This window comes from Vigna umbellata, chromosome 4 (assembly GCF_029865625.1).
Source record: "Vigna umbellata cultivar VRB3 chromosome 4, Vumbellata_1.0, whole genome shotgun sequence".
In the NCBI taxonomy this organism is placed as follows: Eukaryota; Viridiplantae; Streptophyta; class Magnoliopsida; order Fabales; family Fabaceae; genus Vigna; species Vigna umbellata.
Genome location: NC_142168.1, coordinates 17,368,803 through 17,440,891, shown reverse-complemented (window position 1 = coordinate 17,440,891; position 72,089 = coordinate 17,368,803). Strand labels below are relative to the sequence as shown.

The 72,089-nt window shown below is 34.8% G+C and overlaps 2 protein-coding genes across 2 annotated transcripts; one reads left to right on the top strand and one right to left on the bottom strand.

Annotated features, from left to right (window-relative positions):
* The first annotated feature begins 32,502 nt into the window (after nt 1–32,502).
* UMAMIT22 (nodulin MtN21 /EamA-like transporter family protein) lies at nt 32,503–37,112 on the top strand. The gene is made up of 7 exons (XM_047291007.2): nt 32,503–32,763; nt 32,855–32,917; nt 33,066–33,182; nt 33,292–33,535; nt 33,798–33,959; nt 36,151–36,302; nt 36,763–37,112. The coding sequence occupies exons 1-7, from the start codon at nt 32,561–32,563 to the stop codon at nt 36,899–36,901; spliced, it is 1,080 nt and encodes a 359-aa protein (XP_047146963.2). The 5' UTR covers nt 32,503–32,560; the 3' UTR covers nt 36,902–37,112.
* Nucleotides 37,113–58,041: 20,929 nt separating this feature from the next.
* On the bottom strand, nt 58,042–59,865 carry LOC148199376 (uncharacterized). Its single transcript, XM_088112643.1, has one exon. It carries the CDS (start codon nt 59,863–59,865, stop codon nt 58,042–58,044), a length of 1,824 nt encoding a protein of 607 aa, XP_087968769.1.
* Nucleotides 59,866–72,089: the final 12,224 nt, after the last annotated feature.

Genomic DNA, 72,089 nt, shown 5'->3' with positions numbered 1-72,089 from the left:
ATGAAACCTTAAAACTCTACTTATGAAAACAACATATGGTAGATAATATTAATTTTTCCTTGCTACCTTTACCATGTGATTACTAATTATAGAGGCCTAGGTTGTTTGAATTCGGGCTCTTATTGCATGGAGTAGGTATACATCCTCTGCAGTCAATATTTTCTGATCTTCACCCGTTGGAAGCAGAATCCAAGTGATTACATGAGCACACATCTTTTCCTCTTTGCTCAGATGATCAATGTTGAAGGAATCATAATTTCTTATCATGCAAGGATTCCTTAAGTAATTGTTGTAGATGTCAACCTTGCTAAGGCCTTGTATGGCATGATGTGATTTCACTTCTCCTGGTTGAAATCCGGCAATTATCCTCCATACATTCTCATCAATGCGAATAGTTACCCCCTTTACTCTGGACAGAAGACAACTTTTCCCACTTTTCAAGTTAGAATAGAACACTTTCAAGAGACTTGGGTAGTAGTCTCCTTCAAGTTCGACAAACTTTGTTAGACTAAAGTAGTGTAGCCATTCCTGAAGCATAAAACCTCCCGAAAGAAGAAGATGCTTAGGCATTTGTGCCTAATAACCTCCTTGAAGCCCCACTTACATATGAAGTCAGTCCTTTGATCATCATCACTAAGCCAACCAAATGGATTTACCTCTCTTACCAAAGGAGCAGGGCGTTTCTAGGTTGAGAACATGAAAAGGCCATAACAGATATTGAAGATCAATAGAGACTTCTTAACACAGACAAGGGTTTTGAGTCACATATTTTTGAGACGATCATGGTGCGCACAAGATTATCAAAACATATGTTTATAAGGGCGCGTAACAAAAAAACTTCATGAAAAACAGGCACATTCAAATTTTCAAAACATGAAAGCCCATTATAGGGAAATAATCGATTTTATTAAAATCATAGTCGACTTGTGTTTGATAGAGTATTAACAAGAAACAGAGAAACACATACACAAAACATAATCGACTCTATACATAACACAATCGATTAAACGTCGTGCAATCAGATTTTCATTCAAACAAATCAGTCACATAGACACTCATCAATTATGCACTTAACCTTCATTCATATCAACTCTTATGATGCATGATTGTATGAAAATAATTGCTACAGTTACCACATTTAGAAACTCAAGAACTTGTGATTTGTTCCATTTGTAGTTCATCCTTGAGCGTTGTTTCTACTTCAGCAACAACTTATTCACCTACAAAACAGTTGAATGGTTTTGTAGCAGGTACCCATACAAACTTGGGTCCTTTTTGGTTAGTTGTAAGGGGTTGTTCCTTAGGAATCCAGTTATAGTTTCCTTTAGGAACCTGAACCTTTCTTTAGTAGCAATTTCTGACATTTTGGCCAATAGTATTGTAGTAGAAACAAGCAGTTGTAACGGGTTTACTAAGATCAATAAACTTCTTAGAATTAATCCTATTACTCTTTGCTTTATAGACAATGCCTTGAGTAAATTTAGCTAGAGTTCTTGTTAAGTAATCTATCTTTTTTAAATGTGTTGGACAGTTATCATAATTCTTTTCCACAATCTGTATTTCAGTTTTAATAGTCTTTGTAGATTGTAAAGCATTTTCTAAATCCTTTTTCAACTTATCATTTTCCTCTACAAGATTATCAATTCGATATTCATAGTCTTTCCTTTCAGAAGATAATCGATTCACCTTGTATTGGAGTTGCATGGCCTCTGCATGTATATCTTGAAATGCGTCCAGTAGCAAGTTGTACTCGACTTCGATTAGTTTATTCTCGAAATCACTATCACTGTCATCATCAGAGTGTTCAAAGCCTACCATGAATCAGAGTGTTCAAAGCCTACCATGAAGCATAAGTTTGACTCCTTTTCAACACTGCAATCATCATCACTTGAAGAATCACCATCATTGTTTTGCCAAGCTATATATGTTTTTCTTTGCTTGCTTTTCTTATCCTGAGAGTACTTGGTGGTTGCATTCTGCTTATCCTCCAAGTTTGGAAAGTCAGCCTTTATCTGGCCATCCTTTTCGCATTCATAGCATTGCACAATGTTGTTTTAGGAGCTCTTTTTTCCTCCTCTTGAAAAACCTCCATTATCAGTTGTAGAATTTCTATTCTTCATGAATCTATTAAATTTTCTCACCATCATATTCAAGATTTCCTTTTCTGATACTTCTGCATCTGATTCAACTTCAGATTCAGCCTTCTTAAAGGATTTCTTGCTTGTGGCTTTTGTTAGGATAAAGCTAAAGAGCAGAAATTTTGATTATGTCTCAAAGTCAAGTCTCAAGTGCTCTTATTGCAAGAAGATCTTCATGAAGACTTGTTTTTATATTAAAGCTTTTATAATTTAGTAGATTTATGTATAGGATGTGGTTTATATTTGATTCTATGTATTGTTTGCCTTAGGTTGCACTAAAATTTATCTTGAATCAGAAAACCTCATTTTATACTCAAGATAATTGATTATAAATTTATAATAATTGATTATCAGTAATCAATTATGACGAGCAATTATGAGAATTTTTAAGCAAGTTTTTTTATCGTTGTGCATTCATTAAATGCATAATTAATTACCATAATTGGATAATTGATTATCACACTTTAATTAGTTGACAACGGATTTTTGGGGTATCCTTGAGTGAGATCTCTATAAATCAGATTGAGACTCTCATTCCAAAATACGAAATACAAAATACGAAATAAGTGTATTTTGAAAAATCTTATCTACACTGTGCTGTGATAAGTGATTTAGGGTTTACTAAACCCTTGTGCTCTGGCTTTGAGAACTTGGCGTGTTGGCATAGAACGAGAACTTTCACAGGGAGTGTGATTGAGTGTTGTTGTTGTTGCTGAGTTAAAAGTCTATCATCCTTAGTGAAGCATTCGGATGAGGTGTTCATCCTTTGTGAAGATTCAAATGAGGTGTTCATCCCTTATAGGTTACAGGGAAAGTGACTTTCATCTCTTGGGGTAACAAGAGAGGTCGTTTGTAAACTTTTACAAATTATTTCTTTGTTATTGTAATTTGTAATTATTTTGTGAGTAGTGAACTGTTTATCTTGATTTGAGATAAGCGAGGATGTAGGATTGGTAAGATCTGAACCCAGATAAAATCATGTGTGCAAATTTCTCTCAATCTTACTCTCTTTATTTGTTATTATTATTTGCTTGGCAAGTTTAATTAAGTAGAAATTAAAAGGCACACGTTCGTATTAAAAATCCTCTTGGTTTGTTATTCCACACTAACCATTCCGCTGCAGCCACTCTGACAATTGGCATTAGAGCTTGATTTGATAGTTATTCAAATGGCAGGATCATATCAAACTTTTGTAGAGGGTACTTCTATCAATAGACCACCTCTATTCACAGGTGAAAATTATGCATTCTGGAAGGTTAGAATGCAAATATTTATTGAGTCTATTGATTGTGATATTTGGGAAGTTATTGCATTTGGTCCTTCTATTCCTACTAATAATATGCAGGAACCAAATCCATGTGTTTAGTGGACTACTGAAGAAAAGAAAAGGTTTCAAAACGATGTAAAAGTTCGGAATATTATTTCATCTGCTTTAACTGTTGACGAGTTTTACAGGATCTCTGTTTATAAGACTACTCAAGAAATGTGGGAAGTGCTGAGAGTAACTCACGAAGGTACTAATGACGTAAAGAGAGGTAGAAAGAATACCCTGATCCAGGAATACAAAGTGTTCAGGATGAAGAAAGGAGAAACAATTTCAGACGTCCAAAAACGCTTCACCAACATTATTAACATTCTCATTGGACTAGGTAAGTCTTTCAAAAATGATGAGCTTAATATTAAAATTTTGAAATCTTTAGACAGGTCGTGGCAACCAAAAGCGAATGCAATTTCTGAGTGCCAAAATCTCAACACAATGACTATGGCGACATTGTTTGGGAAATTGAGAGAGCATGAACTTGAACTCGGAAGGCTAGATGAAGAAGAAGCAAAAGCTAAGAAGAAAAGGACTTTATCCTTAAAATATGAGGTAGAAAGGAGCAAAAGCAAACATGAAGATGAAGATTGAGATGAGGAAGAAAGTTTGAAACTTATGATAAAGAGGCTCAACAGGTTCATGAAATCAAAAGACAAAGGAAGATTCAAATACGAAAAGAGAGAAAACCAAGAATATTTCTCAAACTATAGATGCTATGGTTGCGGAGAAAGGAGGCACTTAAAAGCTGACTGCCCAAATCAAAAGAAGAGTGAAGAAATAAAAGAAAAGTTCTTGAAGAAAAAGAAAGCCTACATCGCATGAGACGATGACAACGAAACAATTTCTGGCTTGAGCGATTATGATGAAGAAGCAAACATCTGTTTAATGGCAGACAAGGACACTAGTAGAAGCCAAGTAAGTACATCTAGCGATTCTGATAATTATAGTCAATATAGTGAAGATGAATTGCATGAAACTTATGCTGCTTTAATAGTAGAATCTGAAAAATTAGATAAAGCACATAAGAAATTGAAAAAGGATTTCAAAGAATTAAAATGAAATTTTGAAAATATTTTTGAGAAAATAAAAATTTAAAATTAAATTTTAAAAATATTTTTGAAGAAAATAAAAATTAATATTAAATTTTCAAAATATTTTTGAAGAAAATAAAAATTTAAAATTAAATTTTGAAAATATTTTTAAAGAAAATAAAAATTTAAAATTAAATTTTGAAAATATTTTTGAAGAAAATAAAAATTTAAAATTAAATTTTGAAAGTATTTTTGAAGAAAATAAAAATTTAAAATTAAACTTTGAAAATATTTTTGAAGAAAATATAGATTTTAAAAATAAAATTTCCTATTTAGAAAAAGGAAAATTTGTTAGTCATGATGAATGTATATCTTGCATAAATATGAATAAATTATAAGAAACAACTCATGCTGAAAGTAGTAAAAATAATTCAAATATTAAAACGGTTGATAAAAATGTTCCTAAATATAATTATAATTACTACAATTATGATTATGGTAATAAAATTGAAAATGTTCCTAAATATAATTATAATGATTATAATTATAAAAATTATTATAGTTATAATTATAAAAATAGAAATTATAGGAACCCAAATGATGTTACTTGTTTTTATTGCATGAAAAATGGTCATACATCAAATAAATGTAGAATAAAACATTATGGTGTTCCAAATGAAATATATGCATGGATTCCAATTATAAAATAATTTGTCTCTAACTTTAAAGGACCCAAATAAGTATTTTTGGGTACCAAAATATTTTTTTGTTTCTATTTTGCAAGTTATTTCGGTAAAGTATGGTTTGTCAAATTAAGGAGGAGTTTTTAACTTGAAAAGAAAATTTTGATAATTTTTTTTAACTACTTCTCTTTCTTCCTTAAAGAATCAAATGCAATTTAATTTTGTTTAAGTTACTAAATAAAAAGGAGTATTTCTTTATCCTGCTTTTATTTATTTATTATGAATTCTAAATTTATTGTATTTTCTATGTTTTGAATTATGCCTCCTGTTTCCCTTTAATAAAAATTATGATTATTTTTATTTATTTGTTTATGACTTATATTCAAGGGGAGTTCTTATATTTAAGGGGAGAAATTTTTTTTTATATCATACATAGTCCCTTTTTAATAATGATAAAAAAGGGGGAGACATATGTTTAAAGGCTTAATTATATTTATCTTTTGTCTACTAATCCTTCTTCTTTAAGTTATGTATGAGTTACATATCAGTACAGGTTACAAAAAACTTTAAATTAAAATATTTTTTATCATAAAAAAGGGGAGATTGTTAGCATAAAGCTAAAGAGTAGAAATTTTGATGATGTCTCAAAGTCAAGTCTCAAGTGCTCTTATTGCAAGAAGGTCTTCATGAAGACTTGTTTTTATATTAAAGCTTTTATAATTTTAGTAGATTTATGTATAGGATGTGGTTTATATTTGATTCTATGTATTGTTTGCCTTAGGTTGTGTTAAAATTTATTTTGAATCAGAAAACCTCATTTTATACTCAAGATAATTGATTATCAATTTATAATAATCTGATTATCAGTAATCAATTATGACTTGCCATAATTGTTATAATGAGCAATTATGAGAATTTTTAAGCAAGTTTTTTTACCGTTGTGCATTAATTAAATGCATAATTAATTACCATAATTAGATAATTGATTATCACACGTTAATTAGTTGAGAACGGATTTTTGGGGTATCCTTGAGTGAGATCTCTATAAATCAGATTGAGACTCTCATTCCAAAATACGAAATAATTGTATTTTGAAAAATCTTATCTGTAGTGTGTGGTGATAAGGGTTCTAGGGTTTGCTGAACCCTTGTGTTGTGGCTTTGAGAACTTGGCGTGTTGGCATAGAGCAAGAACTTTCATAGGGAGTGTAATTGAGTGTTGTTGTTGTTGCTTAGTTAAAAGCCTATCATCCTTCGTGAAGCATTTGGAAGAGGTGTTCATCCTTTGTGAAGATTAAGAGGAGGTGTTCATCCTTTGTGGGTTACAAGGGAAGTGACTTTCATCTCTTGGGGTAACAAGAGAAGTGGTTTCTAAACTTTTACAAATTGTTTCTTTGTGATTGTAATTTGTAATTCTTTTGTGAGTAGTAAACTGTTTATCTTGATTTGAGATAAGCGACTCGATGTAGGATTGGTAAGATCCGAACCAGAATAAAATTATTTGTGTGAATTTCTCTCAACCTTACTCTCTTTATTTGTTATTATTATTTGCTTGGTAAGTTTAATTGAGTAGAAATTAAAAGGCACATGTTCATATTAAAAACCCTCTTGGTTTGTTATTCCACGCTAACCATTCCGTTATAGCCGTTCTGACAACTTTGAGGGCAATCGATTTCTTTTCCTCAATTTCTTCTTCCTCTCGCAGCCTTCTGAGTTCTAACTCATGCTCCCTAAGCTTGCCAAAAAGGGTTTCCATACTCATGTTAGTTAAATCTTTAGATTCTGAAATAGCAGTTACCTTTGGCTGCCAACTTCTGTTTAAACTCTTCAGGATTTTGATATTAATCTCTTCTTTCTCAAAAGACTTCTTGAGAGCCATTAGATGGTTGACAATGTGTGCAAACCTCTTATGCACATCATAGATGGTCTCCCCGGCCTTCATCCTGAACAACTCATATTCCCATATCAAGAAATTCTTTCTGTCACGCTTCACCTCGTCTGTTCCTTCATGTGTAACTTCAAGGACCTCCCACATTTCTTTTACTGTTTTGCATTGAGAGACCCTGAAAAATTCATCCATTTTTTAAGTTTTTGAATAGTGTTTAGGAAAACATATATAAAGGAAAGCAAACAAGACAAGTTTATTTTTACACTAGTTCATTTTAACTAAGCTACGTCTAGTTCTCCCTTAAATATTCTTAAGGGGTTTCACTAATCTTTCAAAGATTATAATGAGTTTTACAACTCATAATTTACAATTATCCAAACTAGATATATGAATTTACACTCCTAGTTCCACACTAGTCTTTTGACTAGACCATTTAGCTCAACTAAACTAAACAAACAAGTGTTTTGATTCTCTTCAGAATTTACAAACACAATAAATGTGTTTAGAAAAACAAATACAAATTGAAGCTTTCAAAAAAAAAGTTTGTTTTCAATACAATGAAATCTGAAAACTTGTAAAACTTTTCTTTTCAAAAAGGTGTTAGATGATGTACGCTTAAAGAAAGAGAATAACAACATGATGTTCAAAGATACTTCTTCGTTTCTTCTCTTTAGGACGTTCTCTTTATATAGTTATCTTCGAGAAAGATCAATTATTCAAAGAGTTTAGTCTGGTGAGAACAGGTAGCCATTGGTACGAAGTCAGGTGTTACCCAGCGTTAGAGCAATATTGCTTTTTGAAGAGGTAGTGTGTACGACTTCCTCATAACCTAAAAGTATTAAGGAAATATTCCAAAATTGTCTTTCTATGTCTAAACATATTTTCGATCTGGTACATAACCTCCGAAAAAAGCTTAGTATTGTCATGATATACACATATAAATAGAAACAAAGTACAACAGACAAAAAGTTACAAACCATAAACGTTATAGAGCGCTTCGACATGTTATGTGGAAAAAGTGTTTAGAGCACAAGTCTTTTTTATCGAATAATATCATTTATGTTGATAGGGGGAGTCATGTGAGTGTTGAACCCAAATCCTGTGTTTTTTCTTGATGATGAGAACACATTGACTGTAACAACATAGATGTTGTTATGACACAACATAAATGTGTTTTTTGTGTTTAATACATATATGGATATATAAATGTTTATTGTTGATTAATGCATATGTTGGACATACTGTTGTTTTTGCATACTACTATGATCATGATGTGATTATATCTTTGTATGCATATACTGTATGTTTTTGAGTGATGAAAACCACAAGCACAAAAGCTTAAGTTTAGAACTGTGGCAAAAAAGCAAGTTTGAATTGATTACATTAGTTGGTGAATTAATTAAAACTCGTGTCTTTGCATATATCATTTTCAAATGTGTTGTGATGAGTTTTTTAAGAGAAAAAGTTTTCAAAATCTGTTTAAGTGTCAAGTTTAATTGATTACACATTTTATGTAATCAATTAAGTTTGTTATGTTTTGAAAATTGTTTTCAGCTTAGTCAAAAATGCTTTAATGGTCATATTTTTAAATATGTTTGACTAGCATTAAATGAGAATCGAATACATTAATTGTGCATTCAATTAAGAGCTGAGTTAGTTGGAATTTTGTTACATCTAGTTATGTAACTGATTACATTACTAACATAATCGATTACTTTGCGTCTAATATTATAGAAACTATAAATTGATGCATTGCTTATATTTCTGTAACACTTGATCATTTGTACATTTTCATATCTGACAGTTTTGATCTAAGAAAGTTTTACAGATTACATTGACGCTCCAAGAATCAAGAAGCAAAGATCTTGAAGAAACTTGAAGGATTCTTGAGTGAAAATTTGAGAGCTTGACTAGTTAATCCTATCCGCACTAGTGAGGTGTATTTGTTGTGATCAGAAAAGGTTTCTGCACTTTTTGATTGTGATGTGTCCCTGTTCGTGTGCAACATGAAGAAGAGTGAGGAGCTCTTGGACTTATAGAGGGGATTCTCAAAGGGATTCTGCAGCAAGAACGTGTGGTTCTGTGTGTGCAGGTGTATTCATTTATATATTTGATCGTTTGAGTGGGAAAGGTGTTATTATTGCAAGAGTGTGTTCACTGTAAAACCTTTGGTGTAATTCTCTAATAATTATAGTCAAATATCCTTCAATCAAAGGTTGATGGGAAGGGTGACTTGATGTAGGCATTGAGGCCGAATCAGGATAAAAACTGTGTTTGATCTTCTTTCTCTTTCTCTTTACATTTCATTGTATACACACTTTACTTATAGCGCAGGAAAGTTTTAAAGGTCATTCTAATTCTGCAAAAAGATTTGAAAAAATGCTCATTTTATAAATCACCAATTCAGCCCCCTCTTGGTGTTAAGAACCAAGCTTCTTTATTTCTAACAATTGGCACCAAAGTTGGTTTTCAAAAGTTATTTGAAAAACAAATCAATTACCCTTTTTTGTGAAATCGATTATTTGATCCTATAATGCCTTTTGTTTCTCAAACCTTTAGTTAAGGTGCATCTACAAACAGACCACCTCTATTTGCTGGTGAAAACTACTCTTTCTGGAAAATTAGAATGAAATCTTTCTTTGGTCAGTAGAAAGAGGTGTATGGGATGTTGTTCTAAATGGTCCCTTTGAACCCACTAAACTAGTTGATGGAAGCCCAATTTCAAAAAAATTTCTGAGTGGAGTCAAGAGGAAAACATAAGAGCACAATATGATATTAAGGCTAGAAATGTTATATCTTCTACTCTTATTATTTATGAGTTTTTCAAGGTATCAACATGCAACAATGCTAAAGAAATGTTCGAGGTACTTGAAGTGACTCATGAAGGCACGAACGAAGTAAAGAGAGCCAGAAAGAACTCCTTGGTGCAAGAGTACGAGATGTTCAGAATGAAGATAACAGAGACCATCTACGATGTGCAGAAAAGATTTACACACATTGTCAATCATTTGATTCCTCTCGGCAAGGTCTTGGAAAAGGAGGAAATCAATATTAAGAAGATATTGAAAAGTATCAACAAGAGTTGGCACTCAAAGGTAACAGTCATACCTGAATCTAGAGATTTAACAACTATGAATATGGCTACACTATTTGGAAAGCTTAGGGAACATGAATTGGAGCTGGGAAAACTGAAGGAAGAAGAGGAGACTGAAGGAATAAAAAGAAAACTGAGCAGAAACAGTCAATTGCCCTCAAAGCTACCAACAAGAAAACCTCCAGAAGAATTAAATTAGATGCAGATTCTGATGCAAATATTTCAGAGAAGGAAATAATGAATATGATGGTAAAGAAATTTACTAAATTTATGAAAAATAGAAATGTTGTATCTAACTTTGCAGGAAACTCCAAAAGGAGGAAAAAGAAATGCAAAGACCACTTCTGTCACAGGCTACGAGTGTGGAAAGGAAGGACACATCAAGCTTGATTGTCCAGACTTGAAGATCAAGTAGAAGGATAATGTAAAGTACACTTAGGACAGGAGAAGGAACAAGCAGAGGAAAGCATACATTGTCTGGGAAAATAGTGATGAAGACTCATCCAGTGATGATGATCAAAGCATTGAAGAAGAGTCAAATTTATGCTTCATGGTTGGACCTGTATGCTCTGAACACAGTGACAACGACTTTGAGAATGAGCCAATTGAGGTCAGACATGATCAACTATTGGATGCTTTTCAGTAGTTGCATGCAGAGGCAATGAGACTACAGTACATGGTTAATCGATTAAACTTTGAGAGAAGAGACTTTGAGTATAGAATAAATAACCTTGTGGATGAAAATGAAAGGCTAAAGAATGAACTTGATCTTGCTTTACAATCTACTGCAAATGTTAAACTGAAATTAAGGTTGTAAGGATTGCCATGCTCATGCTGAGAAAATTGAATATCTAACTAGCACACTAGCTAAATTTACACTTGGAAGAGAAAATTTAGAAATTGTGTTGAGATCACAAGGCAGAGCAATAGATAGGCAGGGAATTGGTTATAAAGTTAAAAAATGAAAGAGTCAATTCTAAAAGATTCGTTGAATTGAGTAAACCTACATCCAATACTTGTTTCTATTGTAATACTATTAGGCATACTATAAGAAATTTTTCTTACATAAAGGTAGGTGTTCCAAAGGGAAAATACAAATGGATTCCCAAAGAGTAACCTCCTATAACTAACAAGAAAGGCCTCAAGTTCATCTGGGTACTTGCAACAAAACAATATGAAAGTTTTGCAGGGAAGTAAGTTGATCAAGCAGACAAAACTCAAGGATGAATTTCAAAGTAACATATCCAAATCTCTTGAGTAGTATTCTATGGTAACATCTACTATCAATTCATGTATCATTGTTTCTGTTTGTGAATGTGTATTGATGTGTATGAATGCTATCTGCTTGTCTGCTATGCAAAAATTGTTTGAAAAACAGTTTTTACAACTTTTAAGCGATTGTGTTAATGATGAAATTGATTAGATTATTTGTCTATGCATCTCTGTTGTGTGTAAAATTGTGTTAAACAGAAATCGGTTTCGAAGCTAATTAAATTGATTAGCATTCTGATTTCACTCCTGCTACTGTGAAGAAAATTAATTGAATATATGATGTGTGAAATGGATTGAATGTTTGTGTGCGAAAACTTAAATTTTGGGTTCCCTCCAAATTGTGGTTTAGACTTATAAGCCCTAAACTAAGCAATATGTCACTCACACTTTCTTTGCAAACTCTGAACTCTTACTCTCTTGAGTTGTTTGGCAAATCCTCTTCTGCATACATTAAATCATGGCGTCTTCTTCATCTCAAAGAAAGAGGGTCAAGACTATTGGAAGGAAGAATATGTATCGAGGACCTAATCTTGACTGATGGATAAGAGATGGTAGCGCTCAGACGAACTTCGTTGATAACTGGAGAATGAGGAAGATTATTCCTCACAAATATGTAAAATTAAGTTTCTTCAAAAGGGAAGGATTCAATTTTTCAGGCTAGCTTAGCAGGCAAGGATTGAAAAAGTTTGTAGAGATGGCTAACCCCTAGTACCCTGAATTAGTAAGGGTATTATACTCCAACCTAAAAATTAGTGATGGAACACTTTGTTCCAAAGTCAAGGGGGTAGATATAAATCTGATCGATGATGTTTGCATTGAGATTGTCAGTTTTCAACTAGGAGGAGAGCAATGTCATTTAGGTATGGAAGGACATTTTCTATGTATCAAGATTTCTAGAGGAATCAAAATGAAGTGAGGGATTATTCTAACTATAAGACTTGAGGAATGAAAAAGGATGACCATCATTTCTATGTGTGCCTTCATCATTTCTTGGATTCTGATGCCAAGAGGAAGCAATCATGCACAAGCAACTATTGAGGATTTGTGCCTTTTGTATGCTCTCAAAGTAAACATCCAAACTGATTAGGCTGCTGTAGGGTTTGAGAACATGCTCAAGGTCACAAGACTTGAGTCTGCTAGCTTACCATATTGTGTATTATTCATCTCCAAAGTGGTGATTCATTTTGCTGTAGAGTGTGTAAAGGAATCAAGCGAATCATATAGAAAGAGTAATATGATTGATAAATCTGCACTGCATCACATGGGACTTCAACATGGTCCAGATAAATGGCTATTGAAGGGTGAATATGTTGGTGAAGAGGAGGAAGCTGCAGGATTATCATCCACACCATACAGACCTTGCTCAGAATTTGAGAAGTATATGGTGAGACAGATGCACTCTCTGAATATTCTCTGCCAAAACATCAATCAGGACGTCACTACAATTAAAGAGAAATCGCAGATAAGTGAGTCTGATGATGAGCATGAAGAGTCTGAGGAAGAAGAAGAGAGTGATGAAGAGTAAAGTGTAGCAGATGAAAGTGATAGTGGCATGTTGCTAAGTTCAATGAGGAAAAATAAGCAAAAGAAAAGAATGTAAAATATATATATACATAAATTTGAATTAGAATTTGTATTTTTTTTCTTGTTTTATTTTGTGTTTTGTAATCAATGGCTACTAAGCCATCTTTTGGTTCTGATTGTACTCACCTTTTAATATAAATGAAATTATCTTTTGGTAAACAATATATGAACTATGAATGATTGATTGAATTGTTTGAATCGATTATATCTCTTGTATGAATGCAAATTGAAAAATTCACTTTTACATCATTACATTGCATATTCATACCTGATCTGTGAATTACATTGTTTCTGTTGAGTTTATGGTTGATAACACTAAGTTGTTTAGCTTCAAGCTATATATGAAATGTTATGATATTTGTCATATTTTTTTGATACATTGCTTGAAACTGTTTGAATGATACATGCTCTATTATATCTCTATCATGTTACTCTGATATTGGAATATGAAATAATGCATATTGATAGGGGGAGCTTAGTATTCTATTACATGTTTGTTCACATGTTAAAAGGGGAAGAAATTAAAATCATGTGAATTACATATTCCTGATAGAGGGAGCATCATTTTTTTTGTAAACATTTGTTGATGCATCTTCTGTGAGATTTGATATCTCTGTGTTTCAATTACATTATGCTATAAATCCTTTTTTCTAACGCCCAAAGAGGGATAAATAATTGAACATTGAATGAGATAGTTGAATGTATATGAAATATATTTATTTGTATGTCTCTGTTTAAATTGTGTGAAAAAATTTCTGATTGTGCATTGTACATGATGGTTGTTTTATTGATCATGGTTGTGCATCATCAAAAGAGGGGGAGATTGTTGATAGAGGGATCCATGTGAGTGTTCAACCAAAATCCTATATGTTTGTTTTTTATGATGACAACACATTGATTGTAACAACACAGATGTTGTCATGACACAACAGAAATGTGCTTTCTGTGTTTAATACATATGTGGATATATAAATGCTTATTGCCGATTAATGCATATGTTGGACATATTGTTGTTTCTGCATACTACTGTGATTATGATATGATTATATCTTTGTATGCATATAATTTTTGTGATTATGATATGATTATAAATGCTTATTGCCGATTAATGCATATGTTGGACATATTGTTGTTTCTGCATACTACTGTGATTATGATATGATTATATCTTTGTATGCATATAATTTTTGTTTCCGAGTCATGAAAACCATAAGCACAAAAGCTTAAGTTTTGAACTGTGGCAAAACAACAAGTTTGAATCAGTTACATTAGTTGGTGAATCGATTAAAACTCATTTCTTTGCATATATTATTTTCAATTGTGTTGTGATGAGTTTTTGAAGAGAAAAAATTTTCAAAATCTTTTTAAGTGTTAAGCTTAATCGATTACACATTTTATGGAATCAATAAAGTTTGTTATCTTTCGAAAATTGTTTTCAGCTTAGTCAAAAATGCTTTAACCGTCATATTTTTAAATATGTTTGACTAGCATTAAATGAGAATTGATTAAATTAATTGTGCATTCAATTAAGAGCTGAGTTAGTTGTAATTTTGTTACATCTGGTTTTTTATTATGTAACTGATTACATTACTAACGTAATCGATTACTTTGCATCTGTTATGACAGAAACTATAAATTGGCGCATTGCTTATATTTCTATAACACTTGATCATTTGTACATTTTCATATCTGACAGTTTTGATCTGAAAAAGTTTTACAGATTACATTGACACTCCAAGAATCAAGAAGCAAAGATCTTCAAGAAACTTAAAGGATTCCTTAGAGGAAATTTGAGAGCTTGACTGGTTGATCCTATCTGCACTGCTAAGGTTTATTTGCTGTGATCAGAAAAGGTTTATGCACTTGTTGATTGTGTTGTGTCCCTGTTCGTGAGCAACAAGAAGAAGAGTGAGGAGCTCTTGGACTTTGAGAGGGGATTCTCATAGGGATTCTACAGCAAGAACGTGTGGTTTTGTGTGTGTAGGTGCATTCGTTTCTATATTTGATTGTTTAAGTGGGAAAGGTGTTTACATTGTGAGAGTGAGTCTCTATAAAACCTTTGGTGTAACTCTCATCATTATAGTTAAATATCATTCAATCAAAGGTTGATTGGAAGGGTGACTAGATATAGGCATTGAGGCCGAACCAGGATAAAAACTGTATTTGATCTTCTTTCTATATCTCTTTACATTTCATTGCATATGCACTTTACTTATAGCGCAAGAAAGTTTTAAAAATCATTCCAATTCTGCAAAAAGATTTGAAAAGTGCACGTTTTTATAAATCACCAATTCACCCCATCTTGGTGGTGAGAAACAAGCTTCTTTATTTCTAAAAGTTTATAAGATATAACATTTAATAAAACTTTGTTTTAAACAGATTGATAAAAGTGCTTTCGTCAAACACTGTTTGTTAGTTGTATAATATTTTATATAGGCTTAGTATAGACAAATTGCTTTATGTCATTCAACACTATGTTTATTAAACAAATCCTCTAGACGTTTTAAGTTATAAACGTTGTTTGATTAAATATTTTTTTGTTACACATCAAAAAAAGAATTGCTAAACGATTTTGTCTCTCTAAACAATATTATCTTAATATATTATAATATACAACTTATAAAATAAAAAAGTAAAAATAAAATAATTTGTATAAATTTTGTTATAACATAAACATCACAAAACTCAAACAATTGTTTAAAAAAAACTAAAATGAAACAATAATCCATGTGTCCTATCATTTATAACTAGCACAACTTACATAATAAAGGTCTTGAAACTGTAAGTTTTACAATCCCATTTTTGTTCATGTTCACTTGTAAGATCGTTTAGTTTAAAGAAGAATAAGAAATATATCTCACATATAGGTAGAGTTGTTAATTTGATTTATGGTATATGAGTTAATCCTAGCTCACTATTGAATAAGTTCTTTTTAAGGGTCGTCTAATGAAAAGCCCAAAATAAATGTTTCAGTCTCTAAAGTATTCTTTTAAGGTGGATTCGGGTCAAGATGAAGGTAGGTTTAGCCTCACTAGAATACATTAAGTATATATTAAAAGCAATACATTCAACCTCAATCAAAGATAGAGCTGAACCTCGGTCAAAGATAGAGTCGATTTGTCTCGGGTCGAAGGCCTAGATTGCTCGTCTCAATCTAAAGGGATTGAAGGTGGAGATGGGTTGTCTTGGGTCAAAGGTAAATATGAGTCATCTTGATTTAAAGGTAAAGAAGGTTGGCCTGAGTGAGAGGTCGAGGCAGGCCAAGCCTAAGTGAGAGGTCGAGGTAGGCCAGGCCAAGCCAAAGGCTGAGCTACATCGGCCTCAATCAAAGACCGAGATGAGTTGTTTCAAACCTAAATTTGTGACGAGTTATCTCTAATAGAAGGTCAAGATAGGCAAACATAGAACGAAGGTTGAGATGGGCCAACTCGAGACGAGGTTCTAAATAGGTCATTAAAGGTCAATGGTCAAGACGAGTTATCTAGGGCCGAAATTCAAGATGGGTCCTCACGAGCATAAAGTCCAGATGTATGGACAAACCAAGCCAAAGGTTGAGGCAAGTCTTTTTTATCCGAAACTTAAGATCAGTTGTTTTGGGTCGAAGATCGAGACAAACCGTTCAAAAATGAAATTTGAGACGAGTTGTCTTTCGTAGAAGGTCAAAATAGGTTGACATCTATTGAAGGTCAAGATGAATAGTTCCAAACAAAAGGTCAAAATTTCAAGATGTGGCCCGAGATGAAGGTTAAGATGGACCAACCAAAGTCAAATTTCAAGATGGGCCTACACGAGCCGATGGTCGAGCTGAGCCATCTCAAACCAAAATTATAGATAAGTCATCTCTAGCTGAAAGTCGAGATGACTTATCTCGAGCCGAAAGTCGATATGAGTCATCTCAAACCAAAATTGGGGACAAGTTGTTTTGTATTGAAAGTTGCACTAGTACAAAAACAACGTATAATGTCACGCGTTCAACGTCCAATCACTCAATAGCCAAAATTAAAATTGATTAGTGGCATTTTTGTACAGAAATGCAATAACTAGACGTCATTTAGGACTTTAATTCGACGTCAATTTGTTATAAGACGTCTGATATTGAGAATTCTAACGCCCTATTGGGTAAATTTCGTGAAAATGCTTGGTGTGAAGGTGAAAATGTACTTACGTATAACGTTGAATGCCCTAAAATTAGACATCAAAAGGTTATAAAACGTTGAATGCCCTAGAGTTATACGTCAAAAGGTTAGTGAATTCAATAAAAAATTAGCAGGAGGTTGAAAATTCATTCACTATATCATAGCGAGACCGCTTTCTCCACTCAAACTTTTCTCAAACTAAGTTTGACGACCATCACATGTAATTTTTCTTTTATTTGATACAAATGCATGTTGATTAACTGCTTTAGGTATGATTTTTGTTTGTTTTGACCGATTGTTTTCATGTTTTTGTCCTTTATAGGCACATTATGCTTTCTCTCTTACTGGTGGCAATACTTTATTCTGACGAACCCACCTTTTGAAGGTTAGTTTTCATTTTCGTTTTGAAAAACTTGTTTGTTGAACTTGTTTGTTGTTGATGTTGTTGTTGTTGTTGACACTATGATATGCTGTAGTTGAAGCTATCAAATTAATACTACTTTTCAATACAACTTCAGTATTGGCAAGTCAATAGTCAAGAAAGTAGATAGCGTTAAAGTAACCATGAGTCGTCTCCCAATGAATACGGAATTGCTTTTCAATATTTGAATCTTATGAATGCAATGCAATGCTCAAGAATAAAAGTGAGAAACTATGCTAATATAATTAATGTTTGAAGAATGTTTGAAATAGGCTAATTCTAGTGCTTTTCCAAGATAGATTCATCATCGGTTATCCATATTCATTATTGTTTGGGTTTCAAATTAATTGAAGTACATTCTCAATTAATTTGAGGGCGATCTTACAATTAATCAAAGTAGATTGTTAATCAAATGCAAGACCTTTCTAGATTATTCACAATGACTTCAACCACAGTACATTCTCAATCAAATTCTATTGTGTTTAATCATGTCTATTCTTAAATCTCCTAACCGAATTAAAAGCTAATTAATCAAAGTAAATTCTCAATTAATTATAGTTGAATTTATTACCACCAATCAAAGTACATTCTCAATTGATAGCAAAAACCCGTTTAATCATATGAAAGTTCCTAAATTTAATCAAAGTAGATTCTCAACCAAACCTAGAAACCCTTGAACTCATATGATTAATATGCATGTAGATTCAAACACCTTATGATGCAAAAATCATTATTTTTAATATGATTAAGAGATGAAAGACATAGAAAGAGAGCAACTCAAATCAATAATCAAAAGAAACAATTGCATTAATTCAACTTAACCTCAAAATCCATAATGAAATTACAGTGGAATAGCCCTAGAAGCTTAGCCCTCCATGGATGGAGTATAATACATGGCAAAATAAAAGTGATAGGAGTGTTGGATGATGGCTAGGAGTCTGAGAATGAATGAGTTGTGTTTTCTGCCTCCGTTGGGTCTCTTTATATAGGCTTGATTAGGTTTTGACTCTGAATCTTCTGTTGATAAGATCTTTTATCCTATATCTAATATCTTCCAAATATTCAACAGATTTAATCGGTTTTTAAGAATATTTGATAATATATTTTCTAGATTAAAAAGATTTTGCAAATATTATCTTTTGATATTTATTGATATAGTTAAATAAGGTAATTATTTAACGATATCAAATAAAATATCTTAAGATGTATTTTCTCCAAATTATCTTTTAAAATATCTAACAAATTTGAACTTGCCCAAAATTACAATTCAACCCTTTTTATTTTATTAAAAATTGCACAGAAGTCCAAAAATTTTCTCTAATTGCACTTTAGCATTTTCTTTCTTTTCAAAATTGCAATTCAAACTTTAATTTCAGCTGCATCAACAAACATTAGACTCTCCAAAATAATTTATGCAGCTAAAATCACAACCCTCTTTAATTCCCAAACCCGATAAAGTCAATCATGCAAAATCTTATTCAAATCAATCATTTAAGCAGAATTATTCCACTAAAATTGTGAAATTAAATCTAAAATGTGGGCATAAATATGCACTCATCACACTACATTACACGTTATACATCTAAGGTTTAGGGTAGAACTGAGAGTATATTGAAAACAACTCCAAATGACCTGAAAATTTGTCATAGTTTTTATGCTTTTGCTTACAGTTCATAGTACATGTATAAAAAACCAAAAATTGGATTACATTCGTTATTTTTCTGCTTTTCAAGTCTCGTAAAGTTGTGAAAAAGATCACCATTAATAAAAAAAATAAAAAAGTTTATTAACGTCGGATATTGACAAAATTCGACGTTAATTGCTCTGCTGGGAACGTCAAATTGTTTTATATCTAACGCCAATTAACATAAACGTCAACTTAACTTCTCTCGATATGACATCGATCTCGAATTCGACGTGAACGGCTGAAAAATTTTGACGTTATATGATATTTTTGTACTAGTGTTGAGACAAGTCGTTCAAGGCTAAACTTTGAGATAAACTTTCTCAAGTTAAAGGTCAAGACAAACAAACTCAAACCAAAAGTTGAGACGGACCAAATTGAAACGAAGGTTGAGATAAAATGACTAGGAACAAAGCTTAAAACCAGTTTGAGTTATGTCAAAAGTCGAGACCGATCAGCCTGAACCGAAAGTCAAATAGATTTTCTCGAGTCAATAATGGAGATGGATCTTGAACTAAAAATCTAAACAATCAAAATTCAAAGACTTGTTGTCTCATACCACATACGGTAAACGACCGTCACGAGCTGAAAGTACTCAAAGGTTGATAAGGTATGATATGATGATAATACTTTGACAAATATATCAAACAATAAATGAAATAGAGTTTAAGTATCGAAACCAATTATACAATTATTTATAAAAAATAAATAAATAAATTATGATTTGAAATACTCTCAATGTTGTGTCAATGATCGTTGTTGTAAGATTGTTATTTGGTTTCACCTCTAAACCTCAAATTAACATTTAGTTTGAGTTTTCTTTCTCTTGTGACCCCATTAAATTCTTTCTTAAAGTTAATTCAATATACATATATATATATATACATATATATATATATATATATATATATATATATATATATATATATATATATATATATATATATATATATATATATATGATAACAAACAAAACTGCACCGACATTATCCATGAATATATGAGTGTATCCACTACCTAATGAAAACGAGTTTGGCAAAAATTTACTTCAAATACGAGAATGCGTATAGTTTAACTTGCATTGCCTGTGGTCCATTATCCAGCCATTATAGAATCCTTTTATTTGAAGGTGGGTTGATAATTTATAGCTTTATTATCTATTAACACATTTTAAAAACTTTTCTTGAAACAATTTATTTAGAAGATGACAATCTTAAAAATAATTAGTATAAAAAATAAATATAAAAGATAAGAGAAGAGGAAGATGCAGAATGATGGTTTTAAATTGATTTGAATAAAAAGAAATTGCATCTAGTAAATATCATCCAAGTGATGAAATATCATCCAATTTCACAGCACTTGCGTTTAATAGATGAGATTTAATAAAAAAAAATATAACATCTTAAAGTATTTTACTTCTTGAAACTATGAAATTAGAATTCTAAAAGATATTAAAGAGAACATAGAAAACTATTTATTGAAAACTGTCAAAATACTAATTTATTTTCTACAATTGTTTGATTTTGTTAATTTCGTTTTAATTTTTAATAAAATCTCCATTTCTATCCATTTTGTTCAATTTAATTATTTTTATTAAAGTCGTTTAAATAATTAATAAGTGGTGAATAGTATAGGTCACGTATAAGTTCATGTTTTTATTTTTATTTTTATATTCTTTTCATTTTTTTTTTAATTTAGAAAATATATTCACGTATTAAGTTAACCTCATATCATCACATATCAAGACCAACAACACGTCTCTAGTGTCTTACATTCAATTTTATTTTTATATTAATTATTTTTGTTCATTTTAGTCCTAAATTTTTTAAAAATATAATAATTTTATCTCTTTCTAAACCAAATTTAATTTTTATATAAATATTACTAATTTTTATGTTAAACTATTTAATTGTTTTTTAACCTAAAAATTGTATAAAGTATTAAATAGTTTAATTAGTTTTTAACCTAAAAATCACATAAATTATATTAAATAGTTTATGTGATTTTAATGTTTTAAAATTTTAAACACATAATGTTATTCTTCACTTCTAAAATTTTCATTCTAATGTTAAATCAACTCTAACACTATATTATAAATATTTAATAAAAATGTGAATAATTTTGATATAGTAATACTTTTTTGTAAGATTTATCGAGAAAAGACATAAAAGAAATTTAATGCTAATGAGACGTGAGAAATAAAAATATCACTTTAACTCAACTTTAATTTGGTCTCAATTTCGAAAGGAGAAAAATTTTCCATTTTTCAAAAGATTAACAGTGAAATGAACAAAAATAATGAATATAATGTCCAAACTAAATATAAGACACTAACATGTACCCTTGCAACTGTCATGTGACACGATATTAGTTTGACAAATGCACAATTGTTTTTAAATTAAGAAAAATTAAAAAAAAATAAAACATTAAAAAACAACGATTCAATATTGTATAAGCTATGTATGGATTAATCTATTTTGTGTTCAATATACACATAGGACACTCTATTTATAATAGAAAAAATATGGACTAACCCTAAAATACAAAGAAGGAATAATAATAAACTAATTAAGGATAAAAGATAAAGATAAGATATCTATATAAGATATCTAATAATCTAATATATCTAGCATTATCCCTGAAGTTGATGCAAACAAATCATATGTACCAAGTTTGTTATAAATATAATCAATTCCTAGCCCCGTAAAGACATAATGAAAATATTTATTAACTTATCACTTTAATTAACAAACTTAGTATTAATGTCTTAAAATACAATATTCTCTTGAATGAAATAACAATCAACCTCAATGTGTTTGGTTCTCTCATGAAACACAGAATTAGAACTAATATGAAGAGTAGTTTGATTGTCAAGTGACATTTCCAAATTATAATTTTCTAAGTAATTGCTTAAGTCAAACAAGCGCACAGGTAGTTGAGACCATATTTCATTTACCGACAGAATGTATATTTCATATACCGATGAAATGAAATATACATTACCGACGTGAAATATACATTACGATGAATTTTTTGCCAATAAAACGTGCGGGGATTTTCCTGCCCATTTTTCCTCAATGTCTGCGAGACAGACACTTATTTATTTTCTCTCTCGTAGGTCTTCATCATATTTGCACGACAACCTCCTTCTTCTCCTACTTCTATCTCACCACCGTAGCTATAAGCGAGGTCGCCTCCTTCTCCATTCATCTAGGTCGTTGTCTCCATCTCCACCAACGACATCGCATTTCAGGTCTTCCACTCCATCTTTTTCTTCCCTACGCAAGAAAGGGAAAGTGCCTTTATTCTTCCTATTTCACAGAACAATAAAACCAAACATTATCATTATCGCTCAACGTCGTTGTTGTGTGCTCTAAGTTTGGCCAGAGTCAACGTTTGTCACTTCTATTATGATCAAAGACACATCCTGCATTGTTTGGCATGAGCCATCATAATTTTTTTAATGTGTTCATTCTTCTGGATTACTAAAAATAAAAGAAAGAAGAAGAAGGAGAGTGGGAAAGAAGGTAAACCAGATCACGATATTTACTAATGGATTTTTCCATCGTAATTACTTACAAATTTTTTCATTGATAATTATCAACGGATTTTTCTGTCAATAATTACGGACATTTTACCTATGGATTTTTCATCCATAATTACCGAGAGAAAATTCTATTAGTAATTACAAATAAAATAAAAAATTTCATCGGTAAAATTTTTTCATCCATAATTACAACACTTTTATTGACAAATTTTTTAGCCGTCGATAAACCATAAGTTATTTTAACTTCCTAACAGATTTTATACATTACCGACAAATTTTGACCATCGGTAATATCAATTTTTCTTGTAGTGTCTCTATATTATGCTTCTACACTAGATCTTATCACAGTACTCTATTTCTTGCTCTTTCAAGATTTCAAGTTACCACCAACGGAGGCACAATATCTGGATGTAAACGTTTTAATTGAAGAAGATCCTGCATAATCAACAATTGAATAATAAACCACTATTGTATTGTTATTGGAACCATATAACAACTCTTTTCCAAGATATCCTTTAATGTATTTTAATATGTGGATAATCGCGTTCTAATGATATTCACACGAGAAATTAAGAAATTGGCTTACCACATTAATTGTAAAGAAAATGTCAGGATGAGTAATTGTAATTTAATTTTTCAAATAATCTTCTATATTTCTCGGGGTCTAACATAGGCTCCCCCTATTTTGGTAGAAGTTAGTATTAGGATCCATATGTATGTCAACCTAACTTCCTACAAAATATCCAATGCATACTTCCTTTGATATATAACAATACCATCATTGGATTGTGTTATCTCAATAGCCAAGAAATATCTAAGTTTGCCAAGATCTTTAGTTTGAAAAGGGTTTCAAAGATGTTGTTTCATTTGAGAGATGTCATGATTTTCAATATTTGTAAGAACAATGTCATCAACATATATTATCAAGTAGACACATCCAACACCCGAGTGATGATAAAAGACTAAATGATCTATCTCACATCGAGCCATACCAAATTGTTGAACTACATTACTAGATTTTCCAATCCTGACCCTAGGAGACTGTTTTAGTCCATATAAGGATTTACGAAGATGACATACCAACCCAGAAGACTCCCCTTGAACAAAAAATCTTGGAGGTTGCTCCATATAAATATCTATCTAAGATATACAATAATCTAACATTACCCCTTAAGTTAATGCATTCAAATTGTATATACCAAGTTTGTTACAAATATAATCATTTTTTGGTCCTTGTAAAGATTAGTGAAAATATATGCTTCTGCACTCAAGTGATACCATATTGTTAATGAATTTGAAAGGTTGCTCCATATAAATGTCTTCTTGAAAATCACCATTAAGACGCATTGTTGACATCCAGTTGATAAAAAGATAATTGATGAAGACTCATCATGGCTATAAATAAACTAACAAAAGTCCTCTATGCAACTGGAGAAAAAGTATATATGAATGGGTTAGAAGCATTGATGACAAAAGAGAGATCCAAAGAAATACCAGCAAAAGAAGTCATGGACGAACGAGAGAAAGTAAAACTCCTAAAAAAATTAAGATTCTTCAATCAAGGCACCAAACACAAATCTTGAAAGAGGAGAAAGAGACGACCTTAGTGTTCTAAGTTGTTGCTAGAGAGTAGATAGGACGTGACACCTCGCACGGATTAAAGGGAGCAGATCCACAATTTCAAAAGGCGTTGAAACCGTGTAGGAACTCCAATGAAACCTTGTTGACAGCATGGTGATTGCCTGGTCTAGACAATCAAAACCGTGTGGTTGCCGATTGACACGTGATCTACATGTTACCAATGAGGAGCATTGGTGTCTTGAAGATAATGATTTTGATGATGTTACAAAGTGAAGAATAAGAAGACTTCTGTTGTATGAGAGTTTAAAAGCCTTTCTGCATAAGAGAAGACATCAAGACCGAATGATAGACTTCATGACCGAGCGATAAAGTTATGACCAAGACCAAGCAGTGGAAGGCATGACCATGACCGAACGGTTGTATCAAATTAAGGCTGAACGGTCACTAAGCAGTTGAAGGCCGAACGACATATAATAGATAAAGGCCGAACACTATTCATGGCCGAATACAGCTAGAAGACCGAACGGTCGATAAAGACCGAACATTGTTCATGGCCGAAAATAGTTAGAAGATCGAATGGTACCTATATGTCAACAGTCGAAAGGTCACTATCAGTCAAAGACCGAACGGTATGTAGTAGTTGAAGGCTTGGCAGTGTATAGAAATTCAAGACCGAACACAGGGTGAACACTGGTCGAACACAAGTTGAAGACCGAACGACAGAAGGCAATCAGGGCTTAAACCGAACGGTAGAAGGAGGTGAAGAACTGGAACCAATCGGTTGAATAAAAAATATTCTAAATTATTCCAAGTCTTGCAGATAATCGATTATCACTTTTAATAATCGATTATCACTGGCAGTTGTAATGCATCTCTTCAGTTTCGGACCAGTAGGCTATATATACCTTTGTCAAACACTTCAGAAATCAACTTTTGCGAATTTTAGAATACAGTGAAATCTGAGGAAGTTCTCAAGTGCAAGTTCCTGCTCTTGTCAAGTCTTGTGAATAGGAGAAGCTCGCGCTTTGTGTGTCAAAGCTCGGAGCGGTTCTCTTCAAATTGGTAGAGTTATTGCTTTCGGTTCGTTTGTCTTAGGAAGCTTTTCTGGTTCTTTTGTCGAAGGAAGGTTTTTGTTGCACTCTTCCGGTTCGTTTGTCAAAGGAAGGTGTTTTTGTTACTGTTATTTTCTCTTCACTTTCATTGTAATCTATAAAACTGATTTAGTGAAAAAGTTAATCACTATTCATAGACTGGACGTAGAATCTTTTGATTCAAACCAGGATAAAAATCATTTGTGTGATTTTTTCTACTCCCTACACTCTTTATATTTTCTGCTTATCAACTATTTGATAAAACGTTTAAGAGAAAATTAAAGGAACCATTTTTTAAATTGACCGAACAAACTCTTCGCTTTTAAACAATTCGTATCGTACTCTGATTTGATATTTCTGCTGCGCAAAATCGGTACCGGTTGTTTCAACAATACATTGTTCACTATCTGTTAATTATTTAAACGATGTTAATAAAAATGACTAAATTAAAAAAATTAATGAAAATTGAAACCTTATTAAAAAAATATATTTACACTAAATTGAAAAAACATAAAAAAAATGGGATTAAATTAATATTTTAACCTATTGAAAACATTGAAGAGAAAACTTAATCAATTAATTGCACAACCTAAAATATGATAGTATTAATTTTATGTATTGCATAATTAATTATAATCATGAATTCTTTTTAAATTACTTTAAAATATTCAAGTATTAAAATAAGTACTTTTGTTAAGTAATAATCAATTAATATGTTCTTAACAATTTAAAAATATATTTTAATATATTTAAGTGGTAATCAAGATTAATGATGGTTATGTTTCTTAATCTAAATTAAGTTATTCTATATGTATGATTTACAAATATTAAAATGTAAAAGTTATTAAGCATTCTATTCATCATTATCAAAACACAATCTTAAGAGAGAAAAAAATCTTAATCAATTTGATCGACTAATATATATATATATATATATATATATATATATATATATATATGGGGTTTGCTAATTTGCGTACTTTTATTTTTCAGTTGGTACATTTTAGCAATGTGTACCAGGTTTTAATAGATAAAAATACCCTAATATATCATCATTCCAAGTTTTAAAGTTAAGGATATTTTAATAATGTTCATTCTCAAAACTTTAAGAAAAAAAAAAACCCCAAAACCCTTGTCACCTCCTTCATTCCTCTCAACGCTTTCTCTTTCATCTTTCTCACTCCAACATTTTCTCTATCATTCCTACGTTAGTTCCAACTGAAAAAGTCATAAACACTCGCCCAACCCTAATCTACCTCACTAGTACAGGAAGAGGATACGGCACCGGTTAATTTCACTCATAGGCATCGGTTTTTGAACCGAGGCATATTCAGGCGAGGCAAAAAGTGGTAGCCTTTTTGCCTCGGTTCCAAATCGAGTTATGTTGTCTGTCTCTACGGCCTCGGTTAGAACCTAAACCGAGGTAGTAGGATTTTTTTTTTCTGATTCTAATTTCAAACTCCAGAACCCGAAAAACGTTAAAAATGAAACAGAAAGCCAGAGATGAAAGCGAGAGATGAAACTCAGATATGAAACTCCGAGATGAATCAACAAATTACATATACTCAGAAGAAACAACAATATTACATTCTCAGATAAAACAACAATATTACATACTCAGATGAAACAACAATATTCCAAGACACAATACTACAACATCCAATGTCAAAATTCTCTCTACAGAAGCAGCAAAATTATATACTCAGAAGCAATATTACAACAACAGAAGAAACTCAGATGAAACAAAGAAACTCAGATGAAACAGAAAGCCAGAGAAGCCAAATTTATTCCACTGCCGCATGCCTCTGCAAACGCCTCGTCCTCCTCGACCCTAACAACAACAACAGCCTCGCCACTACTCGCAAACCTCCATCCACTGCCGCCGTCGCCGCCCTTAAAGCCCTCTTCCGCCCTAGAAACCCTAGAAGAAAAAGGAAACTTATTATGGACCGATTGATCGGTGTAAATCAAAGTTTAATCGGTGGAAAAAGTTTCTAACGGTGAAAACAAGCTTTTAATCGGTGGAATCGAAGGGAAATGGTGAAAAGGAAAAGAAACCCTAACGGAGATGATTTTGTGAGTGTAGAAGGCTTACCGTGACGATGAAAGGCTTGCGATGAGGAGATCCCTCTCTCGAGCACTGTGGAACGGTAGCGGCTTGCGGCGAGAGGTTGAACGGCGGCTTGCGGCAAGGGTTGAACGGCGGCTTGCGACGAGAGGGAAGAGGGCGAGATGGTAGACGGCGAGAGGGCAGAGGGCAGAGGGTAGAGGGCGAGAGGGCGAGAGGGCGAGAGGGCGACAGGGCAGAGGGCAGAGGGCAGAGGGCGAGAGGGCGAGAGGGCAGAGGGCGAGAGGGCGAAAAGGCGAGAGGGCGAGAGGGCAGAGGCAGAGGGCGAGAGGGCAGATGAGAGTGGGACGAGGGAACGAGAGGGGAGATGAGAGTGAGATGATGAGAGTGTCAGAGGAAGTGAAAAAGCGGGTTAGGTGAGTGATTTGACCGGGTAATAGGCCTCGGTTCTACCCTTAACCGAGTCAATAGAGTGACCAGCAGAGGTGTATAGGCTTCGGTCTCATTCCAAACGAAGCAATAGGAAGGGTTTAGGCACCGGTTTCGTAGCAAACTGAGGCAGTAATTACGTGTCAGATTTTTCAGCCTGTGCAGCAGAGGTGTATAGGCACCGGTTTTGTGTTAACCGAAGCAATATAGCTTTTAAACCTCGGGTTGAATGGGAACCGAGGCATATAACCTTGTACGCTTCGGTTTCTCAATAACCGAAGCGTATATGGGGCGACAAAATCCGCTTTTTTTACTAGTGCCTTCCTTACTTATCCAATTTGTTGTTCTCTCATCAACATACTCTCCCTTACCCACACACAATAACCCGCGACACCGCAATTTGTTGCTCATTTGTTTTTTACTTTAATAACAAAATAATTTGGTGATGTTGATTTTTTATTATAGAACTTTATTATATATTTTCCTTCTGATTATTATTAAATTTTGTTTTTAAATTTTAAAATTAATATTTATTTTCAGTAAGATTTGATATTTTGAGCATTAAGTTGTACGAAAATATTGCATATCGCATAAATAAAGAAACTACATATTTATTCATTTATTCGTTACTGCTAAACATACTGTTACTTTTTAAATTCATAACATTTTTTATTATAAACCCTAAATTTAATTGTACACACTCTTACTCTAGATATAAGAAAATAGAAAACCATGGTGTTTGTGTGAGACTTAGAAGAAGAGACGCGTTTTCTGATCAATCAAAGGAGGAGAGGCTGAGCTTCTGGAAGGTTCCCGGTGCGAAGCAGGTAGTGGAGCATGGGATTGTTAACCGCGTGGATGAAGTTGCAATGTGCCAATGGCATTAAACAACTCCCAACACAAGTTTGAGAAGCGCATCATTGATGCAAATGGTAACGTATTGTATTCAAGTTTTAAATTTTGATAAATTTGAAAAGTGTTTATTAAGTTTTCATGATTTACTAAGTCATTAAAAATTTTAAAAAAATTCACTTTACTTTAATTTTTGTCTTATCTAATTTTATAATTTTACAATTTCTTACAAAAAAAAATGATTTTATAGTGAGTTTTCATTTTATAATTTTTGTCTTATCTAATTTTATAATTTTTGTCTTATCTAATTTTACAATTTTACAATTTCTTATAGAAAAAAGATTTTATATGAGTTTTCATTTTATAATTTTTTTTCTTATCTAATTTTCACAATTTGAATTTCTGAGATATTATGTAGACATGTTATTCGAGTGTTGTTGAAGAATGACTATTTTATCATTCCAGAAGAATATCTTCCTTCTCGATGGAGAAGAGAAAGCTCATTGATCCCACAATCAAGACACATAATCAACTATAATGATAACTCCTCTGTTGAGTTTCGATCACTCATGAAATGTTTAGAGGTTGAATCTTTAAAGACCAAAGATCGAGTTGAAGTAGCTACTAAAGAGTTAAAGAAAGTCATTCACTATTTAAAAGGCATGCCTAAAGTTAAAGAAAATTCAATTGATCTAGAACATGGTGTTCTAAATGTTGATGAGTGTGATGTTGAAAATCCTATCACTTCTAAAACAAAAGGTCGACCAAGAGGATCAAGGACAAAAGGAGGAGTTGAAACTGCAAAGAAGTCTCATCATTGTCATTATCCTAATTGTGGTGAAATTGATCATGACTCACGAAATTGTCCAATGAAAAGGAAGAAAGACTCATCATTAACTTCTCAATCATCTCATAATAAGTAATGTATGATTTTGTTATATTCTAAAGTTTCATTAATTTATAATACGTATGTGATTCGTTGAAAGTCACATGTATTAGTTATATTTTCCTCTTAATTAAACGTGTGATACTGATATTAAACCTTCTATATATGTAGTTATGCCAAGGTAATATTTTTATGTCACTGTTGCACTGCTTTTTTAAGTAGTACTTTATTATACCAAAACGACATTCATTTTTCTCATTATTTACTAACAATAATTACTATACTTTTTTTTATACGTTATTACATAACACTTAATAATAATAACGATTTTTAACTTATTAGAAACTTATTTTCTTATTCTTATTTTCTTCTCCTAAAAGAAAGTGTTTACAAGTTCATGTAAACAAGTCTAATTTTCAAAAAACAACAAAGACATAAATTGTTGTTTGAAGTACCTCGATTCTAGCTCAGTATTCCATAAAAAGGAGTGTTGTAAGATTGTATCTGAATATGTTTATTTATTATTATTAATTTTGTATTACAAGAAATTACTTATTTCAATTTCATGTAAACTACTCACACTAAATTATCAAAGAAAAAACAACGTCGTTCAATACAATTTTCGTAGTCAGAAATGCATCCTTCATACATTGACCACAATAATCCATCTGGGATGGCACAAGTGGCAGCCATGTTTTGCTGCTTGTGTTTAACTATACATAAACTTTATATCAATATTTTTTTTAATTTTAATATTTATCATTAAAAGAAAAGTCATGTATACACATCAATAAAAAGACTCAATGTATACTGTGATAAAAATATAATGAAATGTGGTGTAGATGTGCGAATGATGCATGGAAATTTTGTGATTTGTGAATTTTATTTACCATTACATTCTTCTAACTTAATTTTTAATTGGCTAAACTTGGTTTGATTTTGATCTTGGTTTATTGATGATCGTATGCTTACAGAGCGGGAGTTTGTAACACACTACAGAATGAGACATGGATGAGTGATTTTGAAGTAGCAGGAATTACGAATACGATGATCCACTTGCTCCTTGTGCCCTCTTTGTAGACTATGATCCAATATCCTTTGAGGAAACACTCAAAGAATAAAAATGGTGGGTTTGCAGCTGTCAACAATACAAGCCACTATTGTTCTAAGTAATTGAAGCAAGAAGAATCAGGACATTCAATCATAGAGGGACACACACATCATATCAACAAGAGGAAGAGCAAAATTATCCCACAAAAACTAAAAATAATTATAGATAAAATATCAAATCTCCCTGAAAATAAACTACTAATTCTAAAATTTAAAAACGAAATTTAATAATAATCAGAAGGAAAAATATATAATAAAGCCCTATAATCAAAAATCAACATCATCAAATTATTTTGTTATTAAAGTGAAAAACAAATGAACGAACAGAAGAAGATCAACAAATTGCGGTGTCGCAGGTTGCTGTTGGATAAAGAAGAGTATGTTGATGAGAGAGAAACAAATTGGATACGTGAGGAAGGTAGATTAGGGTTAGACGAGTACTTGTAATTTTTTCAGTTGAGACTAGTGTAGGGATGAGAGAGAAAATGTTGGAGTGAGAGAGATCAAAGAGAAAGGGTTGAGAGGAATGAATGAGGTGGCAAGAGTTTGGGTTTTTTTTTTAGTTTTGAGAATGAAAATTATTAAAATATCTTTAACCTTAAAACTTAGAATCCATGATATATTAGAGTATTTTTGTCAACTAAAATCCGGTACACGTTGCTAAAATGTACCAACTGAAAAACAGACGTATATATATATAAACATGCTCATTTTTCTTTCCCACACGTATGTACTAAAGTGATGTAATTAAATAATTGTATTAAAATATTGTCTATTTTTCAAATATGGACCGAAATAAAAGAATAAAAATTGTAAACTAAAGTATTTGCTCATTTTAAATGAAGATAAACAAATTAAGGATTTTGTTGCAGTTCCTTAAATATACATTTTTAAAATACTTTATCATATTAGACATTTTTTTATAGAAAATTATATACTAGATAAATTTATAATTTTGAAATTGTGAATTTTTTACTAATTTAGCACATTAGTTAATATTTGCTACGAATTAAATTTAGACTTGAATAAGATTTCAATCAACAAAAATATCACATTTTTATCCAATCCCTGGATCTAACATAATTTTAGTTCGTCTCTTAGAAAAACGTACAATGTTTTATAACGTAAATAACATTTTCATAAAAGTAAAACTAAAAGGTTGATATTTTGAAGAAATAAAAAGCCATATCTAAACCTTAACTTTATATGGTATAAAAGTTTACTAAAACTTAAAAACACTACGAATAATTTGAACTGTTCTGGAATAGATTATTCCTTACAAATAAAGCCTAATTAAGGATAAAATTTGATCCCTTAAACATATTCTCAGTACAAAATAACATGGGTTTGTTCACTCTAACATGGGTTTGAGGGTCCTATTAAATATAAAACAAGCAAAGTGATCATAATACTGAATGATTGGTTCGTTAATATCACTTTGTGGTATAGTGCTTGCAAAAAAGCTTCCTCTTACTTCTGCAAATAGTTAACATAACAGTAACCGTTTGCTTCCTTTGCTATGCAAAGGTACAATAATCTTAGCATGCGCCAGTGAGCCATGCTGAAAACGATGCTAGTGCCTGCTGATATAACTTTTCATTTGTATGGGCCAAATTCATGCCACTTTGATGTCAAAATATATAAAAGCACAATGCCAATAACAAAAGCATAAAGCCTATACTGACTCAAAATCTCTATATATATTCAACAAGTTTCCTTGCTACAAGACCATCCATACGTACAACAAAATGAAGAGTTTTCTATTGGGATGTGTGGCCACTGTGGAGAAAAATAAGCCTTATGTTGCAATGTCTTTTGTTCAGTTTGTGTATGCAGGAATGGCCTTGTTGTCCAAAGCTGCAATTTCCAAGGGAATGAGCCCTTATGTGTTTGTTGTTTATAGACAAGCCTTTGCATCAGTTGCTCTCTCTCCATTTGCTTTCTTTGACAGGTTCCAAACATCACTCTTCTTAATCCTCACCATAAACATGCTTAAAAAAAATCCATTTCTTTGTTAACTTTACACATATTTGATTATGCAGTAAGCAATCAGCACCTTTGTCATGCAACTTGTTGTGCAAATTGTTCCTAGTTTCTCTTGTTGGGTAAGGATATGTCTCTTTCCTGACCCCATTTAACATTGTCAATTCAAGGATTTAAGTTTACAACTATAAATTATACTCTCTGACAGTGACATGACATGCATCCTAATAACTTTCTCTTTTCTTTTGCTATCTGCTTTGATATGCATAGGTTAACTCTGAGTTCAAACCTTTACTATGTTTCAATCAACTACACCACTGCAACATTCGCTGCAGCCTCCTCAAACACTATCCCTGCCATTACTTTCATCATGGCTCTTTTAATCAGGTAAAATAAAAAACAAATCATCCCTTTCTCTTTTTTCTGAAAAAGGGCCATGACCAAGGGAAAAAGTCAAAGTTTTGATATGGTGAAAACTTGGTTCTGCAAATTTCAGGGTGGAAAGCATTTCCATAAAACGTGCGCATGGTATAGCCAAGATTTTGGGGTCTGTTCTAAGCCTTTCTGGGGCAATTACATTTGGTTTAGTGAAGGGACCTCCCCTGAGTTTCATGAAATGGTATCAACAAAACCAGAACCAAACTCCTTCAACAATTGTTCATTACAAAGTTGACATCCTTAGAGGCCCTCTCATGATGCTCGCAGCAAACATTACATGGTCCTTGTGGCTTATCTTGCAGGTTGGTACCTCAGTTATCTGTCCCTGCCATCATAATATTTCCAACTTATATTATATTCTTCTTCTTACATATACTTTTTCAAAACAATTTTTTTCCTCTTTTGATAATATTTCTCTTTCTTCTGTTACTTCTCTTACTAAATTTAGAAAAAGGTGTGCAAAAAAGTAGTAGAAAGAAATAGAATTTCTCTCCCCATTGTGTTTTTGATAAGCACTTTGGTTAATCTAAAAATTTCCACTAATAAATGTGTACTTTTTCTCAGGGATTTGTTGTGAAGCAGTACCCTGCAAAACTTCGTCTCACAGCTCTGCAATGCTTCTTCAGCTTCATGCAGTCTACTGTTGTGGCTGTTGCAGTTGAGAGGCATAATCTTTCGGCATGGAAGCTTGGATGGGATATTCATCTTCTTTCTGTGGCATACTGTGTATGTTTATAGTCTCTAGTACATTCTTATTCGTGCGTAGATTTGACACTAACAATTAATTAAATAATATTATTTATGGAAAAATTACAGGATTTACAAAAGTTAGGAAATCTGAATTCCAGTAATTAATGGATATAAGTCAAGGTCCAAAATGTTAGAAAAAAGAATGCCATGTTTCAAATCAAATACTTTGTCCCCTTATCTAGGCACATACAGAAAAGACCTTGATGTTTTCTTTGTTTTGCAACAAAGTTATGTTTTTCTTTTCCACATTTTTAAAGTACTCTTTTACACTTTTAAAAAAAGAAAAAAATTTACATACAATTGTTAATATAATTAATAATGCTGAGGAAAAATAAATAAAAAATAGGGTGTGAAGAAAATTTATTTATTTTTATTAATTTTTGTAAGATCTTATTTGAATAAAATTTATTATATCTCGATTTATAAAGAAACATATACATGAGAGTTTTTATGGAACTTAAGTATAGAAATATATTTTAATTCGCAGTAAAAGTTTTATCTCTTTTAAACATTTATAGAAACATGATTTAGAATATAAATAAAAGATAAAAATAATAACAGAAAAAAAATCACAAGTCAGAATCTAACGAAAAATAACTGAATAACGAAAGTTTTTTTATTTTATTTGATTTTTTATAAAATTTTACAGAAACATGGTCCGAATAAAATTGAAAGATATAAAAAATAATAGTATAAATGAATCACAGATCAAACTTAAGATTAAATAGTTAATTTAGTTCCTCAAATTTATATTTCATTATCATATTATCTCTTAAAATTAAGAGAAATATTAAAAAAGTTTCTTAAATTTTGTAGGGTTTGATTCAAGTTTTTAAAATTCACTCTCTTTTTCTCATTTTATTTTCTAATAAACATGTGATACTATTGTTTGGAATTAGAACTAAATGGAGAAAATAAATTAGACTCCAATAAAAAATCCCAAAAACTTTCATAACCCTATTTAATTTTTCTTAGTTGTAATACAACTAGAAGGAATAATACTACATGAGAGTTACTAACTTGGTCAATGAAAGTTTGATGCCCTTAAGGAATTGAAGCATATTTGTGTCCTAAAGTAATGTTTCTTTATAGAAACCTAGTTGTTTGTGTGTTGTTTTCATGTCGCGAAGGAAGTAGAAAATGTATTAAATTATTGAAGTGGAGGAAGATAGATAATGATAGAATTTTGGAGTGCTCTAAGGATTCCTTTGAATGGAATTTGAAAGTGCTCCATTTTAAGAAATAGATATGGTAGTGGAAGTCTTTGGTTCAAAAATGTGGTTGCATTTCTCTTGTAAGAGATAGGAAAATGTTCCATTCACCAACATACCCATTGTGAATGGACAATGATGTCCCCATCACATCGTATGAGAACACCACGTATAACATTTTAATGGGTCACACTTTGATTTTCAAAGTTATGACCAACTTTAACATTATTGCTTCGAAGTTAGATAAATTTGATGTTACTAAAATTAATCATGAATTATTATTATTATTATTATTATTATTATTATTATTATTATTAAAAACTGTGATGTGTTTTTAAATTAATTGGAATCTTTTTGTGCTGGTATGGAGAAGTATATCTTTTTATCAGAAGTATGGGAAAAATTCTAAATTAAATGCACAAGACAAAATCAAGGAGATGATTATGATATGAATCGGATGTTTTTGGCTTATCTTTTAACTTTATGCAACATCTTTGCATATATTTGTTCGCATCATAATATTTGTTAATTTTCTATGATGTGATTATAATTTTTAAATGTAAAGAGTAGATATATAAACAATAGTATTTATGTTAATTTCTCTTTTTTTATATAACGTTTAGTACTTAAGTTTTCCATTAACTATTTTTAGTTTTATATTTTCTTGCAAGTAAGTCCTGCCTTTTAAAAAAATAAAACAACTTCCAAGAGAACCTTTGAAATCAAATGTAATGGAAAAATGTTGATTATAGTTTTATAAGATGTTTTATGATAAAACAAGTAGTCTAAATCACTTAGAAGATTCTGCAAGAAAATTTACCCAATTACAAAAAGTAATTAGTAAATAATTAATATTATAGTATTTGTTTTGTTTTCAAACTGGTTAATTATTTTTTCTTATACTTTGCAATTTCCATTCGATTTTGTAATCATCACTAACAGTGTTTTGTTTGCAGGGTATAGTCGTAACAGGCATTTGTTATTGGCTGCAAGTCTGCACAATAGAAACAAAAGGCCCAGTTTTCACAGCAATGTTCACTCCTCTTGCTCTTATAATCACAGCAATATTCTCAGCATTTTTGTGGAAAGAAACACTTTACTTGGGAAGGTACATATGCTACTCTATCAATCTCAAAACAATTGTAAAAATAAATAACTATTTAATTTTACATAAATAACTTTAATTTTATCACAACTTTTTTTCTGTTTTTATTTATGACATGAAAGAATTTCCAGCTTAATCCTTGATCTGTAATTATATTATGTTTGATTACCCATACTTTCTTGTAGACTTTTCTATTTTAAATCTTTTTCATCAAACAGCTTATATGTTTACTTTTTAAAATATTCATTTTGCTAATACTTGCATAACAGGAGTTTAAGATTAAAGATATTAAAACAAAATTTTAAAATTTCAGATACTTTCTCTAACCATCTATTTTAAATTTAAAAAAGATAAAACAGTGTTAACCTAAATTTTAGAAATCAAACACATTTTTATCTTTTAATTTGCGTATTGTTCAGAAAATAACTAGGGTGGTGTTTGTTCTTTCCATTAATCATGGCAGTGTTGGTGGCACTATTTTACTAGTTGTTGGACTCTATAGTGTCCTGTGGGGGAAGAGCAAGGAGAGTGTAAAAGTTGAAAACCTACAACCTCAGCAAACAAAAGAGGAAACAAGATTGGAGTGCATTGTACAGCATTGATTACACTAAAATTCTGCAAATGAATGTATGATCGCACTTAAAATTTGACAAAACATGTCCTTCCAACTTGATGTCTTTGCTCTTATGTTTCTTTGTGTTTTGTGTAAATATTTTGATTCTCTTTTGATCTCATGTACTTTTCTCTTTTTCTTTCACTATGAGGGAATATTAAAAAAATATCTTATTAATATATAATACTTTGTTTGGTTGTTAAGCAGGCTACATTTAATCTTTTTTTTTTGTTCTATTATGATGCAACATAGCTCATAGATAATTGTTTTTCTAAATATATGATAGATTTTGATTTCTAAAAGTGTGTATGGGAAAATTTTGATAGAGGAAGTCATTTTTTTTTTCATTTCTTCATTGTGTTATGATTCAATTTAACTTCTTTAATCTCAACGTTAATGGTATGGTGGGTATGTTCAATTGAGTTTAAGGCTACTTTAGAAAAGAGACTTTGACCTGAAATGATATGTGTTAGGTATCTTGGTGTACCATTTTTTGTTTTTTACTATCTTTGAATCATTCCTATTGGCATCATCATTTATCATGAAAATATTATTATAAAATATAAAATTTAGTTAATAGAATATTTTTGTATGAAACCTGCACTAAAAGTTTATAGTGATTTTCGTGAGTGTATGGATAAATACTTCACGAATGTTATAATATTGACAGTGAGTATCCAAGTTAAAAAAACTTAAAAAAAAAAAAAATTCTAATAACGTATAATCGTCTAAAATAATATATAAAACATATAACGTAGTCCAATACAAAACATTTTTTTTAAATGTACTTAAATATACAATATATATATATATATATATATATATATATATATATATATATATATATATATATATATATATATAAAGACGTAACAAATAAAATTTTCATTAACCTTTTTTCTTGTAACTTTTTTATAATATGGTGCTCTTAGCCAATTTTTATATTTGGTTATGTACATGGTAAAAAAACATGTCATCATACAAACAACAAATACAATAATAAGTAATTAAAAATAAAAATGTAACATAAGATACTGATATAGAAGAAACAACTATATTAACAATCAATCAATAATTCAATTTCAATCAATCACAAATATTAAAAAGTGATATATATTATGCATAGATTTATATGTCAATAGATATTCTATAAATAGAATATCATTCACACGAAAAACTTATATTAAAAATGTTCTCCTATGTATTATCCAATCAAGAAGTAGATTTACAAGCAAATTCACAAATCATGGAATTAGGATAAGTTCAACATAGCATATTTATGCACATCTACATATGTCAGAGTGTGTTGAGAACTCCTCTCTCAACTTCTTACCACATGATATCTTAGTACATATATATATAACTAAGATCGTTAGTGAAATTTGTTATAACATAGGTGATGATACTTAATTAATAACTCAAACAATGATTCACACATCATCTTAAATGTATGACCTTAATTTCATACAAGTTCCATCAATCTATAATATAATTCTTTCAAATAAAACCATAAATCAAAATAGGAATTAATATTCAATTTTCATTTATAAAAAGTGTTAACATTCAATGAGTTAAAGAGACAAAAAAAAAAAGCTATTTTTAGCTTGAGCGAAAATATGTTTACTTAAGGTAAAATTGGGGGAAAAAATGGGTTGAGCTGGAATATTATTTTCACTTAAGAGAAAAAATCTTTGCTTGAGCATAAAGAAGGTTGAAAAGAAAGTCATTTTCAAGTCTATTTTGGGTTAAGTGAAAAAAAAAATCCTCAATAAAAATAAGACAGATAAAAAGGTATGTATTTTTGTTTTATTTTTGCGTGAACAAAAATACTTTGCATGAGCAAAAATATCAAATAGTCCCATGACCGAATCAAACTAGACTTCAATATTAATTTCAAAAGCATTCTAATAATGCAATTTCTATACAATTCAAAATATTAAATTCAAATCATAATTTGCTTGAAGTTTCATTCTTTACTAATTTCAAATCAATCTTGAACCCTTAACTCAAAGTATAGTTGTCAAATTGACTTATGGCCTATGCTCCAACCTTAGCCCACCCTTGAATAGCCTCCTTTTAAGGGCCCCTAATTAAGGGACAAAAAAAAAGCCTCAGCACCCAAAGTTCACTCTCAAGTGGGTTAGGGTAAAGGGTAAGGTGAGTTTTGTCTCAATACAAGACTTTAATTAAGCTTTAAAAATAATACCTTTAGCCTGGGTCATATATTGAGTTAGACCAAGCCAAAGACCAAAATGGACCGACCTAGGTTGAAGGTAGAAACGAGTTGTTTCGAACAAAAATTTCAAACGGGCTATATCAGTCTTAGTGTCGAGATGGGTTAACTCAGGCCAGAGGTCAAGAGGGGTCGAAGGTCGAGCAAGGTTGACTCAAACCAAAGGTTGGGATGGGATAACCAAGGTTGAAGGCCGAGAGTGGTTGGTTAGGGCCAAAGATATAAAAAGGTTGGCTTGAGTTGAATAACGAGAGCGAGTCAAAGGTTAAGACGGGCTGGCCCAAGACGATGATTGAGACGAGTCAGCTAAGGTCGAAATGGGATGGTTTGGGCCAAAGATTGGTCGAGTCAACCTCGGTAAAAATTCAATCGATACTACCTAGATCAAATTTTGGTCAAAGGTTTGGTCCAAAAGTCAATGGAGTCGGCCCTGTTAACACTCGACAAGTGTATCAAATCATATCAAGTAATAATAAAATGGTAAGACCAAGTATCATTTCCAAAAGACTCATGACCTAAACAGTTATGTGATTTCTTGATTAAATTAGACTTGTAAACAAAATCTTTTAGGTTTAGATGCAAATACTGAAAAATAAATATGAATGTGTATGTTGATCAATTGGATTGAAAGATGCAAAAGTGATTTATGTAAAATATGAATGATTATGTTGTTGGGGTTTCCGACTCATCCTATCCACTCTCATGTATTCAAGAATTCATCTTTCTTCATTAATGTTAATGTCACATTCTAATTTACCTTAAACCCGATGTCTCAGTGAAGAAAGCCTACTCCTAATGACTAGTTTACAATGTCTTGTCTCCCTAGCAATTATTCATGCATTACATTCGCACAGAAGCTTAAAGGCAGTTGATCCTCCTATTCCTATGTCTAGGTAATATTGCTTTCGGAAGAATTTCCCCAATTTTAGATTTACCTATATGTGTCCATATAGATAACATCAATGATCATGCAATTGAATGAGTTAAACAAAGCATGCATAGAGTAAAGAGGAAACACCCTAACAATTAATGAAGGAAAACATATATAATCAAGAATCAATTCAATACATGAGAGTTTCAAAGGATTACATCAGTTCCCCAACAACAATAGAGGTTTAGTTCACCATAGACATGGTGAAACTAAATGAAAAACAATGAAAGAATGAAAGATAGAACCTTAGAATTTGAAGAAAGGAGCTTCCGCATCCAAAATATGCCTCCAAGGGGTGAAGAAAGTGTGATTTCGCCTCTTTCTGTCCAAAGATACCAACCCTAGGTCGACTAAACCCTTATATAGTTTATTAAAAATTACAGAAAATAGGCCCAAGCCCAATGAAATGGCGCTCAGCGGTAAGTGCAATTCTTCTAAAAGGCGCTCAACTGTAGTTTTGGCCCTCAACGGTGACTGCAGTGTTTCAGAACGCTGCTCAGCGGTAAAAGTAGCGCTGAGCGGTGAATGCGACTCTTCTTTTGTGCACTTTTACTTCCTTTCCTGAGTCCAGTTCCTTAGTACTTCAACTTCTTTCATCTAATTCGTCTTAGTTCCTGCCAAAACAAGGAAAATCAAGCATAAAACCTATCCAACTCTCTTATTTCCAAAACTTAAGCAAAAACATGATTCCAAGCTAGTTTCTAAGTCATAAAGGTTATTTTTAATATCAAAATTAAGTATAAAAATAACGGTTTTCCAACTGTTATCAAGCCCCGACGAAAATTTGGCCAAATTCAGCTAAGGTGGCCCTAGCCGAAATTTGTCCAGATTCAACCTAGTCACCACGACCAACATTTGGCCAAATTCGATCGAGTCAACCTTGACTAAATTTTACCCAAATTGATAAAGTCAACCTCGACCAAAATTCAGCGAATTCGATCAAGTCGGTCCATGTCGAAATTCGGCTGAATTTGATTAAGATGACCCCATATGAAATACATTTGAATTCGACCGCTCGACCTTGATCAAATTCTACTGAGTCAATCCCAACAAAAATTTTATTGAATTTGGTGAATGTCGTAACTAGTCGTCCCCGCTCAGACCAAAGGTTTTCGTAGGCCGACTTGGGCGAAAGTTTTATACTGGTCGGTCTGGGTCGAAGGTCGAGATCGGCTGGTTGGGAGTTAAGGTCAACCCTTGTTAGAAAGTGGGTTTAAGTCTAACTCAACCTCACAAAATCGGCTTGTAAGGTGAGGTTTGCACCCGACTTATATATTATAATTTGGTCTTATCTCTAGTCGATGTGAGACTTCCAACACACCCCCTTCACACCGAGGTATAGACATCTCGAGCGTGATAGTAGAAATGTGTGGTCCGATAGTGGTCCGACAATGGGTGGAATAGAAATGCCCAAAAAATAAGAAATATCGCTACGATAGGCCCTAACTTGGCTCTGATACCATGTTAGAAAGTGAGTTTAAGCCTAACTCAACCTCACAAAACCAGCTTTTAAGGTGAGGTTTACACCCCACTTATATATTATAATTTGGTCTTATCTCTAGTCGATGTGAGACTTCCAACAACCCTGACCGGTTTGGTAAAAGGTTAAGACAAACCTATTCAAATTTAAATTTGAGACGAGTCAATCTAAATTGAAGATCTAATGATATATTTTAAAAAGTTAATACTTTTTTCATTTTTAAAAATAGTTTCATGGGTTAGCCTTGACCCACGTGACTTTTGTGTGCATTTTGGTCCTATGGGCTTTTTCAATAGATGGCTTTTTAATCGTGTAAGTTTTTTTAACCCACATGGATCAGGACCATAACAAAATATTGTTAGGAGTGTCGCAACCGGAATCGCGACGAGACGACGATCCAAAAAAAGACGGGTTTTAGAAAAAGAGATTTGGAGTCGCCACCATAGTTTATTCTGGAAAACTACGGGAAAACCATAAAGAAAGACACGGTCCACAAAAACCAGATTCTGGGTTCGAGAGTCGGTTACGCGTAGGGAAGTTATTAGCACCCTACAACGCCTGCCCGAAGGTAGTACCTTTAACTAAATAGGCGAATGTGATGTGGTTTTCAAAATGTTTAACTATCCCCAAAAACAAAACTCTAAATAAACAAAATATATTTTTTAGTTTTTTGGGCCCGACAAGGATTGACCTTGTTCCTGAGTATTCTCATTCAGAATGAGAAATCAGGGTTACGTAGTTCTGCTTGAAAATTTTGTTTGAGGAATTGTTTAAGAAATTTGTTTGAGAAATTTGTTTGAGAAATTGATTATGGATAAATTTGGATTTTTTTGGGGAAGTGAACCTGACAAGGACTAGCCTTGCTCCTACGTATCTCCATTTTTGATGGAGAATCAAGGATCACGTAGTTCTGGCCGAAAGGTTGATTGTTGTTTGAAGATGTGAATGTTTTATATTTTGGTATTTTTATGTGAGAAGGAGAAAATGTTTTTTAGCACAAGGACGATGCGAACGATCACACATGTGCCTAAACCTTAAAAATATATTTTTGTATTTGTTTATAAAAGAAAGAGAAAAGGTTTTTAGCACAAGGACGATGCGAGCGATCACACATGTGCTTGACCTTTAAAATATATTTTTGTATTTTTTTATAAAAGAAAGAGAAAAGGTTTCTAGCACAAGGACGATGCGAGCGATCACACATGTGATTGACCTTTAAAATATATTTTTGTATTTTTTTATAAAAGAAGGAGAAAAGGTTTTTAGCACAAGGACGATGCGAGCGATCACACATGTGCTTGACCTTTAAAATATATTTTTGTATTTTTTTTAAAAGAAGGAGATAAGGTTTTTGGCACAAGGACGATGCGTGTGATCACACATGTGCTTGACCTTTAAAATATATTTTTTAATTTTCAAAATATTTGTAATTTTAATATTTTATCTTTTTTTCTTATTTTTGTAATTTTTATGTAAAACAAAACAAACAAGTCCAATAGATATAAATAAAACAAAGGGGTGAGGGGTTATCATACAAGGGATTACATATAATAAAACCTAATAGTCAAACAAATGATAAAAGCATAAAAATAAAATAAAAGCAAGAGAACATCGCAATAAGAATAGGAGTGCAGAGATAAAAATTAGAGGTGCGGAGTAAAATTGAGGCTCTTTAGTTTGGGTCAAAATCCCTTTTCTCCAACTTTGTATCTGCCAAGGTGTAAAGATGAAAATTGGGGGTGCATCCCGAAATGTGTGCCCAATTCCAATTCCTTTTTTATTTTTGTTTGTAGAAACAGAGTGGGCTTAAGCCCGAACGGAATGGGTGTATACAAGTGAAAACGGGGATGTCTAAACCACTTTTCTTTCTAATAACGGACTGGGCTTAAGCCCAAGCGGAAAGGAGTGTGAAATGGAAAGCAGGGGGTGCAAGGAAAAATATATCTCTTTTTTTTTGTTTTAGGGTTTGGCCCAATTTTTGTCCAGAAATCCCTAGGGGTTCAGCATCTCCCCCTTCATTCCCAACACTCATACTCAGTTCTCCAGAGACCCAAGATCTCTTTCCCCTCCCGGAGGTTCGCTGCCGCTCCCAGCCAGAACCGGCCTCCACGAAGAGGCCCTCCGCCTAGTCCATGACATCGCCAGCGATCCCAAGCGCCACCAGGGTCGCGGCTGGCCGCGGCGTCAGATCTTCTTTCTTGTCCCATTTCCGTGCGATAGAGGAGAAACCCCTTGGGTCTGAGAACGACACCGGCCGTCGCCTGGGCAAGCCCGACCACCATGAGCCACGAGCCGGGACGCCGCCGGTTGCAGCGTCAAGGCCCTCCTCACCCTTTGATTCGGCGCGAGCTCTCTCGTTTCTCCGGTCGTCGCACCCCAAGCACCGTCTTTCGGGCCACAAGCGAAATCAGTCGCCGTTAACGAAACCGGCCACTGTTGTCCTCGTCGGAATTTGCTTCCTCATCGGCGCCGTCAGCACCATTCTCCTCCCTCCCCATTCGAGAGTCCTTCTCTCAAATGCCAAACGTCTCCAGCAACACCACCGTCGATGTCAAGGACGAAAGCATCTTTCCTTCTCTTTTTCTCATCCTTTTTTATTTACTGGTTTAGTTTGGTATTGATTGATTCGTTCAATGTTTTGTCTACTGGGGTTGGAAATTATGAGTGTGTGTTGTTTGCATATGAGTGTGAGTGTGAGTTGTCATGGCCGTTTTGGAATTAATCTGATGAATGTTGTAAGCATAGAAATGTTGAGGGAGATCCCGTTAGATAGAAAAACTATTTTTGCCTTCTGTTTTGCTTTATGAAAATGCGTCTCCTATTCCAGTTTACTTTTATTTGCATGTTTTCTGGGTGCTAAAGGGGTAAGAAGTGTTGATGTTAGGGAAGTGTATACCTATCTTATATTGTCATTCGTATTTGATGAATCTTGTCGGTATTGAAACTATATTTTGGGTGCAACTTTGATTAACAGAGGATTGTCACAAAGAAAACAAACACAACTATGTACATTGATCAAACATCATTCATTCATTTCCCAACATCCATAAGGAAAACATATATATGAGCATATAGACGAAAGAGTTAGGGTATACGAAGACTTACCTTCGCAGCTTCAAAACCCTTTCTTTTGGCTCTGGTCTCTCTAGCTCTCTTTGACCGAATCTTCTTTGGATTACCAATATGTTCTTGCAGGCGCGAAAAAGTCAGGTTGAATGGGCACTAAGGTTTGCGGATGGCAACCAAGGTGAAGGTGAAGGCAAAATGATTCCCCCCTCCTTTCTTAATGACCGTGATGAAACGATTTTCAAAAGCCAACCCAAACTTTTGTCTCCACTGCTTCCTGGGAGCTCTGGGATATCTTCTGGCGTGAGATTTCCTTTTGTTTTTTTTTTCTTTCTTCATGTTTACTGTATCGGTTATCAGTTGGCAGAAGCTTGTTTTTCAAAAAAAATCCTTCCCCTTTCATGTATACTTGTAATCCTACGTAGGGAATTATAGGAAGAGGAGCCGAAGCCTTTTGTCACTGCCATTGTAAATGTACATTTTGAGCATTGCTTTTGTCAATTGTCTCTACTGCCTTTTGTCCCTGAGCATTGTTTTACGTTACAGGAGGGGTTGACCTTGGGATCTTGCTTTCCTATTTCTTTTTCTATTTTCTTCTTCTTTCTCTTCTCTTATTCTTTTTATTTTTTTATTTTTTTATTTTTTTATTTTATTTTATTTTTTTATTAAAAAAGTAAAATTAAATCATAACCTAAAAATAAAAATAAAAATCAAAGAAAATAGCATAAAAATAAAATAAGACAAAAATAAAATAAAATAAACCTATTACAGTCAACCTAGATGAAATTAGGTGTTGACAGCTGCCCCTCTTTACTTTGATATTTTCGTATTATTGGAGTAAAAGCTAAGTAAAGAAAGAAACACTAATTTCGTCCGAATGTCAAAATGAACAAGGAACAACAGAGAATTTTAAACAAAAAACGAACAAGGATAAGAGAATTAAGGTGTGCAAACCTCATGGAGGACGTCATAACCCTATGGATAAAAGAAAAAGAGGTGTAACAACCTCGTGGAGGGTGTAACAACCCTATGGATGAATGAATGACGTGTAACAACCTCGTGAAGGGTGTAAAAACCCTATGGATGAATGAATGAGGTGTAACAACCTCATGGAGGGTGTAACAACCCTATGGCTGAATGAATGAGGTGTAACAACCTCGTGGAGGGTGTAACAACCCTATGGATGATTGAATGACGTGTAACAACCTCGTGGAGGGTGTAACAACCCTATGGATGAATGAATAAGGTGTAACAACCTCGTGGAGGGTGTAACAACCCTATGGATGAACGAATGAGGTGTAAGAACCTCGTGGAGGGTGTAACAACCCTATGGATAAGTGAATGAGGTGTAACAACCTCGTGGAGGGTGTAACAACCCTATGGATAAGTGAATGAGGTGTAACAACCTCGTGGAGGGTACACCAACCCTATGGATAAGCAAATGAGGTGTAACAACCTCATGGAGGGTGTAACAACCCTATGGATGAGCGAATGAGGTGGAACAACCTCGTGGAGGGTGTAACAACCCTATGGATGAATGAATGAGGTGTAACAACCTCGTGGAGGGTGTAACAACCCTATGCATGAATGAATGAGGTGTAACAACCTCGTGGCGGGTATAACAACCCTATGGATGAATGAATGAGGTGTAACAACCTCGTGGAGGGTGTAACAACCCTATGGATGAACGAATGAGGTGTAACAACCTCGTGGAGGGTGTAACAACTCTATGGATGAACGAATGAGGTGTAACAACCTCGTGGAGGGTGTAACAACCCTATGGATGAACGAATGAGGTGTAACAACCTCGTGGAGGGTGTAACAACCCTATGGATAAGTGAATGAGGTGTAACAACCTCATGGAGGGTGTAACAACCCTATGGATAAGTGAATGAGGTGTAACAACCTCGTGGAGGGTATAACAACCCTATGGATAAGCGAATGAGGTGTAACAACCTCGTGGAGGGTGATGACAAATTTATAAACACCGAAAAACGGCGCCACAAACTTGTTTAACAATCGGCAAGTGTGACCGAATCGTCTCAAGTAATAAACTCGGTAAGACCAAGTATCGTTCTCCCAAAGGACTCACGGCCTAGTTTAGCTATATGATTTGTTGATTATTTAAGACTTAAGAACAAATTGATTGTAGGTTTTAATGCAATAGACAATAATTAAATATGTATGCATGAATTTGATCAATGGAGAAAAACAGAATACAAACACTTCAATCAATTAGATGGATGAGTATGTTGTTGGGGTTATCAATTTCATCTTATCCACTCTCATATACTTTTAGGAATTCATCATTCTTATCATCAATGCTAATGCCACTCTCTAAATCACCTTGCAAGAAGGCCTATCCTTAATTACAAGTTCATACAATTCCTAGCATTCCTAGTAATTAGTTCTGAAGTGCAGGAGCTTAAAGGCAACCAATATGCTATTGGGAGAAATTCCCCAGATCTAGATTTCCCCGTAGTTTCCCGTATCGACAAAATCAATAATCATGGCAATGAATGAGTTAAACAAAGCAAGCAATAAGAAAAGAGGAAAAACCCTAGCTAAAGATGAAAGAAAGCATATATCTTAATATAAGACATTAAATCAAATTCCATATATGAGAGTTTCAAAAGACTACATTGATTTCCCAACAACAATACAAGGTTTAGTTCACCATATTCATGGTGAAACTAGATGAACAATAATGAAAGAATGAAAGATAGAACCCTAGAAAGAAGAGGAGGTAGCCTGAGCATCCAAGATCTTCCTTCAAGGGGTGGAAAAGAGAGTGTTTGCTTCGTCTCTGCCAAAGATACAAACCCTAGGACGTCCTAAAGCTTATATACTATTCTTAAATTACAGAAAATTAGGCCCAAGCCCAAAAATAGTGCCGCTCAGCGGTAAACTACCGCTCAACGGTAAGTCCGTGAGTTGTTTTCTTCCCCTCAACGGCCTTTTCACCCCTCAGCGGAGCCAACGTGACTACCTGAGTGCCGCTCAGCGGTAAACTGCCGCTGAGCGGCAGTTGCGGCTTCTCCTTTTGCACTTTTTGATGTCTTTTCTGATTCCATCTCTATCCTTCTTCACTTCGTTCACCAAATTCACCTTAAAACCTGCATAAAAACACTGAAATCAAGTATAAACCTGTCCAGCTCTCTTATTTCTAAAAATATAACCAAAAGCATGATTTTAAGCTAGTTTCTAAGTGTTAAAGGTTGCTTTTAGTATCAATTTTAAGCATGAAAATAACAGTTTTTCAACTGTTATCAGAGGGTGTAACAACCCTATGGATGAATGAAGGAGGTGTAACAACCTCGTGGAGGGTGTAACAACCCTATGCATGAATGAATGAGGTGTAACAACCTCGTGGAGGGTGTAACAACCCTATGGATGAATGAATGAGGTGTAACAACCTCGTGGAGGGTGTAACAACCTTATGGATGAATGAATGAGGTGTAACAACCTCGTGGAGGGTGTAACAACCCTATAGATGAATGAATGAGATGTAACAACCTCGTGGAGGGTGTAACAACCTCGTGGAGGGTGTAACAACCCTATGGATGAATGAATGAGGTGTAACAACCTCGTGGAGGGTGTAACAACCTTATGGATGAATGAATGAGATGTAACAACCTCGTGGAGGGTGTAACAACCCTATGGATGAATGAATGAGGTGTAACAACCTCGTGGATGGTGTAACAACCCTATGGATGAATGAATGAGGTGTAACAACCTCGTGGAGGGTGTAACAACCCTATGGATGAATGAATGAGGTGTAACAACCTCGTGGAGGGTGTAAGAACCCTATGGATGAATGAATGAGAGTGATCACTAGGTTCGGCGATTGTCCTACAGAGGGGCGCTATCGTAGAAGAATAACCTGGATCCAAATTTTTGAAACATTGGTGAATATTGAGCAAAACAATGAAAAACGTTAGAAGCGAAGGTCGTATTAACCTTTTCCACAACTCCTCTTTCTCCTTAAGGATTTTCCGAACAATTTTCCTTGCTTCTTTTGAGATGCATGATGTAATGTCATAAGGGTGCATGAATGCACAAACACATGAGACATTTGTTTCGTTTTTTCCTTTTGCTCTCGCTTTCTCCTTCTTTCTTTTTGTTTTTTTTTATTATTTATCATATTTTTTATAAAATCCCATGTTTGGAATCCGTTGTCAATATTGTCATTAAACTCGATGTACATTCAAAATGCATTTATTGAAAATTATGTCGAGAGACAGCGAGTCCTTTGATGAAAAGAGTGTAACCATTAGTTCAAAGTGTGAGAAATTGTTATGAAAAGTGGATGGCTGAATGATGGTTTGTGAATGATGGTTTGTGGGAAACATTAACTTTCGTGCTCTCCCCATCCAGGGGGTGTCATTAATATTTGAACATGCAGGGCTCACAAGACTGCCCCAACTTTATTGTGCACAATAAGTGTGATTTGGAGAGGTGGACAGGTCTGGGTAGGAAGGAATGCCCTAGATTGATGATTCTCTCTTGACGGGGAGACTTCACATTATAGTTTTTCATTTTTCCTTTACGATGCTTTTTCCCTTCTTCTAGCGATTGTGTCATTCACCACATCATTTTGTTCCAGAGTTAAGTTCGTGAGAAAGGTCAGGACAAACATTCTTCAGTCGGCGTGGACTTTAATATGCTTGTACCGTGGCTAAAGGTCGAAGGGTTTTGAGAGAAACGGATAATGAAGGCCCAAATAAGTGTTTGACGGTCGAATTGTCTTAACAAGAATCATCTGCAAGGTATCGAGTCAACTGTCTCTAGGAGTTTGGAACTTCGGACATCCTTTTATTTTTTTCATTTTTTTTTGTTTTTGTTTTTTTCCTATTTTTTTTTCTTTATTCGTTTCGTTGCCCCTACTATGGCCCTTTTCGAAACTTTTCTTTTTCATTTCCCTTTTCCACAAATCTTCTCCTTGACTTGGATGCCCTTGACGTTCCTTTGGATTGACATCGATATGCTAATGATTCTTGTTGAGGGTGATGAAAACCATTATAATTCATGGCTCAAAAGGGGTGCAATTGGATAAATTTCTTTCATCATTTAAGTGGAGAACAAAAATGGCCACACGTCACTCTGAAGCTTGCTTGCCTTACTTCCCCCAACCTTAAACCTGAAGTGAAACTCTGCAGCGATTGACACATCAACTTCATTTTTTTTTACCTTTTATTTTTCTCTTTTTTCCTTTTTTTATCTCCCTGATCAACGGATCTTTGGGCACGTGTATCATGATGAAAACTGCCCCAGTATTATATTCATGTCAATTCTTTGTTTTAAAGGGGAACGAGAAAGTTAGGGGTTCAAGTAATATGAACGCAGATGCTTTAGTAGGAAAAGAACACTAGTTACTTCCAAAACTATGAATCAGGAAAAGACTCAACACTAGTATTTTTTCAAAACTTTATTTGCTTTTGCTTTTCGAAAGTATTATGCCCTTGACAGACTTTATTGACAACGAATTCAACGTGTGTCTTTCTTTTTCGCCTTTTTTCTCTTTTTTTTCTTTTTTTTTTCACAACATCCTTCAGGACCGAGCTCGTGTCGACCGAATATACCCGTGATGCTTTCATTAACATGCATTATTTTCATTTTCCCTTATTTACCTAAAAGCTCAACGTGATATGCAGTATTTCAATGAGTATGCGAACAAAATTACAAACGAGGACATGCGGTTTTTATTGGATGAAATAACACAAAATACAACAAGTTTTAAAGACAACATCAATATCCCTTAACGACATCCTCTATCACGGAATCATCATGCATAAAACTTTCTGACCACATCAGAATTAACCGGTAGCGGTAACTCCTCTCCATCCATTCTCGTGAGAATTAGTGCCCCACCAGAGAATGCCCTTTTTACCACAAATGGCCCTTCATAATTTGGGGTCCACTTGCCTCTATGATCCTTTTGTATGGGCAAAATCTTCTTCAACACCAACTCGCCTTCATGAAACTCTCTTGGGCGCATCTTTGTGTCAAACGCCTTTTTCATTCTTCTTTGGTACAATTGCCCATGGCACACTACCGTTAACCTTTTTTCTTCAATGAAATTGAGTTGGTCGAATCGGGCTCGAACCCACTCAGCTTCCTCTAATTGTGTTTCCATCAACACTCGTAAGGATGGAATTTCCACCTCAAATGGAAGTACTGCTTCCATCCCATACACAAGCGAGAAAGGTGTTGCCCCAGTTGATGTTCGTACCAATGTGCGATATCCATGTAAAGCAAAAGGAAGCATTTCATGCCAATCTTTATAGGTGACCACCATCTTTTGCACAATTTTCTTGATATTCTTATTAGCAGCCTCTACTGCCCCATTCATCTTTGGACGATAAGGAGAAGAGATATGATGATGAATTTTGAACTCCTCACATAACTCTGCCATCATCTGGTTGTTCAGGTTGGTTGCATTATCAGTGATGATCTTGTTAGGAAGCCCATACCTACAAATCAATTCCCTTTTTATGAATCTGGTCACCACCTTTCTAGTCACGTTGGCATAAGAAGCAGCCTCAACCCACTTGGTGAAATAATCGATCGCGACTAGTATGAAACGATGCATGTTTGACGCCTTTGGCTCTATGGCTCCAATGACATCTATTCCCCACATTGAAAATGGCCACGGTGTAGACAACACGCTTAGGGTTGTAGGTGGCACGTTGATGTTATCCGCATACTTCTGACATTTCTCGCACTTTCTCACGTGTGTGAAACAATCATTTTCCATGGTCAACATAAAATAACCAGCTCTTAATATCTTCCTAGCAATTGAATGCCCATTCATGTGTGTGCTAAAGGTACCTTCGTGCACTTCTTTCAGTATCAGCTCGGCTTCCTTTGCATCCACACATCTGAGGAGAACCATGTCATGATTTCTCTTGTATAAAATATCCCCATTTAAGATAAAACTGCCAGCCAATCTCCTTAACGACCTTTTATCGTTTTCAGACGCCTTCTCAAGATATTCACGGGTCTTAAGATAATGCTTGATATCAAAATACCAAGGTTTTCCATCTAACTCCTCCTCAATGAAATGGCAGTATGCTGGCTCTGCATGGCTCTTCATTTCAATCATTGGTAATTCTGCATCTTGGTCAACTTCAAACATTGACGACAAGGTAGCCAACGCGTCTGCCAATTGATTATCTTCTCGCGGTATGTGGTTAAACGTGATGGAATCGAAATACTCCATTAATCCCCTTATGTAAGCTTGGTAAGGAATTAATTTTATATCCCTAGTCTCCCATTCTCCTTTCAGTTGATGGATGACCAAAGCTGAATCTCCATATACATCTAGGATTCTTGCCTTAGATTCGATTGTCGCTCGAATACCCATGGCACAGGCCTCATATTCTGCGATGTTATTCGTGCAATTAAAACACAACCTTGTTGTCATTGGTATGTACTGATGCTCTAGGGAGATAAGCATTGCCCCTATTCCGTGTCCCATCACATTCGAGGCTCCATCGAATAATACCGTCCATGCCTTTTCATTTCGGTGTTTTCTACTATCTTCAGATAGAGCTATGATATCTTCATCGGGAAATTCAGGTTGCATTGGCTGATAATCACTAATGGGTTGGTGAGCCAAGTACTCCGCTAGAGCACTGCCCTTGACGGATTTCTGAGTAACATACACGATGTCATATTCTGACAATAGCATCTGTCACCGAGCTATCCTTCTAGTAAGAGCAGGCTTTTCAAAAATGAACTTGATAGGGTCCACCTTGGATATCAACCAGGTTGAGTGACTCAGCATGTATTGCCTTAAGCGATTAGAAGCCCAAGCCAATGCACAACAAGTTCATTCTAACGACGAATATCTTTGTTCGCAGTCTGTGAATTTCTTGCTCAAGTAGTATATAGCATGCTCTTTCTTCCCAACTTCATCGTGCTGACCCAACACACAACCCATTGACTTATCCAATACAGTCAAATACAAAATGAGTGGTCTTCCTGGTTCAAGTGGACGTAATACAGGAGGGTCTTGCAGGTATCGTTTGACTTTTTCAAAAGCAGCTTGACAATCCTCATTCCAAACTACAGCCTGATTCTTTCGTAACAACTTGAACATTGGTTCACACGTAGCGGTTAATTGGGAGATGAATCTAGCAATGTAGTTCAGTCTACCCAGAAAACCTCGAACCTCCTTTTCTGTTCTAGGCGCAGGCATTTCTATTATCGCTCGCTCCTTGTGAGAATCAACTTTTATCCCCTTTTGGCTAACCACAAAACCCAACAATTTCCCAGATTTCACTCCAAACGTGCATTTGGCGGGGTTTAACCTGAGTTTATACTTTCTCAATCTCTCAAATAATTTCTTCAAGTTGAGAATGTGTTCTTCTTCCGATTCGGACTTTGCAATCATGTCATCCACATAAACTTCGATTTCCTTGTGCATCATGTCATGAAAAAGTGCCACCATTACCCTCTGATATGTTGCCCCAACATTCTTGACCCCAAAGGACATCACCTTATAGCAAAAAGTTCCCCAACACGTGATAAAGGTGTTCTTTTCCATATCTTCTGGCGCCATCTTGATCAGATTATATCCTGAGAAACCATCCATGAATGAAAATAGTGAAAACTTGGTTGTGTTATCAACTAAAGTGTCGATGTGTGGTAAAGGGAAACTATCTTTTGGACTTGCACGGTTCAAATCACGATAGTCAACGAACATTCGAACTTTACCATCTTTCTTAGGCACCAGTACAATGTTTTCTACCCATTGTGGATATCTTGCCACAGCCAGAAATCCTGCATCGAATTGTTTCTGCACCTCTTCCTTGATTTTCAAGGACATTTCTGGTTTCATTCTTCTTAACTTTTGTTGGACTAGGAGGCATTCCGGCTTAAGTGGGAGCTTGTGTTGCAAAATATCGGTGTCCAGACCAGGCATATCATTATACGACCAAGCAAACACATCCTTAAACTTCTTCAATAGGACACGCAACTCTTCTCTCACTTCTGCTTTCATGCTAGTACCGATTTTCACTTCTTTTGTCTCATCTTCATCTCCCAAGTTGAATATTTCAACCTCTTCCTGATGGGGTTTTATCTCTTTAGACTCTTGTTCCACTAATCTCAATAGTTCTGGAGAGGGTTCCGGATCATCTTCACAATCATCTTTCGTATTATTGACAGGGTGCTCAAAATTAGGAATATCGACATTGTTATTTTCAAAACATTCATTGTCACATCTTCATTATTTAAATTTGTGGAATAAGAATAAATAAACAGGAAAAATGATGAATAATGCCAAATAATGATAAAACATAAACAAACACGATTTGATTATCACGCTGAGCACAAAAACTAAAACGTCAACCTGTAAGTTATGAATCCTAAAGCCCCGAGTAAAGCTTTAGGATTAATTAAAACTATTACATTTTATTCAAATTAAGCATCACGGGTAAATCCAGAGTTTCCCAATTGTTGAGTGCTGCATCTGAGGAGCATGCCCACACGAAACTTGACCTTTCAAATCTTTCTTCATCCTCCACGGCTGCTATTTGACCAGCGTTGAACCATCCAGCACTGCGAAAGCTCTCCTTGATGTTACAAATACAAATCTTTTCCATCTTGGGTTCCCGTCTTTCTACACAAGCCAGACTGCGCTCTCTCCTTTCTCCTATCAACCTTTTCCTGTCCTCTTTGGTGGGCTTGTACCCTAGGCCATATCTGTTCTTATTCTCAACGACCTCTAGAGGGAAAGCTCGCCCCTGCCCATGCTTGCCTAAACCTTTACCATACGTATAACCTTCTTTCAGCAAGACTTTGGCCATCATAATAGAAACACGCGATAGATGCGGGTTTACTGGGAACGACTCCACGTAGGCATTTCCTACAATCTCCAATGATTGGAAAGCTGTCTCGAGAGCTTCCTCAACTGCCTCAATATAGCGTGTGGATGATGGCCCACTCACAAGGAGATCCTCCTCTCCTAATACTATCACCAACTTATCTCCCATGACATATTTCAGCTTCTGGTGCAGTGTGTGTAACACCCAAATAATTTAAAGGGTATTACTGGTAGTAAAGACTAAATTAATTTGATATCTGATATAAACAATCAAACTTTATTTCAATTCTTCCAAAGTACAAATTCCAAACTTACAAACTTTAAACAATATAGTCTTCACCACTTAACATAAATTCAAAATTAAACTTATAAGTCTTACACAACATATTTTTCCAATGCAAATTTATTCTTTTTACAAAAATTCCTGAAAGTTTTTTTTCCCCGCATCTCTCTCATCATCTCTAGTCTTTTTCAATCGCATCTGCAACATTATCTGCTCACATATAACATGAGTTATATTATCATAGCACAAACAAATAAGGGTAAGCTAACCATATCATACAATCATTAAACTTACATATAATATAAATGTTTCAATCATGTATTTCTGCAATTTATAAATACCATTATCCCGATGTCATTAATTCATTTTCTTTTCTTAACTTCTTCAAAATCATCTTTCTCATTTTCATAAACCTTACAAGTATATCATGCTTACTCACGAACCCTTATGGTTAGAACGCCCTCTGCCTGCTTCCTTAAGCCTTACCTGTATACTATGTCTTACTTTCTGAAGCCTTATGGTCAGACCTCTCTCTGCCTGCTTCTATAAAACCTACGAATCATATGTTTATGTCAAAGCCTTATGGTTAGACCACTTTCTGCCTGCTTTCATAAACCTCGGGTGTTACTTTGCTCATATCAAGCTCTCATGGTATAAACCGAACATACTACTCCCAGTAGTAAACATCATTTCATAAGTAATGATTTCTTATATCCACTCCAACATTTCATAAAATCAACAATTCATACCCTCTTATCCACCTAACTCAATCATGTTCATTCTTTAATCATAAATTGACAATAACCCGTTTTGGTGTCAATAAATTAAACATATGGCCAGATATCATACTTCATATTATAAACTCATTTTTCCCATAACGAGTATAACTCAACATATTTTCACCAAACAAAGGTCATAGATCAACCAAAATACATCAACATATCTTAGGAACTACATATTAAAGTTTGGGCTCAATGTAACGGTAAATGAAATATATATAAAGTTTTTACCATGATAACTTAAGAACAAAAAATATAGTGTTCATCATACTTTTCAAATTTTCGAAATTTATTTCTCAACACATAGACTTTTAATTACGAATCCGAACGGTCAAATTATAGTAATATATCTTAGGAATCATATATCAAATTTTCAGGTTGATCTAACGGTTAAATAGGTTAGAATCTATATTTTACCGAGAGGACTCAGTAACAAAACTGTAGGGGTAATTAATTTACTCAAACATGCAGGATTTATTTCTCCAAGTACAGACTTCCAATTACAAATCCGAACGGTCAAAGTATAGTAATATATCTTAGGGAGCATATATTACATTTTCAGGTTGATCTAACGGTTAAATAGGTCAGGATCTATATTTTACCAAGAGGACTCAGTAACAAAACTACAATTTCAACCCAAACAGCATAGTCACACATAGATCAGCACATGTATTGTTCATACAACCCATAGAAAAGAATCTAGGTCCCCTTACCATCAAAATAATCTTAATATAAAAATTCAGGGGAAACGAGAAGTTGAATCTGGCAGAGCCGGTTAGACAACTTCCCATCCTTCAAGAAAGATGCAATAAAAACATAGATAAAACAATAAAATTTCTGGGCAAATAAGAAGTTGAATCTCGCAGCGTCGGTTAGACAACTTCTCATCCTTCCAAAAATACAATATAAATAAATAAGAAATAAAAGGTCTGGGGAAATAAGAAGTTGAATCTGGCAGAGCCGGTTAGACAACTTCTCGTCCTTCCAAAAATACAATATAAAGAGATAAGAAACAATAAAAGGTCTGGGGAAACAAGAAGTGGAATCTGGCAGAGCCGGTTAGACAACTTCTCATCCTTCCAAAATTGCAAAAGAAATAACTAAATGTTCTAAGTAATAATAACGTACAATTAGCATAACAGGATCAACATCACGTTTTACAACCATCAAACTTGGGTCTCATCACAGAAGCATGTTCTCATTCAAAATTCAAGACCATCCAGAAACAAAATACTCCATATTCAAGATTTAGGATTAGACAAAAGCAAAGTATTGTATACTCAAGATTCAAGAGTGGCTTCCCTTACCTCTATTACAGACTTAATCTTCTCGTTCCCCAAAAACTTCCAGAATGTCCCCTTTGCAACTAGAAATTCTTCCAACTCTCTTCTCTAAAATTTTTCTAAGTTTTTGGTGTAAATTTTCAGCCTCCCCCCCTTGGCTATTTATAGCATAAAAAAATTTACTATTCATTTTTACTGTTCATTTTACTATTCACTGTAGCAGTACTATAGCTGTACTACAATTACTGTAGCAGTACTGTAGCTGTACTACTATTCACTGTAGCGATACTACATTTTCCTGTAGCAGTATTGTAGCAACACATGATTCACGAGGTATTTTTACTGTAGCATTGTACATATTTTACTGTAGCATTATACGTATTTTACTATAGCATTTATTTATAAAATTATTTTTTTTATTTCAAAAATATCTAGTATCTTAATTACAACAAATTTCAAGGGTCTTACAGTGTGGAAGGCACAACTCCTGCAGAATGGATCCATGGGCGACCCAACAGACAGCTATAGGCCGGGAGGATATCCATGACTTGGAATGTCACTTGAAAGACACACGGACCGACTTAGACCGGCAGTTCCACTTCTCCCATCACTTCCCTCTTACTGCCGTCGAACGCCCTCACAATCATTGAGCTTGGCTTCATATGCATTCCATCACAGGGTAGCTTCTCCAATGTCGCCTTTGGCATGACGTTCAAAGAGGAGCCATTGTCCACCAAGACACGCGCTGTGACGTGATCCAAGCATTTCATAGAGACATGAAGAGCCTCGTTATGCCCTCTGCCCTCAGTAGGTATCTCCTCATCGGTAAAGGTGAGGTAATTATTAGCAACGATATTGCCAACAATGCCCTCGAACTTGTTCAGAGAAATACCTTGCTCTACATGGGCCTCACTAAGTATCTTCATTAAGAACTTTCTGTGAGATGCAGAATGCATGAACAATTCTAGCAAGGAGATCCGAGCAGGCATGCGGTTTAGCTGTTCCACCACCTTGTACTCGCTCTGTTGTATGAACTTTAAAAACTCGCAAGCCTCTTCTTCGGATATTTCTTTCTTCTCTCCTTCGTCAGGGGTCTCTTTTGCTTGTACACCCTTCCCTTTCAAGAACTCCTTAGCTTTTGCGGCCATTGTTGCTTCCTTATTGTTGGCTCCTTCTCTTGTCAGCTCTGGTGGTGTAAAGATTCGACCGCTTCTTGTCATTCCCCCAATGCCCGATATGTTTTCAATGGCTGGGTCTGCACCCTTTTCCTTCTTCTAATGCAAATGCCCCATATCTCCAAGGGAAAACTTTCTCATTTTTGTAAGGAAAGGGGGATGGGACACAGATAACAACAGACGGTTTTTCTTCAGTCACCGGTGCAGGGGTGGTTCTAGTGAAACGGATCACCAACGGTTCCGGTAGAGTTACATCAGATTCCCCACCAGTTTGTGCAAACACTTCTTCCTCTTTATCCTCGCGGCATACTTGCATCAAACTTCTGTCAAGCAGGTCTTGCAGAATATCTTCTAATTCAACACACTCTTCAATAGAGTGCTCAGCATCTGGATGAAGTGCACATGATGTACCTATATCATAATCACCTTTCACTAGGCCCACTTTTAACAACGCCTCGAAAATAAACCTCCTAGAACTCCGGATTTCACTCACATCTCTTATCACCTCATGTTTTTTGGCCTCGATGGCGTTTGTCGATGTACTCCCATGCCCGGACAATGGGTTATCCTCGATGCTAGGCTTATCTTCTTGAAACTTTAGCCACCTAGAGTTGATTAGAGCCTGTACCTTATACTTGAAAGCCACACACCGCTCAATTGAGTGACCGATGCCTCCTCCATGGTAACTACACCTGGCATCTGCATCATAACCCCTTGGGTATGGAGGCTGTACAGGCTTCATCGGGAAAATGGCAAACAAACCCTTTTTTACGAGTTGAGGCAACAACTCCGTGTAAGTCATAGGGATGGGGATGAAATTAACAAATTGATTCCTTCTCGGGTTGGTGTTTTGACCCGCATTCAGATTCGGACTCGCGTTTGCCCCAGCCCTCCACGCTTCAGTTGGGACTCGCTGTGGTTGATAGTACCCCTGTTGTTGCTGGGGCCTAGTTTGATGATGGAACGAGGCGTTAGCTGCATATGGGGGTTGGCCTAAGTATGGTCGATAACTATGAGTGGGAGCCTGACCTCTCCACGCAGGCATTATCGAGGCTGCATGCACCTCTCCTTCCTTCTTCTTTCCCAGATTGAAACCGGGTTTTTTGTAATTTGCACCCGCGGGCGGGCCACACACAATTTTCCTGTTTTTCAGCCCAATTTCTATCCTTTCGCCAATTATGATGGCATCAGCGAAATTGATGGACACATTCCCCACCATATGTTCATACAACGGCGGCTGGAGAGTATTTACAAACATTGCCACCATCTCTCTGTCAAACAAAGGCGGCTCAACTTGCGCGGCTAATTCTCTCCATCGTTGGGCATATTCCTTCAAAGTTCCATTGTCTTTCTTCCCCATATTTTGCAACTGCAGACGGTCCGGTGCAACATGCATGTTGTATACGTACTGTTTCACAAAGGCGTCAACTAGATCTGCCCAGCAACGGATTCGAGATGGCTCTAAATGGGTATACCAGTTTAACGCCACCCCAGCCAAACTGTCTTGGAAAACGTGGATGAGTAGTTGGTCATCATAGGCATACGCAGCCATCTTTCTACAATACATGGTCCGATGGCTTTTAGGGCATGTACTACCCTTGTACTTCTCAAACTCCGGCGCCTTGAACTTATGCGGTATTTTCACACCAGGAGCCAAGCTTAGTCTTGCAACATCTTCAAACCCGTAGCTTTCCACCCCTTCAATAGCCCTTAATCTTTCCTCCAGAATCTCCAGCCCGCCTTTAGCTCCGTCAACGCCACTGATTACCCCATGCACCGCGGTTTGCGATGCGACCCTGGCTGAAGAGTCATGATTAGCAACCACGTGCGGCATTGCAGTTACTCGTGTTCCTTCAACTGTGTTTGTTTCATTCATCCGTGTACTCCCCATGGGAGCCGACTGATGGACAAATTTATGAACACCAAATTATGATGTCACAAACTTGTTTTCAATCGGCAAGTATGACCGAATCGTTCAAGTAATAAAACTTGGTAAGACCAAGTATCGTTCTTCCCAAAGGACTCACGGCCTAGTTTAGTTATGTGGTTTCTTGATTAACTAAGACTTACAAACGAAATATTCGGGGTTTAAAATGCAATACAGAAAATAAACATGTATGCATGAATTTTGATCAATGGCAAAAATCAAAGGATAAACACTTTCAATGAAATATAGATATGAATATGTTGTTGGGGTTCAATTTCATCTTATCCACTCTCATATATTTTAAGGAATTCAACAATCAAATCATCATTGTCAATGCCACTCTCTAATGTACCTTTCCAGAAGGCTTCTCCCTAATCACGAGTTCATACAATTCCTAGCATTCCTAATGATCAGTTCATAAGTACATGAGCTTAACGACAACCAATATAAAATTGGGAGAAATTCCCCGGATCTAGACTTCCCCGTACGTGCCCGTATCGACAAAACCAATAATCATGCACCGAATGAGTTAAACAATGCAAGCATTAAGCAAAGAGGAAAAACCCTAACTAATGATGAAAGAAAGCATAAGTCTTAATTAAAAGATGTAAAAACAGATTCCATATATGAGAGTTTCACAAGACTACATTGATTCCCCAACAAACATACAGAGTTTAGTTCACCATATTCATGGTGAACCTATATGAATTACAATGAAAGAATGAAAGAATAAACCCTAAAAAGGTGAAGAGGAAGCCTCCGCATCCAAGATCCTCCTTCAAAGGGGTGGAAGAGAAAGTGTTTGCTTCGTTCCAGCCAGAGATACCTAACCCTAGGAAACCCTAAAGCTTATGTATCATTCGTAAATTACAAAAAGTCAAGTCCAAGCCCATTAAAGTGCCGCTCAGCGGTAAAATACCGCTCAGCGGTGAGTGCGTGATTTGTTTTCTCCCCTCAGCGGCCATTTTGCCCCTCAGCGGACCTCACGTGACTTCCAAAGTGCCGCTCAGCGGTAAACTACCGCTCAGCGGTGAGTGCGTGACTTGTTTTCTCCCCTCAGCGGCCATTTTGCCCCTCAGCGGACCTCCCGCAAGCTCCTGAGTGCCGCTCAGCGGTAAACTGCCGCTGAGCGGTGACTTCGGCTTCTCCTTTTTGCACTTTTTGTTGTCTTTTCTGATTTCATCTCTCTCCTTCTTCACTTCTTTCACCAAATTCACCTTAAAACCTGCACAAAAACACTGAAATCAAGCATAAACCTGTCCAGCTCTCTTATTTCTAAAAACATGAAGAAAAGCATGATTTCAAGCTAGTTTCTAAGTGTAAAGGTTGCTTTTAGTGTCAATTTTAATCATGAAAATAACAGTTTTTCAACTGTTATCACAACCCCAAACTTAGAACTTTGCTTGTCCTCAAGCAAACAAGATGTAACTCTATCTTCAACCAATTCATATGATGATTCACTCATTCAAAAATCCTCTTTTTCAAGATAAGTAACAACTTCACTCAAACTTATGACCAAAAGTTCAATCAAGATGTGCACATGCTTTAGTTTTCACAAAGTCATTTAAATTCCAACAAATGCTATTTTCATGAATGATCAATCAATTAAGCATGGATGTTCATGTGTTCATGTGATATGTCCTCACTAAGTCAAGTGTTTCACTCACACTCAAGTGTATAAGAGATGATCACTCATTCACTCTACTATCACAATGTTACATGAATTAACTTTGCCTTTCATTTTACCACAATCAAAAACATTCACAAGCATGCATCATCACAAGGACTTTTCTATGGCTTATAATGTGGTTGGGCTAACAAGAAAATTGGTTTTTCTGGATCACAAAATCCTTGAGTTAAGAGAACCATACAACACAATCATCTTATTCTTTCCCAACTTTCTTTTACCTTTGCATTGAGCTTTGCTTCTTTTTCTTTTCTTTTCTTTTTCAATGCATATTCTTACTTTTTAGCTCTTAGCTCAATGCTTTTCATGTTTTCCCAACAACCCCAAACTTGAACATTTAACAATACCACTCAAGATCTTCTATTTAACTCAAGGTAAAGATTTTCAACTAAGGGTTTTTAGTGTATATTCAAGGCTAAGGGTTCAAAGGATAGAACACACAGTGTTCTTTTTTAGTGGGCTAATTTTATGAATTTGGCCAATAAAAAGGTTTTCAACAAATGGCCTTGATCATGTGATGCAAAACAAGCAATTGATTCAATCATAGAAAACCTGGGCAAAACCATTCATGCTTTCAAAGTAATAGCATTCAACAATAACAACTCTGGAGCTCAAAATCTCACATATAAGCTCATTCACATTTGACATACACATCCTGCTTAATTTCACAATCACAATCATGATATCCTGCATTTGTTCACAAAACTTGTGAATCACCTGTATAAGCATTTTATGTGCACATCATCTCAACATCAATCAATCATAAGCATCATTCAGCATTACTTATCACACAATCACAGTTAATAGCAAACCATCACAAGAAACCAGGTTTCAAATAGAGTACATCAAACCCTAATCTAATAAACAGAAAATACTTACAAAACACTGGGTTGCCTCCCAGTGAGCGCTTGTTTAACGTCACGAGCCTGACCTAAACTTTCAAGGATCAACCAACAACATCATTGTGGAAAATTGTTGCACCTCTCCCCCTAGATAAGGTTTGAGACGTTGACCATTCACCACCCAACTTCTTTGTGCATCAGCAGCAACTGGATTAAATATTTCAATTGCTCCATGCGGATGCACTTCTTTTATCACATATGGTCCTGACCATTTTGACTTCAGCTTCCCAGGAAATATCTTCAATCTTGAATTGAACAATAATACCTGTTGTCCTGGATTGAAAACTCTATTCACCAACTTTCTGTCATGATAAAATTTAATTTTGTCTTTGTAAGCCTTGGATGAATCATATGCATGTAATCACATTTCTTCAAGCTCCAAAATCTGCCGTCTGCGTGTGCATTTAGTTTCATAAGGATCGAAATTCAAGAATTTCAAAGCCCATAATGCTTTATGCTCCAATTCTACAGGCAAATGGCATGCTTTCCCATAGACTAATTGAAATGGTGATAATCCCATAGACGTCTTCATTGCTGTCCTATAAGCCCAAAGAGCATCATCCAATTTGAGAGACCAATCCTTTCTTGATGAAGTCACTGTTTTTTCCAGGATCCGTTTTATCTCCCTGTTAGATACCTTAGCTTGTCCATTGGTTTGTGGATGATAAGGTGCAGCTACCTTATGTTTTACTCCATAGTGTTTGAGTACTTTCTCTAGCTGATAATTGCAAAAATGAGATCCTCCATCACTGATCAACACTCTTGGAGTGCCAAAACGTGAGAATATCTGCCTCTTCAGGAATTTAATTACCGTGCTAGCATCATTTTTAGGACAAGCTAATGCTTCCACCCATTTACTCACATAATCCACTGCTACCAGAATATATTCATTGTTGAAAGATGGAGGGAAGGGTCCAACAAAGTCAATACCCCAACAGTCAAAAACCTCAACCTCTAAAATACCTTGTAAAGGCATCTCATGACGTTTAGTGATTGTCCCTGCTCTTTGACATTTGTCACAATTTTTAGCATGATTATGAGCATCTTTAAACAAAGTTGGCCAATAAAATCCTGATTGAAGGACTTTTGCTGCTGTTCTTTCTCCATTAAAATGTCCTCCATAAGGTGAATCATGACAATGCCAGAGAATTCCTTCTGCTTCTTCATTTGTAACACATCTCCTCAGAAGATTATCTGCTCCAATTTTGAACAAATAAGGATCATCCCAAACAAACTGCTTGGCATCATGCAAAAATTTCTTTCTTTGTTGCCAAGTTAAGTCTTCCGGCATGACCCTTGCAGCTTTGAAGTTAGCCATATCAGCAAACCAAGGTCTCTGCTGAATATTCATAAGTGATTCATCTGAAAAAGATTCCCAGATTTCAGATTCCTTGCTAGTGACTTCATTATTGACTAACCGTGACAAATGATCAGCAATTAAGTTTTCACTTCCTTTCTTATCACGGATGTCTACATCAAATTCTTGCAATAGTAAAACCCATCTAATCAGACGTGGCTTAGAATCTGGTTTTGTCAACAAATATTTGATAGCTGCATGATCTGTATAGACAGTTACCTTGGACCCAATGAGATAAGGTCTAAATTTCTCTAGAGCATACACAATAGCAAGAAATTCTTTCTCGGTTGTAGCATAATTCAGTTGAGCATCATTCAGAACCTTGCTAGCGTAATAAATTGGATGAAACTTTTGTTCTTTCCGCTGGCCAAGGACAACTCCTACTGCATAATCACTTGCATCACACATTAATTCAAAGTTTTGATTCCAATCTGGTGCTACAATTACTGGAGCTGACACTAACTTCTTCTTCAATATGTCAAAAGCTTTCAAACAATCTTCATTCATCACAAAAGGTGCATCCTTCATCAAAAGATTACTCAATGGTTTAGCAATTTTTGAGAAATCCTTGATAAATCTTCTATAAAACCCAGCATGACCAAGAAAACTTCTAATCCCCTTTACATTTGTTGGTGGAGGTAGTTTCTCAATGACTTCTACTTTAGCTTTGTCTACCTCAATTCCTTTAGCAGAGATTTTATGCCCCAATACAATTCCTTCAGTTACCATGAAATGACATTTTTCCCAATTCAAAACAAGATTTGTCTGAACACATCTTTTGAGGACAGTGTTCAAATTAGCCAAACATCTTTGGAAAGAATTTCCAAAAACTGAGAAATCATCCATGAATACTTCAATGCATTTTTCTAAAAGATCCGCAAAAATTGCCTGCATACACCTCTGAAACGTAGCTGGAGCATTACATAATCCAAAAGGCATCTTTCTATACGCAAAGATACCAAAAGGACAAGTAAAAGCCGTCTTCTCCTGGTCTTTTGGATCCACCACAATTTGATTATATCCAGAATATCCATCTAGAAAACAATAGAAAGCCTGCCCTGATAACCTTTCTAGCATCTGATCCATGAAAGGAAGAGGAAAATGATCTTTCCTAGTAGCTTTATTCAGCTTCCTGTAATCAATGCACATACGCCAACCAGTAACTGTCCTAGTAGGAATAAGTTCATTCTTATCATTATAAATTACTGTTATCCCACCTTTCTTTGGAACCACCTGTACTGGACTCACCCATTCACTGTCAGAGATTGGATAGATGATACCAGCTTCTAACAGTTTCAACACTTCTTTTCTGACAACCTCCTTCATAACCGGATTTAACCTTCTCTGCTGTTAAAATGTTGAGGTCCAGCTACATTGGTGTAATCAGCAAGAGTTCTTCTGATATTATTATTCTCCATATTTTCTGTGCTATTGTCAGAACCTTGTGGTGATGGTTGCAACAGAGTTTCCGGAGGAGGGAAAAGTTCTCTAGATGTTCTGATTCTTCTCCTCCGTCTACTGTCTTCTAATCCTTCAAGCAGAGGTTCTGTTATTTTCTTGCTCCTAGTTCGAATTGCCTCCTGCATACACAAGAACACAAAACCCTAGAAAATTTGGTTAGCACAAAAAGATATAAAAGAAAATATAAGATTCAGAAAATAATAAAAAAAAAATTAAACAACAGAAAAATAAAATAAAAATTCGAAATTTAAAAACAAAATAAAAAAAATAAGTCAAAGATAATCAATAATCACACAAATTAACCAGTTAAACCACGAGTCCCCGGCAACGGCGCCAAAAACTTGATGGACAAATTTATGAACACCAAATTATGATGTCACAAACTTGTTTTCAATCGGCAAGTATGACCGAATCGTTCAAGTAATAAAACTTGGTAAGACCAAGTATCGTTCTTCCCAAAGGACTCACGGCCTAGTTTAGTTATGTGGTTTCTTGATTAACTAAGACTTACAAACGAAATATTCGGGGTTTAAAATGCAATACAGAAAATAAACATGTATGCATGAATTTTGATCAATGGCAAAAATCAAAGGATAAACACTTTCAATGAAATATAGATATGAATATGTTGTTGGGGTTCAATTTCATCTTATCCACTCTCATATATTTTAAGGAATTCAACAATCAAATCATCATTGTCAATGCCACTCTCTAATGTACCTTTCCAGAAGGCTTCTCCCTAATCACGAGTTCATACAATTCCTAGCATTCCTAATGATCAGTTCATAAGTACAGGAGCTTAACGACAACCAATATAAAATTGGGAGAAATTCCCCGGATCTAGACTTCCCCGTACGTGCCCGTATCGACAAAACCAATAATCATGCACCGAATGAGTTAAACAATGCAAGCATTAAGCAAAGAGGAAAAACCCTAACTAATGATGAAAGAAAGCATAAGTCTTAATTAAAAGATGTAAAAACAGATTCCATATATGAGAGTTTCACAAGACTACATTGATTCCCCAACAAACATACAGAGTTTAGTTCACCATATTCATGGTGAACCTATATGAATTACAATGAAAGAATGAAAGAATAAACCCTAAAAAGGTGAAGAGGAAGCCTCCGCATCCAAGATCCTCCTTCAAAGGGGTGGAAGAGAAAGTGTTTGCTTCGTTCCAGCCAGAGATACCTAACCCTAGGAAACCCTAAAGCTTATGTATCATTCGTAAATTACAAAAAGTCAAGTCCAAGCCCATTAAAGTGCCGCTCAGCGGTGAGTGCGTGATTTGTTTTCTCCCCTCAGCGGCCATTTTGCACCTCAGCGGACCTCACGTGACTTCCAAAGTGCCGCTCAGCGGTAAACTACCGCTCAGCGGTGAGTGCGTGACTTGTTTTCTCCCCTCAGCGGCCATTTTGCCCCTCAGCGGACCTCACGTGACTTCCAAAGTGCCGCTCAGCGGTAAACTACCGCTCAGCGGTGAGTGCGTGACTTGTTTTCTCCCCTCAGCGGCCATTTTGCCCCTCAGCGGACCTCCCGCAAGCTCCTGAGTGCCGCTCAGCGGTAAACTGCCGCTGAGCGGTGACTTCGGCTTCTCCTTTTTGCACTTTTTGTTGTCTTTTCTGATTTCATCTCTCTCCTTCTTCACTTCTTTCACCAAATTCACCTTAAAACCTGCACAAAAACACTGAAATCAAGCATAAACCTGTCCAGCTCTCTTATTTCTAAAAACATGAAGAAAAGCATGATTTCAAGCTAGTTTCTAAGTGTAAAGGTTGCTTTTAGTGTCAATTTTAATCATGAAAATAACAGTTTTTCAACTGTTATCACAACCCCAAACTTAGAACTTTGCTTGTCCTCAAGCAAACAAGATGTAACTCTATCTTCAACCAATTCATATGATGATTCACTCATTCAAAAATCCTCTTTTTCAAGATAAGTAACAACTTCACTCAAACTTATGACCAAAAGTTCAATCAAGATGACCAGTAGTCTTCAAGGATTCAAAGGCAGCCAAGATCTGGCCGACCTGGTCTTTCAACTGGCTAACTTCGGCTTTGATGGATTCTTGCGACTTCTCCCAGCTTTCCATGATTCTTGAATTGGCTCGAGTCCTGTAGGGATTTCGCGGAAAATTGGCCGTTGTTTTCCTCACTTGTACTGTTTTATTATTTTGATTAATTTTAAATTAGATGAGAACGAAATAAAGAAAACATGATGCATGTTGGTAACAGGTGGAAATCACAGGATCGCGACGACATTACTGATGGAAATCAATACAAGTTGGTACCAAACAAACATTCCATATCTTTCATTAAAAATACTAAGTTCAATACATCGCCTAAAGAAACAAGATACAAGGATCTCAAAATACATCATTCTCGAGCTGGAGCGATAAAGGATTTCATCTCGCCTACCAACCATTTACAATGATTAATAAAATGTTTTATCTCTTCCGGCGGGCTATAAAAATGAGTACTTGCTTCGGCGTCCAACACCATCTTGGGGATGTCTTCAATTGCTTCGTTTGCCAAAGCTGCCAATTGGGAGAAACTTTCTAATGGAAAACCATCAAGAAATCACATTGGACCTCTTACTAGAGCAATGGCAAGGAAGATTCAAGAAGAAGAAGGATCACCTAACATTTTACTTCTATGGAAGGTTACTTATAAAAATCCTTCTTCTCTTAACTAAAGCACTTATACTTTGTTTTGTAGGAATTAATAAATCTTGGAGACTATGATTGAGCCATCCAAGAAGTTAAATCAATAGAACCAAGCAAAGGAGCCAAAAAGGAGGTGCTTACGGCATGCACCAGCATTTTCCACGTGAATTGGCTGATTTGGAAGGAAGCATACACCTTGCTGGCTGAGCTGGAATGAGGCATGGACTTTGCTTGATCAAAATAAATCTGAATATTTTGAATTTAGGAGGGAATTAAAATCAGAAATTAGGCTCCTCTTCACCTATAAATAAGAGGGCCTTTTCTTTGTATTGACTTACTTTTGAGCATAATGATATGCTGCAGAATTGGTTTTCTAGCTTTTGTGCTCTTAAGTCACCTTTGAATTACTACTTCTTCTCCTTTCCTCAAGATTCCTTCCTCTGTAGGAAGGCCCTCTCAGCTGTGAGGCTTCACCCATACACCTTTCCTCCATTAAAACACCTCAAACACTGCATCATTTCATCCATCCGCTGCACCATTATTCATTACTGGTTTCCTCTGGTCTGGATCCTCTTCCTACACGTTTCCAGCTGGGAATTGGTTTCCATCAAGTGGTATCAGAGCCAGGTTGTCCACGCACCAAGAGCTAAGCTATTTCATCCATTTTTATTCCAATTCTGTTTTCTGTTTTTCCATTCTGTCCTATTTTTTGCATTCTGTCCAGTTTTTGTTCCAGCACTGTTTCCATTCTGTTTTGGTCCTATTCTTCTTAATTTGTTGTGTTTAATCATTGTTAAGTGTGCTTCCATTCTGTTATCATGTTTATCCTTTATTTTAAACGGTGAATTTTCTTTGTTTGAGTCATTTCCAACTTTAATTTTCAATTTCAGAGTTGTCTTGGTCATGTGCAAGTGAATATTGCAGTTTTTAATTTCTGTCACTGCTTTGGTATTCTTTTCTGCTGATTTAATTCGTTTTGCTTGAGTTCAAGTGCTAGAAAAGCTTTAAATCAACCAAATAAGGCAATGAGAACATGTTCTAGCCTTGGTGATAGAAGCAAAAGCACTAGAAACTAATTCTGGTTTCAAATCTGCTCAAGAAATTCAAATCTGGTTTTAAAATTTGAAATCTGTTTCAGCTGATTTTATTTGATTCTGCTGCTTGGCAAAAATTTGTTTGCTGTTATTGGAAGTGGCTAAAGGTGTGGCAGACCATTAAAAGCAAGGAAATGCATATAGCATAGCTTGGTTGCCTTAAAAACCAGTAGCCTTTGCTGTCCAGTTTGTTTTTTTTTCTGTTCTAGCTTTTCACCGTGCTACCATTCTTTGCTTAGTCCAGTCTGAGTTTATTCATACTAAGCACTTTAATTCTAGGTTAGTTCAATGTAATAACATTCTCTGGAGTCATTGTGTGTGCTGTCCAGCCTTATTTCCACAAGTTTCTTAAATCTGGTGCAGTTTTGGTGGGAATTTTCTGCATAAATAGGCTATAGCAAGGGTGAATTGTTGAATTTTGCTATTTCTGTGCATTTACAACGTTTGAGCAAGTTTAAATTGTCATTCCAAAGTTGTTTGCACTGTTCATTTGGTCATTTTCTAGCCTATATGCAAATTTGCCTTTTTAAACCTTAAAATTGACTTTGAAATGGAAGTGCACTAGTGAATTCACATTGCAATCTGTTTTATAGTTGTTTCAATGTTAAAACATCTTTAAAATGATGATACAAAGTTGTTTGAAGCATCAATTGAACTGCTGAATCACTTCCAATCAATTTTGGGTTTAAAACCACCATTTCAATCCACTTTTTCTGGTGCAAAAATCATTTTCCAGCAACTGTTTTGGTCATTCTTGTTCAAATTCATTTCTGGATTGTAGTAAGAGCTGGTTCATCATTTTAAATTGAAAATAAATGATCAAAATAAGTCAGAACAAGTGTTAAAAAGCCTGTTGAATCGTGCAATCAAGTTTTTTGCAGTTAAAAACCCCAAAACACAAAATCTGGTTTTCATTGGGGCATTTTAACAAACACTTTGGTAAAATATCAAACAGATTGGTCTGGATGAGTTTGTGATCTGCTATTTCTGTTTTTGTTGCTTTATTAATCTGTTCTAGTACCATTATTAGGTTCCTTTTGAGTGCTTTCTGTTATTCCATCCCTGTCCCCATTTGATTTCCCCATTATTGGCTTCCAAATTGCAAACATTCAAAAATCTGGTTTGAAATTCTGGTGCAGTTTGCTAATTCTGTTTGGTGTGTTTTGAGTGGAATCTTGAGGTGCTGTGGTAACTATTGTGAGGCATCCAGAAGCAGAAACCTTCATCTACTGAGGTAGCATATTAGGAAGTGAAAAGGGGGCTGAAGTGGGAACAAAAAGGGAGCTTTTGAGCAGCTGTAACTCTGCTGTTCCAGCAGCTAAAAATACACCAGAAAAGCTTGAAGTGCAACCTGTTTTGGAGTAGCAATCTGCAGCAGCAAGAGAGTGAAGCTTACATTAGTTTTAGGCCTTCTTTTAATTTTGTTTACACCACATATCACGGAACCTTTGCTGTTTAAAGTTGATTTTCATTTCTTGGCTAAGTGACTTGGGAAAATGCTCTTGAAGCAATTCCAAGATCACATTTAAACATTGTAATAGTGCAATTTCGTTTCCTTAGTGTGGAAGTGTGTCAAGGGGCTCCAAGTGTCACTTGCACTTTCACTTAGGGCCGTCTAGCATTTACATTCTTGCATCTTTATTGCTTTCTTTAATTTCTTGCTTAATCTTTTTGTTTTTTTTTTAAGTCTCCGTGGTATATAGGTTTGCATAACATTTAGTCAACCTTTCTTTGGTTTTAGGTTCATTTCATAACATTTGAAAAGAATTTGAAGAATTCCTACTTAGAAACTAAGGTAAAAGATAACTCTAAGGAAACTCTGGCTAAGGAAGAACTTGGTTTCTAAGCTTGTCCATTTGTGACTCACCTCTTCTTCCTGGGAGCTACTTAGAAACATCTTTTACCTCTAGAATCTCTTTAGAAATTTTTCACCAAAAATAAAGAAAGCTTGTGAAAATCTTTTCATTCATTACTTGTCAAATATTTTGAAAACCTTGTGAAAACCTCTTTCATTTGACAAGAATGAGTCAATCAAGTGTGCAAGGTAGCATCAAACCCAATAGTGAGAGTTCTTTAAGGGAGGAATTTCAACAAAAATTTGAACAAAGGGATAGAGAGATTAGTGAGCTCAAAGACATGATTAATCAACTTTTGATTAATCAAGACAAAAAGAAAGAGAGATCTTCCCATAGGAGAAGAGAAGAATCATCATCTTCTCATAGTGAGCTTGAGCAATATAGTAGTCATCACAATGATGACCACTACCAAATGCCTCCTAGAAGACATCATAGAGTAAGAGAACACCATCCAAGAGAGCCCAAAATTGATCTACCTTCTTTTCATGGAAAGGATGATGTGGAAGAATATCTAGAGTGGGAAATGAAAGTTGAGCAATTGTTTCAGTGCCTCCAAATAGATGATGAAAGGAGAGTCACCATGGCTTCTCTAAGCTTTCAAGGCTATGCCTTAATTTGGTGGACAGCCTTGGTCAAAGATTATAGGCTAAGACACTTACCTCCCATTAGATATTGGAATGAGTTGAGAACTGCCTTGAGGAGGAGGCATGTACCAGCCTACTATGATAGGGAGATAATGGATAAACTCCATAAACTCCAACAAAGGAACATGAGTGTTGAGGAATATAGACAAAAAATGGAATTACTCATGTTGAGGGCTGGGATAAGAGAGGAACCAAGAATCACAATTGCTAGGTTCCAAAGTGGACTCAACTATGACATAAGAGATAGGGTTGAACTTATACCCTACAATGATCTCAATGAGTTAGTCCAACTTTGTGTGAGGGTAGAGCAACAACTAAAGAGGAAAAGCTCCACCAAGAAAGATTACCCTCATAGTTCTTACCATAAGAAAGAGTATAAGAGGGAGGGTAGTCAAACCAAGCCAAGATATGAAGACAGAGAGAGAGAGAGGAAAAGAAAAAGTCAAAGAACCTTCAAGAGATCATAAGAGTAAGGAGACTAAGTGCTTTAGATGTGGGGAAAAAGGGCACTATGCATCT

Coding starts and splice junctions, on each gene's coding strand:
- UMAMIT22 (XM_047291007.2), top strand. CDS start 32,561: ATGAAGAGTTTTCTATTGGGATGTGTGGCCACTGTGGAGAAAAATAAG. Junction 32,918..33,065: donor TTCCTAGTTTCTCTTGTTGG/GTAAGGATATGT, acceptor TGATATGCATAG/GTTAACTCTGAGTTCAAACC. Junction 33,960..36,150: donor TTCTTTCTGTGGCATACTGT/GTATGTTTATAG, acceptor TTTTGTTTGCAG/GGTATAGTCGTAACAGGCAT.
- LOC148199376 (XM_088112643.1), bottom strand. CDS start 59,865: ATGGGGAGTACACGGATGAATGAAACAAACACAGTTGAAGGAACACGA.